General features: G+C 38.6%; 1 protein-coding gene across 3 annotated transcripts; it reads left to right on the forward strand.

Moving 5' to 3' along the window:
- Positions 1-12,070: 12,070 nt before the first annotated feature.
- On the forward strand, positions 12,071-39,272 carry RTCA (RNA 3'-terminal phosphate cyclase). 3 transcript variants are annotated; one of them, XM_027868251.1, is made up of 11 exons: positions 12,071-12,349; positions 12,508-12,608; positions 21,003-21,146; positions 23,891-24,014; positions 24,853-24,911; positions 26,698-26,839; positions 27,129-27,253; positions 28,292-28,350; positions 34,242-34,336; positions 34,831-34,935; positions 38,740-39,272. In XM_027868251.1, the coding sequence occupies exons 1-11, from the start codon at positions 12,305-12,307 to the stop codon at positions 38,839-38,841; spliced, it is 1,101 nt and encodes a 366-aa protein (XP_027724052.1). In that variant the 5' UTR covers positions 12,071-12,304; the 3' UTR covers positions 38,842-39,272. The 3 variants fall into 3 exon arrangements, with proteins under 3 accessions (XP_027724052.1, XP_027724053.1, XP_027724054.1); XM_027868252.1 differs by lacking the exon at positions 12,071-12,349 and having other exon boundaries at positions 12,523-12,608; positions 20,988-21,146; XM_027868253.1 differs by lacking the exons at positions 12,071-12,349; positions 12,508-12,608 and adding an exon at positions 12,670-13,111.
- Positions 39,273-62,086: the final 22,814 nt, after the last annotated feature.

Genomic DNA, 62,086 nt, shown 5'->3' on the forward strand with positions numbered 1-62,086 from the left:
TTTCTTTCTTTCTTTCTTTCTTTCTTTCTTTCTTTCTTTCTTTCTTTTCTTCCTTCCTTTCTTCCTTTCTTTATCTCTCTTTTCCTTCCTTCCTTCCTTTCTTTTTTTTTTTAGTACAAGGAGCATTCTTTATTTATTTTTTATTTTATTTTATTAGGCAATTGGGGTTAAGTGACTTGCCCAGGGTCACACAGCTAGTAAGTGTCAAGTGTTTGGTCTGAGGTCACATTTGAACTCAGGTCTTTCTGCCTTCAGGGCTGGTGCTCTATCCACTGCGCCACCTAGCTGCCCCCTTCCTTTCTTTTTTTCTTGTTTTCTTCCACAAAATAACTAATATGGAAATGTGTTTTACATGATTGCACATGTATAACCTATATCAAATTGCTTAACTTCTCAGAGAGAGGAGAGGGGAGGGAGGGAGAGAATTTGGAACTCAAAATTTTTTAAAAAAGAATGTGAAAAATTGTTTTAGATGTAATTGGGGAAAATAAAATATTATTTTAAAAAAGATACTGTTACTTAGAATGAAAAGAGAAATTTGAGTCTCAGTTAGTATATGTTAACAAGATGCAACAAGAGGGGAGAGATGTCAGAGACATAACAGTAGAGAAGATTGCTAGAGAGCCTGATTTAATATATTGTGTATGTTAAAAATAGAAACTCATGTGTTACAGAGCATAAATACTTAAGGGTGCTGAATACTCATTCTGAGTATATAGAGAATGTTGAGGGCCTTCATATAAGTTCTTAACAACACTCTCCTCCCAGGAGGAGAGTGGAAAAAGTTTCTAGATAAAGAAAAGGGTTAGAAAAGTTGCTACTGAAGGTGATTACATGGTTTTTGAATTGGAGGGTATAATGACCTTAGTGTGTCTGAACCATATTGGGCTTTCTCAAATACTCAAGAAGACCTTAAAGGATCAGTTATTGTTATGGCAAGTTTAGCTGTCTAAGAAGCAGGATCAGTCAGACAGTAGTTAGCAATTGATAAAAAGAAATAATCAAGGAAGAAGAAAGACAATCCAGGAAAGAGCTGTTGGGAGGAAAAATGATAGCCATAGGTCTCATTTCACCAAATTCAGTAGGTTATATGAGGTGAAATTTGCCTCCTTACTTTACAATCTTGATTCTTATTTTTTCTTTATGTACTTGTGTATATACAACCCAGGCCATGGGTTTACTGACTCCTTGGATTTTGTCTTAGTGCTAATGTTTCTACAATGTAGCTGCTCACTAGGGTATCTAGCTTAATACATAGGTATCCCACCACCCCACCCAATCCTTCCTTTCCATTAAAAAACCCTTTTGATTAGATTTGCAAAATTCCAAGCAAAAAAAGACCTTCTTTATGGTATGGGTCAGCTAGGTGGTACAGTGAATAGAGTGCTAGGCCTGGAGTCAGGAAGACTCATCTTGAGCCCTGTTTGCCTCAATTCCTCATCTGTAAAATGAGCTAGAAAAGGAAATGGCAAACCACTCCAGTATCTTTGCCAAGAAGACCTCAAATGGGGGCAGGGAGAGTTGGACATTATGAACAACAACGAAAGCCCTTGTAGTTCACCCTCGGCCAATATCTTCTCATTCCTCTTTTAAAGTTGTGGTTCAGATACACAAATCCTACTCTCAAACACCATTCTCTTAACCAGCTGTTCACTTCCCAAATTTTCTTTCCTCTTTTGAAGCCCTTCTGAAGTTGCCTTTTATGAGCAGCAGTGATGAAAACACTCCAGTTTCTCATCCAAGGCTTCTTGATCCTTACTTCCTTCATCCATGTGAATCATCACAAACAGATAGTAGTCATCAGTTTTGACAAATTTTGGAATGTTCTCTGCCATGTCTTAAATATATGCCCTAGGGAGAGAGCAAATCTCTCTTTTTTTAAAAAAAATCATTTTGACAAATAATTTCTTTAGTTCCCTTCATTGAGAACCACCAACTACCAGGAGGCATCAGTGTAGTAGACAAATCACAGACCCTGGAGTTTGGGTACCTGGATTCAAGTCCCAGCTCCCTCCTTCACCTCTTACTATTTGTCTGAGTAGTGACCACTTAACTGCTCAGGCCCTTAGTTTTCTCATCTAGAAAATAAGTGTTGGCCTAGATAATTTCTAAGGTCCTTTCTGGCTCTAAATCTATGATCTTATGTTCACTGCTTTCTTCTTCCTGTAAATTTGACTGGATGACTTTACTTGACAGTATACATGGATTATATCATCAGTCAGTTGGCATGGTGAATGGACCACATGGCCTGGAATCAGGAAAACCTGAGTTTGAATCCTGTCTCACACACTTATTAGCTGTGTAACCCTGGGCAAGTCACTTAACCTCTTTGCCTCAGTTTCCCCAACTGTAAAATGGGGATAATAATAGTGCCCCTTACAGGGTTATTGTGAAGATCAGAAGGAATAACATTTGTAAAGTGATTGGCAAACATTAAAGTGTGTGATGTAAATGTGAGATATTGTTACTGTTATTGTTGTTCCTCAGAGGATTAGTAGCTCCTTCTTCAGAGGATTCAAGCTCCCTTTACATGATCAGTCTTCAATTTATTTCTTCTCTCTGAGTATTCAAAGATCTTTCTTTCTCTCTTCCTTCTCAGGGTGACATTCTTCAATCCTCTAACATCCTATCAAGTACAAAATTTGAGTTAAGTACAATATTTGAGTTAACAGCCAGAGATCAATATCTGCTATGGCCAACTATGAGTTCAAGCTTCAAAACTGACAAAGAAAAAAAAAAGCAAAGTAGATGGTGATGGCCTACAGCTTCATGCACTTGAGACAATAGTGATTGCTTTTGAGAGAAGGGGGGCAATCTGTGACTCAAAGATGGAAGGCCTCCAGCACAGTGAAGTACAGGAGAGGGTATGGGGCTTCCTCTGAAAAGGATACCATCAACATAAGTAAATCGTATAGCCCTGAGCCAGTCTTCCAATCAATCAACAAGAATTTCTTTGTGGTTGTTGAATCATTTCAGTCAGGTCTAACTCTCCATGACCCCATTTGGAGCCTCCTTGGCAAAGATACTGTAATGGTTTGCCCTGCCTTTTCCAGCTCATTTTTCAGGTGAGAAAACTGAGGCAAATGGGGTTAAGTGACTTGCCTAGGGTCATATAACTAGTAAATGAGGCCAGATTTGAACTGGGGAAGATGAGTCTTCCTAACTTCAGGCCCAGAACTCTATCCACTTGGCCATATTAAGCACTAAGTTTTAGGCTGTCTGTAAACTTTAACTTCACTTTGACTCCCCAAATGTAAAATACTTATCTAATGGCACAAGTCCATTCAACTGTGAGATCCTGGAGAGCAAGGACTGACTTTCTTTTTATCTACAGCACTTAGCATGGTGACTGGCACATAGTAAGTGCATAATAAATGCTTTTTGACTGTTGGCTGACTGGAAATGACCCAAGAGTGAATATACTACTAGAGAAACTGAATCATATCAATCTTGACATTCTTGATTTAAATGAAATCAGAAGAAAGAAGGAAGTTACAGTTAAATAGAAGGATGGCTCACCTACTTTCCTTTAGTGGTGAATAAAGCCTTTGGTGGAGTTAGTTTTATCACACACTCAAAGGCAACAAGAAATATTTTTTTTCCAGATAGTCATCTCTTATTGCAGTACTCATGACAAGTATTTTCAAAAACATCAACATAAAAAAATCAACAACAAAAAAGCTTATGTATCAACATCTGTTGCGGAAGATGAATTTTTTTTTTTTACAAAGAACAATCTATAATAATTTCATGCAAAAGTTAACTGATATAAATCATCACAATAAGAAGCCCAAAAGAGCCCATAAAGTACTATATAGTAAAATAGTTAAATATTATGAGCCGTATTCCCTCATAACATGATGAGAATCAATTGAACATAAAACCAATTTGAAGAAAGGTTGGCAAGAGACCCTACTAAGCAAAGTCATTCTGAGGACATTTAAGGCTACAAGCAGAAGGAAGACGAAGAGAAGAAAGATAGAAAATATCTAAAAAGGATTTTTATGACAAAATTTTTTTCACCATCAAGTATAATAGAGTCATGATATTTTGACTGTAAAATATCATATATCCAGACACGATTACAGAGGAGGTAAAAATGGAATTGAAGAGAAAAAAACTCAAGTATTATACAGAAGAGATTTGCGTTGGAGGGGTCACAATAGTGAAGACACTGACAAATCAATTCACAAAGCACTTAAAGGAGAAGATACCAAAATCACATTTAAAAAAACCCTGACATTAATACTGAGAAAGACTGAGAGAAAATCATCAATTACTGACCTTTATACCTACTCTTCCACGTAACTGATAAAATCAAGGTAGAATGAGGCACAAGGTTCCGAGCATGAGCAATTTATTATTAAGGTATAAATTTACCAATAAATAGGATCCCAGCTTCCCCAGCAAAGTTAAGACCCCAAATGAAGGGGACAGCTCTCTTTTATAGTTTTGGGGAATACAGAAAATAGGAAGGCTAGCACCATCGATGGAAGAAAATATGATTGGATGGAAACCCCTTTCTTCTCTCTTGGGACTAAATGCTCGTTGTTTGAGTCCAGATGAATCTGCAAGGACAGAGATAACAAACCAGACTTCTTTGGTTAACAAACCAGAAACTTTGAAGGATAGCTTGGTGGTATAAAGATAATAGACCAGATTCCCTGGTGTCTAACTATATACATCAAAGGCAACAGATTTCCTTGACACAAGAATAGAACAGTGATTAACAGGAGAACTGGATTTCTAAATTTAACTCATTACAGATCAGCTAAATTTCTGAATTAAGTTCAGAGACAAAGAATCATGACTTAGACAATTAACAGGACAAAATAAATTGTAAATAGGATCAATTAAAAAAGACAGAATAAATCTATTTCATTCATCTATATAAAAACGTTATAGGAATCATTTACACACAGATCAAGAGTATTTGTTAAGAGAACTTTGAGGCTTTTACAAATAGCATTGCACAGTATACCATATGACTGAAATATGTAGAAAATATATAATTCCTATTGTGCTTCTTGCTTACTGATTATAAAAAAGCAATTGATTTGGTAGAGCAAATCAACTTAAAGGCTCCCTTCCAACATGGTGTTTACCATCTATATAGCAAAATAATTCTCAATTCCTTGAAAAATATAATGGTGATAACTTGTTTGACTCTTTCATTATCAATATCAAGCAAGCATAAAATAGGGAGATGTATATTCACCAAAGGTGTTTGCTACTATTATGGAGGAGAACCAGTTCAGAGTCCAAACTGAGGAATTCTCTATGGATGGCAAGGTCCTTCAGATGCTCTTATTTGTAGATGACATTGTCCTGGTTGAGTTAAGTCCAGAAATTGTAGAATTTCTTGGACGAGATTCATGACTACTCAAAGGAAATTGGCCTTACTATCTACACAGGAAAAAAAAGCAAGTGGATAAATAAAAAATTACTATCATCTAAACTGTGACACAGAATTGAACAGACAACCCATACAGCTTGTCCATTAATATACATATCTAAGATAGTATAAATGGATAAGTTAAGTCCAGAAATAAGCAGGAAAAAGTGAGAGCAGCCTGGATTGTCTTTAGAAAATTGAAAAGTTCTTTTCATGATCCCAAACTTCTAGAAACAACAACCCAGTGATATTCATTTCTAATTCTGCGGAGTATTGTGTTCCATGTTTCACAGCCTTACAATAACATTAGAAGAATACTGGGCCTTTGGATGGCAATGAAGAAATACATGGTGGATGTGTATAGGATATAGCAATAATCAATGAGCACATGTGTCAATGAGGAATTTCAAAGGAATGTAGCACATGCTCTTGGGCTACTCTCTCAAAACTCATTTGCACAGGTCAGCTGAATCCCCAGGAGCAGCTACTACTTAGGTGTCTAATTCTGTGACTCAGATGCCCCCACCAGTGAGTTTATTCCTATGGTCATTCCCACCAGTATATACATAAGTCCAAAGGAAAAGTGAGTTGGGGAGGACATTTGGCAAAGGAGTAAGCCACAATTCCTGGTTGCTGAAAATCCTTTTCTTCTCTTTGAGGAGTACTTATAAAGTCCCCCCCTTGGCATTTTGTAACTTTCTTCTAGCTTCCTTATAGTCTTGAAGCTGCCTTTCTTTAGTATGTCTAGCTTATCCTCTGTTCCCAATGCAGGCACTGGTGTCAGTCACTGCTCTCTCAGGGATGGACACTCTTAGGATGCTGATAAGTCCAAACCCTCTGACCTTCCAAAATTAAAAGATCTTCTCTGATCAAAAGAAGGAAGATGAGTCAAAAGTTTGTCTTCTCTCCACCCCATGATTCCTCCTCAGTCTTTTTCAGTATTAATGTCAGGTTTTTTTTTTTTTAATGTGATTTTGGTATCTTCTCCTTTAGCTACTTTGTGGAACAGCTTTCTCATCTTTGCTGCCAGACACTTGGATCCTTGGATTCTGAACTAGACTGTTACATTATGAAGACCCACGGGGTATGATCAAGTTCTCTTAAACAATGCCAACACCTCCTGTGGAGCATTCCTCCATTTCATCCAATGACTTTCAAGGAATTCTCATGCCTCATCATGCCATTTATTGATTAAATAGAGAAGTTCTTACGTGGTTAAGCAAGTTACTTTTAGTGGATAAGGTAATTGACTCAATGAATCCCTGGCCTTACAAATGAACAAACATTTCATGGGAAAATGTATGACAGGAAGAGAAGATGGGTAGGACAAGAAACAAGGATGAAAGGTCAAAGACATACAGCCTAAGTACTCTACCTGCGACGTCAGGAGAAAGTGAGGAAGGCCTCCAGCGTGTTTGGTGGACCCCCTATATCAAATTTATGAAAGGACATGGACAAAAGTCAAACAAGATGAGCAGGCATGGTTGCATTGAAAGCTTCGATCACTGGAGGGAATAAAACCAATAAAATCACCAATCCATTGGCGTATCTGAATATCATTCCTTCTCTAAGTGATTGTTTAAAAAATTTGTCTGAGGATGCACAGTGGTAGAGCTACAACTGTGTAGCTCTTGATTCTTCTTGATTCTTAGTTCTCACGTGATTAGTCAGACTTCAACGCAAAAGTGGCCAGACTGCAGAGTTAGAAGGAATCCCACAGGCCATCTAACCCAGAAATTTCCACAGAAATCCTCTCGACACCATCTCTACATGTATCCTGTGTTTGAAAATCTCCTTACCAGAGAACCTCCACTGAAGAAGTCCATCCCACGTTGGAATGACTCTCTTCTTTTTCTTATATTGAACCAAAATCTGCCTCTCTGCTACTTCTACTACTGTTCCTAGTTCTCCCCCCTGGGCCCAAGAAGAACTGATATGTTATATATATGTATAATCATACACAATATAGTAATATTTTATATCACTACATTGATAGCAATAACATATAATATTAATATAATATATAATAAAATAAGTATAATCTCTCTCTACATGGTAGCCTTTCAAATACTTGAAAACAATAATTACATAACCCTAATGCTTTTGTTATCCAGGCCAAAATACTCCACTTCCTTCAATGTACCTTCATATGACACAATCTCTTTACTCCTTATCATTCTCATCTCTCTCCTCTGGACACGGTCTTATTTATCAATGTCTTTTCTAAACTATGATGCCAAGATATGAAAATGCTACTCTGGACGTGGTCTTCTGTGCATAATGATATGATTTAGAGCTACAAGTGCTATACTTCCTCTTCAAAACATAAATGAATCAATATGTGAAGTGCTTTGCAAACCTTAAAATACCTTGTATCATCTTGTACCAGTATCATCACCATTATCATTATTATCATCATAATTACTTGATACAGAATATACATGTAATATACATACAGAATATACATGGGATGCCTGAGGTAGGGTCTATAATGTCACCATTGCATGGGGTCTGGGTCATGTACTCACTTTGACAGGCCAGGGTTCTTACAGAAGTAGTCTCTCTTCTTCTGTTGTGGGGAATACACTCCTACTTACCACTATAGCTCTTGAGCCCTCACCAATGCACTTCCATTTACACATAACCAGCCAATCATAATAATGACACCACTGTTCAGCTAAGCTAGCTTTTCTCAGGTTACATTGTCTTTATAGGATGGTCTGCTCAGTGAGACTTTCTCCTCATAGGATGTAATGTTTCTTTCTCTCTGGCTGGCTTGATTGGGTCATTTAGTGATTATGCTGGTTCCTCATTAAGTTCAGCTACTGTACTGGGCTGCGTAGGTGGCACTGCCTCTGGGCAAGACTTATAAGACTTGCTGCTTTTGGACAGTGGCTAAAGGACAGAGCTGGGCAGACCATTCTGCAATGAGTAACTATTACCAGGCTGGGAAAGGCGGGTTGTTCAGGGCATAGTAACTCTGCTAGATGAGTTGATATGCTGTACTTCCTAGGTTTGCTTTTTGATGAATAACTGCAGTCATTTTCACTTTCATCCAATGGCATGGCATGGCATGGTACTGCACTCTCTTCCTCTGGGATGTAGGGTGTTCTTTATTGCTAGATTTCTACAGAGCTCTTTCAGCTAGAGCAACAACCCGTAATTTAGGATTGGCAAAAGCTTTTCCCTTTTGCTTCCCTAAGAGCCTAAGCTCTAAAGTTGTTTATCATCTTCAGGAAGGAAATAAGAGTTTATTTCTGTTCTACAATCCTTCCTGACTCAAAAGCCCATTCCCTCAAGCAGCTACTCCATGTTGCCCTAGAGTGGTCAGTTTCAATTCACTCAGTTCCACATCCCATGTTCCTTTGGAAATCTTATATAAATGAAGGCTTGAGACAAAGATAAGAATATAGTCTATACCTTGGAGGAAAATTTGTTACCTTGCTGGCCTCTTCATATGTAATTGAGTTATTCAAGACCCTTTATGGGATAATAAATGTCTACTTTGCTTCCACAGGTGAAATTTCCCCTTAACACTTCATGATCACTCTTTTTTAGCCCCTGCAGACCTTCAAGTTTTGCTGAAGTCTCACCAAGACACCTTCTCTTATGTGTAGAATCCCGAAAAGGAAAATCATAAAGCATCTCTATAAAGCCTTTGATTCCTCATTTACCTGGGAAAATTTCTATCCATATCATGTGGTATGTATTTTTTAAGTATTAACTTTCCCTTGTTTTTAGCTTTTACCCCTAAAACCAGCTGAGAAGATACCTCCCTCTTTCCCCAATAATAACATCACAAATAATGTGTCCATCTGGGCCTAGCTGTCCCCAAGCACCTAGTATCATAGATAAGACTCTCCATGTCCCTCTTGTTAGCTACCCATGAGGAAATCAAGTTCACTCTCATCCTCCTCAAACTATTACTATGATGAGAGAAGTCAAGGTACTCTCTACTAATCACATCTCTAACACTCAAAGACTGGACTTCTCCTCTTAAAAAGGGGAAGGGTAGAAAACTGTTTTTGGAGCTGCCATGTCACTCTCCCTATGCAGATGTGGATTTTGAGGACTGTAGTAGTATCCCATTCCCAATTCCAGGCTTCCTGAGGCCTTGGTTGGTTGTAGAGATTATCCTTTGATAAATTCATTTGGAAATATATATGCTGAATAGGCCTTTTCCTTATGTGGATGCTGATTTCCTTAGTGTGGATGCTGAGCTGTTAATCAACCAGTCAATCAATAACCATTTATTAAGTGCCTACTGTGTGTCAAGCACTATGCTTAGCAATAGGGATACAAAAAAGAGGGAGCCCTCAAGGAACTCACAATGTAATGGGGGAGACAACAAGCAAGCAACTATGCACAAACAAGATACATACAAGAAAAATAGGAAATAATTAAGAGAGGGAAGGCACTCGAATTAAGAGGGGTTGGAACCAGTTCTGAATCCAACTCACTGTACTGTTACCAGTTATCCCACATCTTTCTTGTCCATGGGGATAGTCTGAGAGACTTTGTCAAATTCTGTGCTAACATCCAAGGATACTATATCTATGTCATTCCTCTGATTTATTGGTCTAATAACCCTATTAAAACGGGAGTGAGTTCACTCTGGCACAGCCAATTCTTAATGAATTTGTGTTCTAATCAGGGCTTCCTATTTATCTAGGTCTGAGAACTATATTTTGGAGGAACATTGACAAATGGGAGAGTGTTCAGGGAAGATCAGGAGTAGAAAAAAATCAGAAAATAAGTGAAGGAATTGGGAATGTTTGGCCTGGAGAAGAGAAGGCTTAGGAACAGAGGGCTTGGATGACAGAGGTGTCATCAAGTATTTGACTGTCCCATAGAAGAAGACAAGCCTTTTTTTACTGGGCTATAGGAAGCAGAACTAATTGGAATTACATGTAGATAGATTTCAGCTCAACAGGAGGGTAATATGGGAGTCTGTATAGTATAGTGGAAAGGGCTCAGATTTTGTTCTCAGAGATCCTTGGTTGTAATTTTAGCCCCTACCACTTGTTAACCTGTGTGGCTTTGGGCAGTCAATTAATTCTCTAGGCCTAGGACGGAACAGTGGGCATCACCTATATTTAGCATCTGCATGATGTGGTTGGTGAGTCAACAAAGGAGATGGAAAAGGAACTGTCAGACTAAGGATTATTAAGCTTTTGGTGGGGATCCATCATTTGTGTGGCTGTCGCTCCAGACTGCCCCAGTGTAAGTAACCCATTATGATCATTACACTTCTCTTATATAAATCATACTGGAGCTCTTGGCATCTTTCTTTGGTATCAACTTTGCCCCACTGTTTGGGGGAGGTACAGAGTTCCCTAGGTGGGGGTAATTCTGGATCCTACAGAAGGCAATTCTTTTGTTTCAGAGAAGACAACCACTCATAAGAGGAGGAGCCCAAGTTCCTGGCCTAGTTTGCCATAAGGAATAGACTTTGAGGTAGACAGTGTAGAACAGAGGTGAAATGTAAAATGTCTACTTTGGTAGTCCTGCAAATTGCTTCAATATTTAGATAAAGTTTAAGTATCAGCCTCCAGGAGATTTTAACATTAGTTTTAAGTTGTTTCTGAATCCTGTGTTAAGTCGTTCTGTTCACATATTGCACGTTCTTTGGCATTTCTTTTGTGTGTAGGAAATGAAAGAAAATGTAGGACATTTCCTCCATATATCTGATTCATATTGTACACTGAGTACCTTTCTACTCCATTTCCATCCCCTCTTTGATGAGAATCAAAATCTAAGGTTACATAATTTATCTTTGGGGCACTGGGATAGGGAAGAAAAACTCGAGGTCAAGTCTGTGATCTTTACCATATTGCTTTAGGCAGCTCTCTAATATTATTAGGGGAGTTGTCTGTATCGATGAAACCTCAAGTCCAGTCCTTATCCCTTTTGAACTTAGGAAGTTCAGGAACCTCAAGAAAAATGATGGAAAGCATTTTGGGGAGGGGCAGCAGAGGCAAGTAACAAATGGTAGAAGCATTTAGGTGGCTCATTTGGATGGAGTGAAAGACAGAATCAGGAACTAGAGCTTAGCTTAAATCCAGCCCATGTCCAAGTCACCTAATCTCTATCTGCCTTAATTTGCTTATCTGTAAAATAGGTATCATAATTGCACCTACTTCCCAGGGTTGTTGGGAGGAGAAAATGAGATAATATATTTGTTTAGTCTACATTATTAACATTTTCTGAATCGCTTTAAGTATGGAGAACAAACCAAACAAGGCCTGAATGGTAGCATTTTCGGATTCCAAGGTGTAAATGTTCACAAAGGAAATTTAACAACCGGCTCTCGCGAGCCGGTGGGAGATGACTGCGGCATAGCCCTGCACTCTATAGAGGCTAGTTGTTACCGATGTCATTTTGGATAGACATCTCTAGTGATGTGCCACAGCAACACGGAACAAGTAGAAAACCCCTGGTGGGGTGCATCGTAGTGGTAATTCTCTTTGGGGCGTAAGTCGGACCAGATGGCCACGAAGGTCCCTTCCGACTCTGAAACTCTGATTCTGGCATTCTGATGACTCTCAGCAGTGTTCCCCCCAGGTTCGGGGAGCTGTCCCTTTAAGCCGGGTCGCATCGGCGGGGGTGGGGGGGGGGGTAGAGCAGGTTCCGGGAGCGCGCATGCTCAGTGACCTCTGTCTCGGCTGCGGTGTGGCCTGGGCCTGGGACCTGCTCTGCCTGGACTCCTACTCTGCCTGGCCTCCTGCTCTGCCTGGACTCCTCCGCTGCGCCCACCTGCCCCGCAGTGAGCTGTGGCTCCGCACCGCCCTGGTCTTCAGGCCACACCAGGCCAGGGGAGGCCGGGCGGCCTGGTGCCTGAGTCGCCACCTCTCCCGCCTCTTCCTTGCCCCCCCTAGGGTCGAGGCTTTGTTGCCAGGGGCAACCCCGATGGCAGGGCAGCGGGTGGAGATCGATGGCGGCATCATGGAGGGGGTGAGTGAGCGCGCGGCCCGGGTCCCGGGGCCTGCCCGGGTCCCGGGGCCTACCCGTGCCCCTTCGCTCTCCCTTTCCTTCTCTTCCGCCTTCCCCTTCCTCCTCCCCCCTCCCTTCCCGCCTAGACTCTGAGCCGGTCTCCCTCGTCTCTCTGCCAGGGCGGCCAGATCCTGCGCGTGTCCACGGCCCTGAGCTGCCTGCTGGGCCTTCCCCTGCGGGTGCAGAAGATCCGGGCAGGCCGCAGCACTCCGGGCCTCAGGTACAGCCGAACGCTCCCCAGGGAGCTGCGGGGCGGGGCGGGGCGGCCTTTCTCTGGACTCCTTTCCCAGGCATCCCCGCGGACGCGTGGGTCAGGGTCCATCAGCCCCGGAGAATTTTGGGGCTGGGCCCTCTGCTTGCTAATCTCGGGGAGCATTCTCCTTTGACAGCCTAATCTGTTCAGGTCCTCATCTGTAAAACGGGCTGGAGAAGGAGATGGCAAACCACTCCAGTACCTTTGCTGAGAAAACCCCAAATGGGGTCACGGAGAATCCAACACGACTGAACAACAAAAGGCCTGTGTGAGCGTTTGTACCCCGTTGTACGGCCGTGGGTCCCAGCCACCTCGGAGTGTCGGAGATTTGCAGCTGGAAGGGACCCGTAGAAGCCACCTCGTCCAATCCCTTCATTTTACTGTGAGGAAACGGAGGTCCAGGGAGGTAGTAAGGGAAAAGGCAAGTTTTGAGCCCATGTCCTCAGGCTTTAAACCACCACCCGGCTCAGGTAAAGTAGAGACCTCCCCAGGGTGCAGCAGTTCAGGACCACAGGCTGAGCAAAGGGATGCCTGGGCAACTGCCCCCTGGCCTCCTTCCTACCTCTTATGGAAAGGGGTTTTTGCAGACACAAGGAGCATTACTTCATTAGGCATTCCATGCTGCTCAGATTGACTCGTTTTTAAACTTTAGTATAGTTGGGTCAATATAGAGTTTTCTTGCTTTAGGGAAAACACAGCAAAGGCATTCTCTTTTATCCATTTCACTGGCTGCTATCCTTCATTTTAAATTTGTGGAGCTGGGTAGAACCTTTATAGATTGTCTCCATCCTACAGCTCTCCTGAAAAAAAACGTTTTTTTCCTTCATTTAGAACTTGAAGAAGGTAACTATTCTTTACTGTCTAAAGCATTTCTGAAGGAAGTTTGGAAAAACCAAAATGATTTTCATTTACTACAATGAGTTTTGACTATTCAGAGTCTCCTAACCTTGAGCGTCCTCAGGTTCTGCCCTGATCCCTCTTTATTTTTCTCTCAACATCCTCTCTGGGTGATCTCTTCACCTCCCATGGGTTCAGTTATCATTTCTTTGTAGAGCTGTATATCTAGCCTTAGTCTAACTCACAAGCTCCAGTCCTGCATCCTGAACTGCAATTGAACATTTCCAATTCTCTGTTACATACAGGCCTCAAGAGCAACAAACCTGAAAGAAATTATTCCCCCCCCCAACCCCTACTCTAAACTTTTGTAGATGGGACTACCATTCTGCTAGTCTCCCAGGTTTTGCAGCCTTAGAGTCATACTTGACTCTTCCTTCCATCTCATCATTCAGTGAGTCGATGAGTCAGCATCCATCTCCTTCTGTCCACTTTCAGTCACTACCCAAGTTCGAATCCTCTTTAGTTCTTGGTTGCTCTATCACATTAGCCTCCTAATTGGGATTCTCGGTTTTCAGTCTCTTCCCTTTCCAAAATAATCTTCCTAAAGCACAAATCTGATCACGTCACTTCATGGTTTGAGATCCCTCAATGGCTTCCTCCTTATTGGTTCTAGGAAAAAAAGATAACCTCTTCACATTCTGACACCATTCCACTCTTCCTGGTTTATTGTATAATCTCTCTCTTATATATACACTGTCTTTTAGCTAAATTAGCGTCCCGTTACCTGAGGTCAGCGTTCTGCCTCCTGCTTTGTGCTTTGGCAGAGTCTGGCCCCTCATATCTAGAATGGATTCCCTCCTCACCTGTGCCTCTTCCCTAGTATCCTTTAGGAGTGTTATCTCCTATGAGATAGAACTACACTTCATTTTGTATTTCCCAGTGCCTTTCTTATAGTAGATGCTTTGCAAATGCTTGTTGTATTGGACTAGATTTGACAACCAAGGTTTACTGTGACTGAAAATGATGTTGAATCAATTAATTTTCTTCTTTGGTTGTTTGTGATTCAGAAGAAAGAAATAAGAAACACATTACTCTCTTGACAAATCTGCTATTCTGGTTTTCTTGCTGCCTATCAGAAGTCACTCGAGTAAGTACACACTCATAAAATTGAGTTACCCCAAGAGGTAATAGAGCCTTCATCAAATAATCATAGGATTGTCCAGACATTTTTATAGCTTGATATATGTACATCTCAGATGTCATGATGAGATATTTTAACACTGCCCTCTTAATACATCAACAAGCATTTGTTATGCTTATAATATGTGCCATGCACTATGCTGAGAGCTGGGGATTCAAAGAAAGCCCTTGAGGAGGTCATATTCTAATGGAGGAGACAATATGGAGAAAAAATTATATACTTGAGATATATATACATACATATACATAGTAAATGGAAGATAAGCTCAGAGGGAAGACATGAACAATATTAATACCTTTGATTCTCTTTACCCTATCAACCTGCCATGGTTACTACAGCTATTGCCTAACCCTGGATTTTTCCTGCCATCTGATATTTTATTTCCTTTTCTTCTCCAAGACTATAGTATATTATTAGAGAAAAGCATAGAACCGTGCAAACTTTATCCTCTACACATTTGTGTTCTGTAACTTCTGCTGCACACATGTCCAGAATATCATGACTACCCTCTTTGCTGGGCTAATGTGCTCCATCCTGAGGACCATATCTTTTTTTTTTTTTAATTAATTTATTTTGATTTCTCAATAATCACTTAAATATGCTTTTGAGTTTAAAATTTTTCTCCCCCTTCCTCCCTACCACCCTCCCCAAGACGGCTCACAACCTGATATAGGCTATACAAATACATTCCCATTAAACATATTTTCACATTAGTGATGTTGTAAATAAGAATTAGAACCAATAGGAGGAATGACCAGAAAGAGGAAACAAAACTCAACAGAAGAAAAAAAATAGCAAATAGTGTGCTTTAATCTGCATTCAAAATACATAGTTTTTTCTTTTGATGTGGATAGCATTTTCCATCACAAGGCCTTTGGAAATGTCTTAGATCCTTGTATTGCTGGGAAGGGGTAAGTTTATCAATATTAGTCATCGAACAACGTGGCTGTCATTGTTGACAACGTTCTCCTGGGTCTGCTCACTTCACCCAGCATCAGACTATACAACTCCAGGTTTTTCTGAAGTCAGCCTGTTCATCATTTCTTATAGCACAATAGTATTCCATTACATTCATATACCACAACTTGTTCAGCCATTCCCCAATTGATGGGCATCCTCTGAATTTCCAATTCTTTGCCTCCACAAAAAGAGCTGCTATAAATATTTTTGTACATGTGGGTCCTTTTCCCATTAGTATGATCTCCTTGGGATATAGCTGTAGAAGTGCTATTGCTGGGTCAAAGGGTATGCACATTTTTATAGCCCTTTGGGCATAGTTTGAAATTGCTCTCCAAAATGGGTGGATCATTTTACAACTCCATCAACAATGCATTAGTGTTTCAATTTCCCCACATCTTCTCCAGCATTTATCATTTCCTTGTTTTGTCATCTTGGCCAATCTGATAGGTGTGATGTGGTACTTCAGAGCTGTTTTGATTTGCATTTCTCTAATCAATAGTGATTTAGAGCATTTTTTCATATGACTATAGATGGCTTTAATCTCTTCATCTGAGAACTGCCTGTTCATGTCCTTTCATTATTTATCAATTGGGGAATGACTTGTATTCTTATAAATTTGACTTAATTCTCTATATATTTTAGAAATGAGGCCTTTATCAGAGAGACTGGTGGTAAAAATTCTTTCCCAATTTTCTACTTTCCTTCTAATCTTAGTTGCATTGGCTTTGTTTGTGCAAAAACTTTTCAATTTAATGTAAACAAAGTTATCCATTTTGCTTTTCGTAATGTTCTCTATCTTCTGTTTGGTCTTGAATTCTTCTGTTCTCCATAAATCTGATAGGTAAATTATTCCTTGCTCTCCCAGTTTGCTTACAGTATCAGCCTTTATATCTAAATCATGAACCCATTTTTACTTTATTTTGGTATATGATGTGAGATTTTGATCAATGCCTGGTTTTTGCCATTCTCTTTTCCAGTTTTCCCAACAGTTTTTTTTCAAAGAGTGGGTTCTTATCCCAGAAGCTGGGGTCTTTGGGTTTATCAAATAATAGATTACTATAGTCATTGACTACTGTGTCTTGCATACTTAACCTATTTCACTGATCAGCCACTCTATTTCTTAGCCACTCAGGACCATTTCTTAAGAGATACCGCCCAAGCTGGGGCATAATGGAAGAGGGTGACCAGAATAGTGAAGGAGACTTGAAACCATTGATGGAACTGTGCGTATTTATCCTAGAAATGATTTTAGGGGGAGGGAGTAGTTGTCTTCAAGTATTTAGAATTGAAATTTTCTTAATTCTGATCCAGAGGGCAGAACTAGAACAAGTAGGTGAAAGTTACTGGGAGTTAGATTTCAGTTCACTATAAGAAGGAACTTCCTTATAATGCGTTGTTACTCATTGCAACATTGTAATGAGCTGCTTTTGAGACACTGACTACTCCATCACTGGAGACGTTCAGGTGAAGATTGGATGGCCAATTGTCAGGGATCTTGTAGTATGGAATCATACATCAATAATAAAACTGGTTAAAATTTATATAGTACTGTAAGATTTGTAGAAAGCTTTACTTTATTTGATCCTCACAACAACCCAGTGAGGTAGATACTTTTATTATCCCTGTCTTACAGTTGAGGAAACCTCGACTGAGAGGTTAAGTGATTTGCCCAGCTAGTAATTGTTGGAGGCAAGGCTTGAACTCAGGTTTTTCTGACTCCAAGTACATCACTCTGTCCGCTATTTCACCAGCCTTCATTGGGTAGGATGATGAAATAGGTAACTTGTGAGGTCCCTTCTGATTCCCAGAGTCTAAAAAGAGTTTTTGTTGGGGATCAGCAAGAAGTGAATAACAGTATGTCAAGTAACACTGGGTGACTCAGAATTTTGAAAGGGACAGTAGAAGTCAACTAAGGGGACCTTCTGCTGCATGTCAGAATCCCTTCTAAGAGGTATCAGCTAACCTCTGCTTAAACACCTGTTATCATCAGAACTCACTGCCTCATGAAGTAATCTGTTAAATTTTTGAAGGAGCTTGTTCTTAGAAAGTTCTTCCTTTAGATTGAGTAGAAATTTGCTTAGCTGTGCCTTCAGTTAACTGGCTCTAATTTTGTTCTTTGAAGCTACATATAGAATAATTATCATTCCTCTTCTAAATGATAGACCTTTAAAATTAGAAAATAAGAAGCATGTCTTTTAAATTGTCTCTTCTTTCAGTTATCAAAACCCCATGGCCTTCTCAGGCCTTCTGCTCCTTGATCACCCTAGAACATTTGACCACCTCTCTTGACATAGGGGAAATGAGGTACTTCTCTGATTGTACTTCATCCTTCCCTTCTTTTGTCTTCAATTCTGGATGTATTCCAGGTTTCAGTTCTTAGCTTTTTTTTTTTAATTGCCATTTAGCATAGAAACATTGATATCATCTTAAACACTTCTTTCCTTCTCTTTCTGCACATCAGATAGTCGCTAAATTGGCAGTCACTCAAATGTACTTTCCATTCCCATGGTTGCCACCCTAATTTAAGCCCATATTACCCCTCACCTGGATTGTTATAATAGACTCCTAATCTTTTCTCAACTTTCAACTTCTCCTCCAATCATCCCACATATTGCTGCCATGTTAATCTTTCTAAAGCACAATTCTGATCATCTAAGTCCCTCGCTCAAAACTTTTTAATTACTCTTAACTGCTTATCAGGTAACATTTTGCTTCTACTTCTTCCACAACAATTATTATTGTTCACTTTTGTCTTATAGTTATTTGTATATACATCTTGTGTTCTTTATTAGGCCAAAGCCCTTTGACAAAAAGGATCATGCCCTATTTGTTTTTCTATTCACTGACTGCCCCAAATTATGCTTTGAACAAAGTTAAATTTCATTTATTTATTTATTTATTTTTAATTTTGGGCTAGGCAATGGGGTTAAGTGACTTGCCCGGGGTCACAAAGCTAGTAAGTGTCATGTGTCTGAGGCCAGATTTGAACTGAGGTCCTCCTGACTCCAAGGCTGGTGCTCTATCCACTGTGCCACCTAGTTGCCCCAACAAAGTTAAATCGATCATCTATCATTCAACATCCTACACATTCTTCAAGGCCAAGCTCAGATGTTTTTTTCATGAAACCTCCTCAACCAGAAATGATCATTCTTTCCTTGAGTAGTATCCTATATCTTTTGTTTATGTCTTCTTCAGGCACTTATGCTATATTGTATTATAGTTATTTTCATGCATGTTTATGTCCAGTAAATTATAAGCTGCTTGAAGGAAGCTGCTTCTTGGTCATATCAGATTGGATATATCAAGGACAAGGACCTTGCCTTTTATTTCTCCAGGACACTTTCTATGTAGTAATCACTTATATATTTGTTAAATAAGTGAGCACAAATGGAATTTAAGTATATCTTTGTGTATGTGTGGGGCAGCTAGGTAGTGCAGTGGATAGAGTGCCAGGCCTGGAAAACTCATCTTCTTGAGTTCAAATCTGGCCTCTGACACTTAATATCTGTGTGACCTTGGGCAAGTGACTTAATCTTGTTTGCCTCAGTTTTCTCATCTGTAAAATGAGCTGAAGAAGGAAATAACAAACAACTCCATTGTCTTTACCAAGAAAATCTCAAATGGGGTCACAGAGTTGGACATGACTGAAACGACCAAACGACAATTGTATATGTGTGTGTGAATTCACAATTAAGTTACCCATTTGAGGACAAAGGACCGATACTTAAAGTTTTTGATTTGGTATTATTTCAGGTTTTGTTTTGTTTTTTAATGGGTTCCCTCACAATGTTAAAAGAAAATTTTTAAAAATGACCTTGTTATTTTGAATGAACCCTGTCACAAACTTATGAGATGGCATGGGCATAAGTAGCAGAAGACAGGCAGGTACTGTTCTACAATCTGCATCATTGGAAGGAATGCTCATATTCAGATTACAAATTCATTTAAGTATTTGAATTATAATATCAGCATATTCAGTAGAATTAGTTGATTTTTTTTATTATTGAATTGTTTTTAGCTTACATTTGAACAATTTTTATCTTATGCCTCCAGCAAAATAGTTTTTGAATTACCATATGAAGTAAAAATACTATATCTGGGAAACAAAAATGGGCATATAGCTCTTAACCTAACCTTTCTTTGGAAAAACCGTATTAAAAAATTATGCCTTACTTTATGTCCAGAAAGGCATCTCAGAAGTTTCAAAGCTAGAGCAAACAGAATTTTGTTGTTCCCTATATCATTTAAAGCTGGAAGAAACCTCAGCTGTCCTCTAGTTCATTAAATCTGAGAAATTGTTACATGGGGAGTAAGTAATAGAACCAGAATTCAAATAGAAGTCCTCTGTCTCTAAATCCGCTGTTCCTTCCACTATACCACACTGCTATTTTTAGGGGAGTTTCTTAGTGTTATGTTTCTGTAGCTCCTAGCTAAGTGATCTAAAGTTCCTTAATGTTAACCTCCTAGCTGATTCTTCTTTTTATGACATGCACTATCCTATGATAGGTACTTCCTGTACTTTCATGCCCTTGTTTTACGTTAAATCTTTTAGAACCTATGTTCTTCATGTTTGTCTGTACCATGCCATTCTCTTTCCACTGAAGTATGAAGAAATATTATGTATACACTGAAATGCCTTTGCTCTAGTAGCAAAGTGTATCTGTAAGAAAAGCAATATTATTTTTATCCTTTGTTACATATACCAGCTAGAAAAGGGATAGAGTGGAAGCCTATTATACTGTACTGGAGAACTCAGCCCAACTGATTTAATTCTAAATGATTTATCGTGTCCTAGCTACCTTTTAATGAGCCCACTGAAGAGTTAATAGTTGTAAGGCAAGATTTTAAAATTTTTCATTGTCTAATCCGTTTAAAATTCTTAAAAGATGTTTGTGTGTGGTTGAATCTAATTCACTTTGCATGTGGACAATAGGTATTTCTAATTGATTAAGGCTGGTGTTAATGCACATGGATAATTCACTGAATTGGAAAGGAGTCTAATTGGACTTTAAACATTTTTGGTAGTTTGATTTATAGAATGGTGGGATTTCTTTGGACCCTATTTGCAACACTATCGAGCAACACTGGTAGAGTTTTTTAAGTATTAATTTTAAAACAACTTCAGTTAAAGCAGTCTTCCCAGTTATATACTGCTATTACTTAAAAAAGGTTTCATCTGACTGGATAAATGAAGACAGAAGGTAAGACTTCTAAAGCATAATGAGTTATAAGTATAAGAAATTTCTGCCATTAAGTTGGGTATTATCATTTCACTATCATTAAAGTTTCATAAATGTTTGAAATAATATGGGTATATAGGCAGTCTGAATGCACACGTTTTGATGCAGTATTATGACCTGAAGGCCTCAACACCTCTCTGGATTGGAAATGATTCGAGATTTATGTGATGGGCAACTAGAAGGGGCAGAAATCGGCTCAACAGAAATAACATTTACACCAGAGAAGATCAAAGGTGGAACCCACACAGCAGATACCAAGACGGCTGGGTAGGTCTTTGCACCTATTTGAGATCTGAGAAGTAACCATTTATTAGTTCCATTTGAAAAACCAAGCAATGTCAAATGTAAGGTCATTGGTTCCACTAAATTGTTTTCTTATTTAACTTTGATATCTTTTTTCTTTCTTTAGTAAAGGTAACTTAAGATTTGAAGATGTATTATAACTGTATACACATGAGTAAAACGATGTCATTGACTTATATAACACAGGACAGTGTTTGAAATTCAGTAGTTATTCTGAACACCAGTGCTCTTGGGTAAAAGTCCCCCAATACCCAGTATATAGAGTTCCAGAGCTGTCAGTCACTTTAGCAATCATCCAGGTCAGCCTTTCGATCTTATAAATGATGAAACCAAAGTCAAAGTAATAAACTGACTTGACCAGAGTCACATAGCTAGTTTGTGGCAGACCTAGGTCTAGATCCCAGGTCCCTTGATTCCTAGGTCAGTATTTTCATATCACATGTTCTGCCCCATTATTCACTGAGTTATTCTGCGTATTTCATCTGTCCTCACATGCCCCCAGATCTTTGCCTCCCAAATTCTCTTCTCCTGTGCCACCTTATAGTAGAAAAAGTATTCAATTTGTACTCATCCTGGCTCTGCTAGTTACTAATTATGCCACTGTAGTCAAGTTAGGTTATGTCTCTGAATGTTAGTTTTCTGAGGATGATAATATTTGGACAGTATATCTTACAAAATTGTTGTGAGAAAACATCTTTTCAATTGAAAAACTTAAATTGAGTGGTTATGATGAAATGTGTTATCTAGCATATTTAATATTTGGAAACTAAATGTCTAAACCACATTTTCAGTTTCCATGCAATGTATTTGTTATATAAACTCCTGATGCTTTTTGGTATTTTAATTCTTGCTTTGGGCATATTTCATTTTGAGCCTGTTTCTTTATTGTGTAGTCATGTCCACCTTATTTGGATTAGCTATTTGGCGTTTTCATGGTTGTTAATGGTTCTCATTTAAGTTTGGGCTTCAAGAGTAGTCAGGAAAGCACTGAAGTGGTAAGTACATAGATCCTTTGGATAGCACCTGGTGTTGCCCTCTGAGGGATTTGATTTTTTACACATTAGAACAGATAGCTTATTGGATAGAAAGTCAGCCACAAAGGGAGATATAACTGAGATCAAGTTCCTTAAGTCACATAACCTCTCAGTGCCTCAGGCAGCTTTCTAATACAGTAAATGGAGGAGGATGAAGAAAGAGGAGGAACAAGCATTTATTAAGCTCCTACTATATGCTGGGCACTTTGCTAAGCACTCTACAAATAATATCTCATTTTTTTCCTCACAGCAACTTTGGGAGGTAGCTGCTATTATTAACTCCACTTTACAGTTGAGGAAACTAAGGTAGACAGAGGTTAAATGACTTTCCCAGTGTCACATGAGGCCAGATTTAAAATTAGGCCTTTCTGAATCCAGGCCAAGTGCTATATACACTGTGCAGCCTTGTTGCAAAGCAGGTGCCATACTGCATTGGAAAAGTGAGTTACCTCTGCCAGTAATAATGTACGCATTTAAGAGAATGTGAGATGATATAAGATAGGACTCCTTGTTTTTGTTTTTTCAAAAATTTTTATTCTGCTTGATTATGAACCTTCCATGTGCTCGGGTTTTGCAGTTTTCATATGGAGCTTTAAAATTATGAACATAGGTATTTAATTTATTTCCTTGGTACTTCAGGTATTTTTCACATGGGAGTTTTTTTTTTATTTGAGAATTTTATGCAGCTCGACAGTATTTAAATTTTTTCCTATTTATTAATATGAACTTGGCAAACATCAACAAAAGTGAACTTTTTTTACACAAAGAATAATATAAAAAAGAGAGTACTATAAATGAAACCATGAATCTCCCCTGCAGTTTTTTTAATATTTCAAATTTTATATGGTGGTTCCAATACTGTCTTGCTTGTCTGTGTCCTCTTCTAAACTTCCTTCTGTCCTCTGTTTACATTTTTTTATGAGAACTAGGCTTTTTCTATTAAAAAATTTTTTTTAGGAAAATCTTGATTTTTCAGCTGTTTAGAAAAGAACTAAAAAAAAATAATAAATCTCATTTTACTGATAGGAGATTTAGGCTCAGGGATGTTAAATGATCTGCCCAGGATTTTCAGCCACTTGGGATTAGAATCTAGGTTTTGCATTGAATGGAGCCTATAGAAGGGAGAGGTTTGACATTGATGCTTTAGAAAACTGAGGCAGAGTGGCACAACATGCCTTCCTTGGTTGGTAGTCACACTTCTAATATGTACTCTTCAGTGGTTGACTATCTTATTGCTTTAAGCAGCAGTTGGTCTCAGTGATAGATTTCTTGTATGTATTATTGTCTAATAGGAAACCCAGGTAGAAGTCCAACATATGATGAATAAAGCCCCATGTCAGTCTATTGAAACTAAATCAAAAATCTGGTTCTGTTAGCGAAAATATAGAAAAGAGGGACATATATCATTTGTATTATCTGAACATATGTTTGCTCTTCATCCCTTACTGCTTTTTCTATCTTGTGTTTTTCTAAGTGCACTTACTTAAAGCTGTAGCCAAACAATTCAGTTCTCAGACCATTTTACTATGTGAAATATTCAAACATTGAATTCCATGAAAAATGTTATGTTAAACATTAAATCTTTCAAACATTTATCCATTTTTATTTATGTTTTTTTGAAAGTAAAATGTGATGACTTATTATAGTGTCATCTCTTTGCTGTCTCCCACATAGGAGTGTGTGCCTGTTGCTGCAGGTCTCAATGCCCTGTGTTCTCTTTGCTGCTTCTCCATCTGAGCTCCGTTTGAAAGGCGGCACTAATGCTGAAATGGCCCCACAGATAGATTACACGTTGATGGTGAGAGCCTTTCTCTCCTTGTCAGAGCCATCAGATGGTTGTACAGAATCTTCTGAACTGTATTGGTTAAAATTGGGTTTTAATTTCAGGATGGGCCTGGTGACCTAAGCTTCTGGGCTTAGCTTAGCTTCAAGCTAAGACTTCAGTAGTACTTATACTGGATCACAATCAACTTTTAAAGTAGAAGACTTTAACTTTGACTGTAATAATTTTGAGGTAGAAAAAAAGCAGAATAGCCATCTTTGGGACTTCAAAGAATCCATTAGTCTTGGCCTTATATTGGTATTTTCTGATTGGTGTGCCTCTGTTCTCTGTGAAGCTTCTGGCTTCAATTCACAAACTGATTTTCTGGGCTGCCAGTCCTCTTTCCTCTTTGTTCTTCAGCTTCATTTCCTTCCTTCTTCAGGCATGCCTGTGCTGCTATCATCTTTTCTTCTTCCTCTTCATTATCATAGGCATTTATTTATCTTTTGTCTCTCTTCTGCTCTCTCTTCTTGCAACCCTTAGAGGAAACCCCCTTTCTTCTGGCCTTGAGAAGTTTGTAGATTTACAAGTACAAGGGATAGGGGAGCTCCTGTAAAGCTGTGTAGAGATAAAGCTTTTCTAATAATAACACCTTGCTTTGTTGAAATTTACCTCTCGGAGTCTTTTTTCTGATGATTCTGTGATCCTAAGAAAATGTTAAACCTTTTAACTTTGGTATTATGTCTTTCATTTTATTTAAAATGCTGAAATTCCCTAAGTATTTTTGCATGTGACATTTCCTTAAGCACTATGGGCTTGTGGGTACTCAATAAATGTTTGGTGATTAAAATAACAAAACATACTAATTTTTCAGGTCTTTAAACCAATTGCTGAAAAGTTTGGTTTCAAGTTTGACTGTGATGTCAAAATGAGGTAGGTTGTGTATTTAATATTTTCCTTTCTGATTTTGATCTCTTATTTACATAGGTCTTAGCGGCATGGTAAATGAGATACTTATTTGCTAAGCAGTTACACTGGTCAGGCATACTCTAAAGTATAATTATGATCATGCTAGAATACTATCATTTTGTGACTAACTACTAGTTAGCACAGTGGCTAGATCTCCAGGCCTAGAATCAAGGAGACCTAAGTTCAAATCCAGGCTTAGATACTTACTAGCTGTATGACCCTAGACAAGTCCTTTAACCTCTCTCTGTCTCAGGTTCTTCAACTGTAAAATGGGAATAATAGTAGCACTTACTTTACAGGGTTTTTGTGAGGATTAAATGAGATAATATTTGTAAAGTTCTTAGCACAGTGCCTGGTATGTGGTAGGTGCTTAATAAATGCTTGTTCCCTTCCCTAAATAATTAGAGATTACATTTCTTACAGGATTCATTAATACTCAGAAAGGTAAGCCACAAAGGCATGTGGAATACATGTGGAAGTTGTAGTGATGGTTGCAATTGTATACAGTATCCATTTATGTATCATAGGGTATAGATACTTAATCAGGAAACTTCCACTTTGTGTCTATTAGCCACACAAAGTAGTATCTTTGTCTTATCAATTAGCAACATTTAAATCCCATTATGTGCAAAATATTAGACCAGGCGTGGGGAACCTGCAGCCTTAAGGCCACTTGTGGCCTTTAAGTCCTCAAGTGGGGCCCTTTGACTGAATCTAAACTTCACACCCTTTAAGAAAAGGATTTGTTCTGTAAAAGTTGGATTCAGTCAAAAGGCCACACCCAAGGACCTAGAAGGCCACAGGTTCTCCACCCCTGCATTAGACATCAACAAGCATTATTAGGTGTTTACTATATGCTAGACATTGGGGATAAAAATAAAAAGAATGAGACAGTCCCTGGCCTTAAGAACTTTATATACTACTGGAGAGATAAAAATATACTCTCACATAAATACATACTGGAAGCATACAAAATAAATACATGATGATGGAGTATATACCATATACAACAGTCCACTGTAGGAAGAAGTCTCAGTCTTTATAATTAGGGAATTTAGAAATAAGTCATTTTTTCCTTCATGTTCTTGTTACAGGCATTGAAAAAAGAGGACAAAGTGGAAAGCGACTTTAGAGAAAGACTTTTTTCCTTTTGTCATGATATAATTGGGAGTAATTTCACAGAATGATCAAAAGACTTAGACATTGTTTTGAGATTGCCTTCCATTATCCCTAAACTTGGTGGTAGTGATAAAGAATGAATTTTTGACTCTGCTTAAAATTAATTTTAGTTTCATTGTTAGAGGCAGCATGATGTAATGGACAAAAAGATGGGCTTGGAGTAGGAACACCTGGATTCAAATCCTACCTTGAACACTACCTTGACCCTAGGCAACTCACTTAATGCTTCAGCCAACTCCATAGGATCTACCTACTCAGTCAGAGTGGTTGCCTTGTGCTTTAGTGGAGGTAATTCCCACACCAGGAATCCCATTTCGTCTCCCTTCCCTCCACTCCCTGAAATGCACACTTTGGAAATCACAGGTTCTTTGCATTTTTTAATTGCATGACCAATACAGCTGATCTACCACAAGGATATAATGCTTCAATATTTTGTCATCATTGCGGTTTTAGCAGTTTTAGAACTGTTCATTAACTACGTTCAGATACCATTTGTCTTCTATTCAACTGTCACTGACTTGTTTTTTGGTCCTGCAATATGGTTATATGTGATCACATGTACTTTTTATAGGGGCTACTACCCTAAAGGGGGTGGTGAAATAATTGTCCGAATGTCACCAGTTAAACAGCTGAGCCCAATAAATTTAACTGATCGTGGCACAGTGACCAAGATATATGGAAGAACATTTGTTGCTGGTGTTTTGCCATTTAAAGTAAGTATCTCAGATGTTACAAGCATGTGTGTTTCTTGGTAAATGGCATGTTACCTATTCTTTGAAATTATTGGAGTAGCTGTTTATTTTTGATAAATCTTTTCATGATATAATAGCTAATTTTTAAAGGAAAATTAGCTTTTTACACTTGAGCATTGATTCTGAATAATTTGTATAAAAGTTGTTAATTACTCTAATTATCCTTGATGGCTTGAAAAGAATTGTCAAACTAACCAGTGATTTATTTCAATTTTACTGTAACTGTTGCCTTTCTGTCTTATCAAATTAGATAGCAAAAGATATGGCAGCAGCAGCAGTGAGATGCATCAGAAAGGAAATCAGGGATCTGTACGTTAACATCCAGCCTGTTCAGGAACCTAAAGAACAAGCCTTTGGCAATGGAAATGGAATAATGTGAGACAAGACACTAATCTCTTCCTGTGTCATTAGTTTAGAGTTATGAAGTAATTTTCCTATTTAAAAAAAAATGAGAGTAGAGTTTTTGAAAAGACTTGTTAAAAGTATTCTAGCCTAATACAAAAATATATGTAAGATTTGACAAAAGTTCATTCCAATAATTTTGCAGTTTCTAAAACTTGAGGTTCTTGTGAGAACTTTGCCATTGTTATAATGAGAGGCTTCTGATTTGTTTAGAGAATTTCATTTTTAATGGATCTTATTAGCAGTTGGTCTTTAAAAAGAATCTTGAAGGAAACTTTTCCAAATGTGTTTATGTAACTTGGTTGAAAAGTCATTTTGTAAATACCTAAGGTGACGAAAGATTTTTTTCAGGCCAGAGAATGGCTGTCTAATAAAAAGGGGACTGGTTCAAGGTTTAAAGTTTCTTAAACTGATATACTTGAAGAGTAAAAGTACCCTTCAGGTGAGCATTTACATTTAGTGCCTACACTGTGGTCTTCTTAGATTACTCTAGTTAAGGCTTTTTAAAGTAAATACTCTCTGATACTATGCATAAACTGAAAAAATCTCCACAAATTTCTGTATAAAAGACCTTTTTATTTGATATAATCTTAGTCTGCTTTATAATACCTTTTACATGTAAAATATCATCCCATTCTGATACACATAGTAACTTTGTGTTTTATTTTTTGTTCTCATTAAGAAGTCAGTTATCGAAGGAGAAGACGTTCCTCATGTAGATACTGAATAAAATCTGGCCAGTTTCCCCTGCTTAAAAAAAAAAAATCCCCAGGAATACTCATACTGGCAGTCAGGGCCACTTTTCTCTTAGTTGCATTATAGGATGCCTGTACACATAAACCTAGGGTTACCTTATCATTTTCTGATAAGGATTCAGGTTTAAGTTTGATTTCTTTGGTTTAAGTTTAATTCTGTCTATTTAGTGATAATAGAACACTATGTTATATTTGCCAATAATTTTAAAGGATATTTATAATATAATGGAATTGACGGTTTTTAATTTCTGTGCAGCATTGTTGCCGAGACGTCAACAGGCTGCTTGTTTGCTGGATCATCACTTGGTAAAAGAGGTACGGATAAATGAGAGAGCCACGGTTTTAAATGTTGCAATCAAACAAAAATAGTTTCGAAGAAAGAAGTCTGGAATTCAGTAGAGTGGAGATGGATGTGATGGTTTAATGTTTTTTAGAATTATGTTGCTGTTAAAAATCAATCACACTTTAAAACATTTTACTTTTTTTGAAAGGGAGATTATTTTCTTGGCATAAGAATTGAAATGTTACAGAAAATGAGGGATGTGTGTGTCTCTGTGTGTGTGTGTGTCTGTGTGTAAAGTTTTTAGTTTGGACTTAGTAAAATTTGTTTTTTAAGCGTCAGGTCCATAGGATCATAGATTTAGCCCTGGAAAAAACCCTAAGGTTTTCTTGTCCAGCTCCCTGATTTTATAGTTGAGGAGACTGAAGCCTAAGAAAGTTTAAATGGTTACTCCAGGTCACACAGGTAGAAAGTGACAGGGCCACAATTTGAACCCAGTACCTCTGACCACCAGTCCACTCTTTTGATATGCTTGTTAACTTTGTGACCCTGGGTAAGACACTTAGCCTCTCTGAGCCTCAGTTTTCTCATATGTAAAAGGAGCAGATTGGATTAGATTACCTGTAAGGTCCTCTCTGTTCCTGTTTATTGTCAACTGATGATTTTTTGTTCTGAAGTAACTTAAAAAGACATATTAGTAGCCTGACAAGGAGAGACTTCAAACTGAAGGTTACAGTGTATAAAAATGTAAGAATCTTTTTGTCATAAGCCTGTTTAAGATGGGGAATGTTTTGTAGTAGCTCTAATATATTGAGCTGGCAGCCAAACCCCTCTTACTCAGTAGTTAGAAAACACAATGTGCATTACTTCTAATTGACCTAGCTTAAAATCTCATTTAGGCAACAAATATTTGTTGAGCAGCCACTGTATTTGTGTGACTCTATGCCACTTACTAAGGCTTATTTTCTGCCATCAAGGATCTTGTAATCTAATTGGAAAGGCAAGTAGAACACATATGCAGAATTGACTAACAATGCATTGTAAATAAGTCTCAGATTAATAGTGCAGTGCCATAAGAATTCGGAGAGAGAGCTCATTTTGGGCTTACAGTAATTAGGGGAGGCTTTATGCAAGAAATTATATGTGGACTGAATGAGTATGAATGGATGAGGTTTAAAATGGCAGGAGAGAATGGAGCTGGTTATTTTGGGCAAGACTTTTGACACTTGAAGGGAGATATATTCAAGGTGGGAATGAATAAACCATTTTTGAGGAATTGTATGAGTACTAGGTTAACTGGAACTACAGGTTTGTGTTAGGCAATCATGAGAAATAAGTTTGGAGAGGTGGATTGGGACCAGATCATGAAGGACCTTGACTGCCTAAACTAAGAAGCTTAGATTTAATTTGCTAGGCAGTAGGGAGCCATTGACAGTTTTTGAGGAACTAAATGAAATATTACAAGAATCACCACAATGCCTGGAACATATTAGACACTTGTTAGAAGCTTGTTGATAGATGAGCCAAATAAATGTCTAGTCAATTTCTATGAAGTGTTAATAGATGAGGATAGGTAATGGCAAAGGGAGGTTGCTTTAGTGGTGGTCATAATTTTTCCAGCAACTTGCTGAATAGTACTGGGCATTTAACCTATCTGGGCTCCAGTTTTTTCATTTGTAAAAGGAGAGGTTGGACTGGGTGATCAAGAATCAAGTCTTAGATCTTAAATGCAAATTTTCCGTGGTCTTCAAGATCTAAGCCTTTCCTGACAGGCTAGAAAGTTAGACTAAATCTATAAAGATGAGATTGAATAGGGATAGTAAAGTCTTATGCTTAGGTTCAGAAAATCAACTTTATAACTACAAAATTGGGGAATTGTGGATGGATAGAAAAAGATCTGGGGGTATGAATGGAGTACAAGCTTAGCATGAATCAATTGTGATAAGGCAGCCAGGAAAACTAATGCAAGTTTCATTTAAAGAAGCAAATTATCTGTGACTAGGAGAGTAATCACCTAACTGTTCTCTGCCCTGGCCAAGCCACATCTAGAGTATTATTTTCAGTTCTGGGCACCACATTTTTAGGAAGGACATTATAAGAGCATTGAGAGGAGGGCAACCAAGATGGTGAATGGCTTCATGTTCTTATCATTGAGGATTTGGGGGGTGGGGGTGGTATTTAACCAAAAGAAGACCTTGGTGTGCATAATAGCTGCCTTTAAGGGTGTCATGTGGAAGAGAGATTAGACCTATTCTACTGGGCCCCATTGAGTGGTGAGACTAGAGGCTGCTGGTAGAAGTTGCAAAATTTTTCATTTGTATTCTACACTTACTTATCTGTGGGTCTCTTGTGTTCCCGAAGCAGAATGTGAACTCCTTGAGGTGGGACAAGGACTGTTTTACTTTTGTCTTTGTATCCCCAGCGCTAGTACAGGACTGTGCTTATTAAACTATCACTGAGTTGAATAATATGGATTCTTGTTCAGGTACATTCTGGTGAATGGTTTCTTAAGGTCCTTCCAGATTGGAGATTCTTTGTGTGATCTTTTCCAACTTTAACACTGTATACTTCTAGTGGAAAAGAAACATATAATAGTTTTTAGCTCCTTTTGAATTTTTGTACACTCTTCAACTCTTACATCCTCAGTTAAGGCAAAACTTATTGCCAAAAAACCAATCAGCTAAAACTAAAGATTATACCACCAGTAAACGAAGTCACCATTCCTCATTTCACTCTCTTCTAGTGTATTTGCCCAGCTCTACTTAAATTCATTGTATTTTCATCCTGAGGCCTTCCTTGAATCCTGGAAACTGTTTCTTAATGTTTATTTTCAATGAGCTGGAAGTTATAGTAAAACTTCCTTTAGGTTATATTTAATTGAATTCTTCTTTATTGGCACTTTAAATGGCATTATTAGTATTTAAAAACACATAGAACTTCCAAGGGTTCAGTGTTAATTTGAAAAGAACAAGATTTCAAAAGTTATAACTATTATTATTGTATTGTTTAGTTGTTTTGCAGGGGTTTTCTTGGCAAAGATAATGGAGTAGTTTGCCATTTCCTTCTGCAGTTCATTTTACAGATGAGGAAACTGAGGCAAACAGGGTTAAGTGACTTATCCAGGATCGCACAACTAGTAAGTGTCTGAGGCCATATTTGAACTCAGGAAGATGAATCTTCCAGACTCCAGGCCTGGTACTCTATCCACTATGCCCCACCTACCTGTGCATATTATTTTTGTGACCCTTTAGCTTATTTGGTTAAAAATATAATTCTAATGAATTCTTGTTCAAGAATTCAGTGTACTCTCTTCCACAGCCATTTTGTAAATATATACTATTAGTCGTAACATAGACAGCTTTCATGTGAATAGGACTTGACACTTAACGAAGCACTTTGCTCCTGGCAACCTTCTAGAATAGGTTGTGCAAATATCGTCCCAGTCTTCAAGATAAGAAAACTGCGGCTCAGGGAGGTTAAGTGATTTGGCCATGGTAACATGTTGCCATATTCTTAACATAGTCTTCTTTGAACTCTTCTTCCCTCTTAGTCAGATCTTAGCAAGATTTCAAAACCCAGCTGGAATCCTTCCTTCAGGAACCTTTCTCTGACTACTCCAACCCCTCTTGCTGTTAGCCTTCATTACACTTAGGTTGAATTTATAATCATTACTACAGTCTGACATTACATTTTTCCCTTTAATTTATTCATTTGTATTTGTTTTTTTCCACTGCATGGAAACTCCTTTTAGGCAGGGATCATGCCTTCTGCTTCTTTCACATTCTCCATAACACCTAGAACATTGTTGAGCTTGTGCTCAGGAGATGATGGTGCGAAGGTCAGTGTGCAAAGAACAATAGCTCTAGGGTGTGGTGCACATTCTTGTATTGGTATTGCCTTTTCCATGAATGGATGTTTCATACTTTTCTTATGAGGCAGTTCCATAAACTTTAAGGAGGGCAATTTATTTCTAAATGCCATGTCTTGTGGGAACTTGTGGGCTCTGATGTAAGCAAGGGAATTTCTTAATATTGTTATTAATGAAACTGACCTTGGGGCAAGTCAGTTGACATCAGTGTCTTCATCTCACAAATATAGGATGGGTGTTGGTCTTGATGAAATCTGAAGTTCCTTTCAATTCTAGCCTTCTGGGATTCCAAGTTTGGTGGCTTAGATTCTTATCCAGTTCTGCCACTTAAATAGAAATGTAATTTGAGGAAGTTAGTCAACAAACATTTATATACACTTCTCTCGTGCCAGACCTAGTCCTAAGCACTGGGGATACACAGAAAGGCAAAAATGTGACCCGATCTCAAGGAACTTACAGTCTAACAGGGAAGACAACACACAGATAACTGTATGTACAAGATATATTCACTGTAAATGGAAAGCAGTCTCAAGAGGGAAGGTACTAATGGGGGAAGGCCTGAAGAGACAGGGAAAGACCTTTTGCAGAAGGTGGAATTTGAACTGAGTGAGGGGAGCCAGGAGGCTGAGGTATGGAAAGAGAGCATTCTAGGTACAAGGAGCAGCCAATGAAAAGGTACGGAGTCAGGAGATAGGAGTGTCTTGAGTGAGAAATATCAGAGGGGCCAGGGTAGCTGGATTGTAGAGTAGGGGGAGTAAAGGGGTTGTAAGCATAAGAAGATGGTGAAACTAGGAAGGGGCCAGATTGTGAAGGGCTTTAAAAACCAGACAGAATTTTGTATTTGATCCTGGAAGGAATAGGGAACCACTGGAGCTTACTGAATTGGGTATGGGTAGGGAGAAATAATATGATCACACCTGTGCTTTAGGAAAATGACTTTGGCATCTCGGTGGAGAATTAGAGTGGAGAGAGATGACTTAGAAAGACCAATTAGAAGGCTTTTGTAAGAGTCTAGGTCCAAGGTAATCAGATGGTGGCTATGTGAGTAGAGAGAAGAGGAAGTATATCAGAGACATAGTGTAGAAGGAAGTGACAAGCCTTGACAACACACGAGATATACAGGCTGAAGCAGGTGAAGAATTGAGAATGACACCAAGGTTATGAGCCTGGTTGACTAGAAGGATGGTGGTATCCTTGATAATAATAGGAAAGTTGGGAAGAAGGGAGTGTTTAAGGTAAAATGAAAGAGTTTTGGACATACTGAGTTTGAGATACCTATGGAACATCCGGTTCAAGATGTCAAAAAGGCAGTTTGTATTGTTGGATTGGCTCTTCCTTCCAGGTCTGAAGCCTGTGGCCCAGCATATCCTAATATAAATTATATGCTTCCCACTTTGAAAAACCTTAGGGAAGATTTAACATACGCTTGAGCTAAGAGAATTTTTACCTGTTGGAGTTTAGATAATACTTGGAATGGACTATTTTCCCTCACTATGGCATATAAGCTCCTGAAGGCAGGTACTTTTTTATTGTGTATTGTCAGTGTCACTAACACAAATGACTGACACATAATAAAATTTTGTTGAAGAAATTATGGTGTTTTACATCTTAGTATCTGATCAGGCCAAGTCAGCAACATGATGTGATGGCAATTGAAATGGAGTCAAAATCATAATGGGCCAAACTTTGTAATCAAGAGCTATCAATTATGATTATTTGGATAGCACCAGAGGAATTCTCTCCTCCGTGCGTGTCAGGATTGAAATATAGGGTGAAACCTAGTGCAGTTTTAAGCTTTAAATTTGTATATAGTTAAACATATGTATCATATTATGTAGACTTGTATGTAAGTTTAAAGCTTATAACTGCACTAAGACTTTCGGGATACCCTGTACGTATATGTGCATGCCAGTTTCCCATAAAAGAATAGGTGAAAATTAAGTCTCCAGGTACTGACAGAATCAGCCCCCAAAGATCAGAGGCATACTGACTTTTTGACTACTGATTTTTTTGCCTGTTGTGGTGCTAATTAATTCACCTGCACTCTCCCTGTCTTAGGCATATCTGCTGACAAGGTTGGAATAGAAGCTGCAGAGATGCTCCTGGGAAATCTGAGACATGGGGGAGCTGTGGATGAGTATCTGCAGGACCAGGTAATTTCACATCCAACAAGAACATGGGATGTGGGGTCAAAAGGCATGGGTTAGCATCTGTGTAACCTTGAGGAAAATCACTTGATCTCTGAAGATCCTCTGTTTCCTCATTCTTAAAATGAAGATGATAATATTATATTAACTAACTTACAGGATTATCATGAAGCTTAAATAAGGTAATGATATGAAACACTATAAACAACCACATAAAGATTAACTACTGTTATTTCTGCTGTTGTTATTATGTAAAAGTAAGTCATTATTAGTATTCCTCCCTAGTGTATTCAGATTATCACATAATTTTTGAAAGCTAGGCTTGACTTAAATCATTCACCAAGAAAATTTGAAATGATCTATTTTTTTTCTTACAAATACAGATTTATTTTCATCCACTCTTTCTGGTAGCATTTTTTTTTTAATGAAGAAAGGATAGAATTGCATCTTTAGTATTACTAGTTTTGTGAAGTTTTCTTCTTTGTTATTGTTTTATACAGCTGATCATTTTCATGGCCTTAGCCAGTGGGGTCTCCAGACTGAAAACAGGACCAATTACACTCCATACACAAACTGCCATACATTTTGCTGAACAACTAACAAAGGTGAGTGTATATTGATGAAAACTGCTTGGTTTTATGGTAGCTATTATTTGAACTGATTTTGAATAATGGGATAATATACTAGGATCTGTGATTTCATTCATGAGGGCACTCCATCCACTGATACAGATTGCAGCTTTCCATCTCCATAATTCAAAACCCAGCAAGCAACTAGTCCTGTCCTCAATTTCTTTTAACTGGAGCATAGAACACATACATATTGGGTCCCAGAATAATAGAATACTTAATTAATGTGTTCTGATGATAACTTTCTAGAAGTGGAAATCTGACTATAGCCAGTGGTTGGTTTTAGAATGCTTGGAGTGTTTTAATCTAATGTATATCTCATGCTTATATTTCTTTTTTTTTTTTTTTTTTTTGGTGAGGCAATCAGGGTTAAGTGACTTGCCCAGGGTCACACAGCTAGTAAATGTCTTGTGTCTGAGATCATATTTGAACTCGGGTCCTCCTGACTCCAAGGCTGGAGCTTTATCCACTGCGCCACCTAGCTGCCCCCTCATGCTTATATTTCTTAATGATATATGTGATATTTTTATAAAGGGTTATGGCATTGTGTAGTCTACCTGAAATTTGTCTCAGCTTTACATTCCAAAACACTAAAAGAGGCAGCGTGGGGTAAAAGATAGAAAGCCAGCATAGGAACCAGGAAGACCAGGGTTTAAGTTCTGCCTGTCTCATATACTGGCTAAGGGGCCTATGGGCAAGCCACTTAACCTCTTGGTACCATAGACCAGAGGCGTCAAATTCTTGAACCAGATTGAAATATCATTGGGAAACGTTTAACAAAATAAATGAAAATAAAATACAACATAGATAATGTTAATTTGTGGTTTTCTAAACCAGTATGCAGCCTTCAGGATGTTTCTATCTAAGACTAAGTTGCAGAGAAGGTGCTGGACTGCATTGGTAGAGTTTCCTCTCCTGGAAGTTGAAATCATTAGTCTAGTCCCTTTCCCTATCCTAGCCTCTCCAGACTATACTTCTGTTAGTCAGTAAACATTTATTAATTACCTACTATGTGCCATATACTGTGCTGAGTGCTGAGCATACAGATACAAAAAGAAAGATAGCCCCTGCCCTCAAGGAGCTTACAGTCTAATGGGGGAAAATAATACACAAAAGGAAGCTGAAAAGGAGGGGAGGTGAGAATCCAAAGAAGTGCAAACGAGGTCAGGTCAAACTGGTGGAAAATCAAAGGACAGTTGCCCGGGCCCCTTCTTAAATGGAGGTTTTGGGAACTCATGGTTCCACCTCCAGTCAGAGGGGAAGGAAGGTACTGAGGAGGTATGAGTACCAAGGCTGTGAATCTGTAAATGTGATGAGAGAACCCTTATGTAGGCTAGTTGATAAGCAGAGGACTCAAGCTTCATTTATTCATTGAACACTCAGCCCTGCTAAATTAGAAGCAGTTATGGCAAATTATCCCATAGATACTCCCATTTGAATGCTTATGAATAAGCATTTCTTAACTAGCTGTCTTGTGTCAAAATCATAGAGTTTGAGAGCAGGAAGGGACCTCAGGGGTCATCTGGTCTAACCGATACACAGAAATATCTCTACTCTCATATACCCCACAACTGGTTGAGCAGCCTCTGCATGAAGACCACCAAGGAAGATCCCACCACTCCATGCAAGCCATTCCACTTTTGGACAGCTCTAAGTGTTAAGACTTTTTTTCCTGATAACAATTTGTTGTCTTTGCAACTTCTCATCACTCCTGGTTCTGCCCTCCCGGGTAAAAAAGTGAGAGGAGAATAGAGCCGGGAGTATTTGCAGACAGCTTTTTTTCTCTGAGTTTGGCCATGAAAGGGAGGAGAGATCAAGGTGGGCAGGGTTTCATTTGTCTTTTTAATCTCCAACTGCCTAGCACAGTGTCTTGCCCATATGTACTAATTAACGTAAGACTTGAAGGAAGCAAATATTAGTTAATCCCAACCTTTTCTTTATTTAATCAACAAACATTTATTAAGCACTCACTATGTTCCAGGCATTGTGTTAGGCAGTTGGGGATAAAAAGAAAGGCAAAAACACAGTCCTTTCTCTTTAAGTACCTCACATTCTAATGGGAGAACAAAATGCAAACAACCATGTACATACAAAATAGATACAATGTAAGTAGGAGATAATGTCAGTGGGAACAGTTGGGGAGGGGGAAGAGGAGGAGAAATCAAGAGGGCCTCTTTCAGAAGGGGTGATTGGTGCTGGGTCATGAAGGAATCCGTAAATCTTTTATGTGGTGTCTTGTTTTGATAGGTGGCTTGTTGTCAGTTAGGGTCAGTTTTGTTCAGGTAATTGAAAAAAGGTAATAGGAATTAAAGTCAGAAAGAAAGGTAAACAGTTCAGCCTAATCTGACAGTATAGGCAGATGTTTTTCTTATACAGAATTTCAGCATGGTGGTAGGTTGGTCCTCAATGAGAGTGCCCCAGGAAACCTAAACTTGACCCTGTGCTGTTTAACCTTTTTATCAGTTAAGAATAGAGGGCCTGTTCAGCAGCTTTGCAAATGACACAAAACTGAGAAGTATAGCTAACATACAAGATGATAGGATTCAAAATCTTGACAGACTTGAGCAGTGGATTCAAAGCCAGTAAGATGAAATACAGTAGGGATACATATAGAATCTTACACTTGGGCTTAGAAAATTAGCTTTACCAGTACAGAAGGAGAGTAGTGGTGGTGATGAGGGGAACATGGTTAGCATGTCTTTGAAAATGACGTAAGGGTTTTAACTATACTACAAGTGTCAATATGATTCATAAATTTCCTGTATTATTGCAACTAAAAAAGCTAATGCCTTCCTGGGCTATGTTGAGAGACATAGTATTCAGGACTGACTGTGCAATTATAATTCTGCTTTATTTTGCTCTGGTCAGATGACATCTGGAGTGTTTTATTTAGATCTTTAGGCCCTATTTTGGCATAGACATGTTAAGCTGGAGAATGTCCAAAGGAGGACCATCTAAAATTCAGTTGAAGGAATGGGGATTGTTATCCTGGCAGAGAGAAGACTTAGGCAGAACTGATGGCTTTTTTCAGGTATTTGAAGCTCTGTCAACCTGGAAGAGGCACTATTCTACCAGGAACAATGAGGAGAAGTTGCAAAGAGATAAAGAGAGGCTTGGTGTCAGGAAAAGTTTGCAGCAATTAGAGCTGTCCTGAAGTGCATTAAGTAGGTTTCTTCTTTATCGGAGGTCTTCAAGTAGAGAGTGGCTGAACACTTGTCAGGGGTCGCTTAGGTTTCTTCCAACTCTGGAATCTTTTTTTTTTTTTGGTGAGGAAATTGGGGTTAAGTGACTTGCCCAGAGTCACACAGCTAGTGAGTTGTTTGTTTTTTTTTATGTGTCTGAGGCTAGATTTGAACTTGGGTCCTACTACTGACTCCAGAGCTGGTGTTCTATCCATTGTGTCACCTAGCTGCCCCTCAACTCTGGAATCTTTTTTTTTTCTTTTTTTGGCTAGGCAGTGGGGTTAAGTACTTGCCCAGGGTCACACAGCTAGTAAGTGTCAAGTGTCTTAGGCCAGATTTGAACTCAGGTCCTCCTGAATCCAGGGCGGGTGCTCTATCCACTGTGCCACTTAGCTGCCACCTAGCTGCCCCCTCTGGAATCTTTTAAAAGGGATTTTACCTCATGATGTGTAACACCTGATAAATCACTTGATCTTTGTAGCTTCATCAAAAAAGTAAGAGTGATATTAGTACCTGTTTACTTTATAGGAAATTACAGAATTGTCCCTCTGACTCTCCTAATATAAATTATATACTAAATTTGTTTTTCTTGTTTTAGGCCAAATTTACTGTGAAAAAGTCAGAAGATGAAGATGATTCATCTAAAGAAACTTACATTGTTGAGTGCCAAGGAATTGGGATGACAAATCCACATTTGTAGGATGTTTGCCTTTTTTAATGATACCTCAGTGATGGATTGCACTAACTTTCAGTTGATAAATAGTACATGATGGTGAATGGGGAGTAATTTATCAAATGAATGAGCTTAACTTTAGAAGTGCAGAGTATTCTTGGTTTGTTTAGAAAAGCTTTACCTGATAAATCTTTCCATGAATGTTTACTGAGATGTGTATAATGAACTGTTAAAATTCAAAGACAAATGCTTGAGACTGGAAAACTAATTTCTGTATGAACATCTTGAAATGAAGCCTGCATTTCACCAAAAAGATGCGTGCTTTGAAATGGTTCCTTTCTATGCTATAACTCCTAGGCATGGGAATGTCTCCTTAATTAACTTGTATCCAATCTCTGTATCCACTTTACTGAAATCTCATCTAAAGAATACTAATAAAGCAATTCTAGGCAAATGAACTAGCTATTTGTTCTTATTGGTAAACTTTAAACTAGCATTGCTTCATTCTAGTTGCAGGTGGCTATTTAAAGGTAAATAATAAGTACTTAAATGAAGCAAATTTCATAACAGATAGAGAACACTGCCACCTTATGTAGTAAAGAACTGTTAGCAAAATTATTAGAAAGGTAACATAAAAGGACCTAAGGCTTAGATCCATGAGGATGATACAGCTTCATTGTAAGAAAATTATTAAATAAGACTCTGTCACAGTGTTGGTGGAAAGATCATCAGATGGTCTGTGTTAGTGATCTTGTATATACAGTTGATACATTTCCCTATATGTGAAATAGGAATATGTAGTGTGTTCTATTGGCCTATAAGGAAAAATGAGATGTGAATGTGGACATTTTAAAATTCCTTAGGCATAAGATGCTGTATTAACATTCAGTGAACACGTAGAGCACTGTTAGGTACTAGGTGAGGTAGAAAGTTAGATTAAAAATCACATAAGCAAAAAACATTGCAATCCTTAATTAGAGGAAGTAGGTTGTATATCACAGAATCTCAAGAGTTGGAAGGGGATTCAGCAGCTATTTAGTTCAATATACAACTCAACAATTCACGATATAACATACACATTAAGTAGTCACCCCAGCCTTTGCTTGAAGACCTCACTAGAGTAATACCTCTAGTGAGGTTTTCAAGCAGTTCACTTCACTTTTATATAGTTCAAGTGTTAGGCAGTTTTCCCCCCCTATACTTTGCAGCATGGGCCTGGGAATAGATGAGGGTATTCCTTCCTTTCTTTTTTCTTCCCCAAAGCATAGCACCCTGAAGATCAGTTCATTCTTTTCACAGAGAAGGAAATTCTCTATCATGTCATCATGAGATCTTAGTTGTAGGTTGGCAATTGAGTTTGTGTATGCTAAAAATCTCATGTAAGACCAGTTTTTATTTTGAATCAAATTTATATTTTTGTCGCTTTAAATTTTAAGAATCAGTGATTTGTTATGAGTATTCGTGCAGATTACAATCAGTCAGTAACTTAATAGACAATTTGAGAATTGCCAGATCAAGAAATCCATCACCCAGCAACCAAATTGCCAATAAACCTATCTCCCAACTTAGTTATGCCAGTGTTTGGATAGCAACTATGCAGTCCATCACTGGACCTATGCTTGAAGCCTTTCCATCTTCTGAATCTGCCAGAGCTGGGGTGGCCTCCATGCAATGACAATATATGGGAGGAGGAGCTCCGTGAAGATATTCTTCACAATCATAAGTAATCTGCCAATGTAGACTCATGCATGACACTGATATTTATGGCCAAAAACCTACTCCATGATAAGCCAAGGAATGTGTATGCATTTATGTTAGTACTTTGGCCTGGAGTTAAAATTTATGAACATGCTAGAACTAAAGAGACTTTAGAGAAACTATGCCCTAGCTATTTGGGGAAATTATTCCACTCATCTTTGGAACTACCACCCTTGAGCTGGGATGTCTTGAAAAGTGAGGCAGTGCGTAACTTGCTATGCCTAACCAGCACCAGACCAGACCATCCAGCCATCTTGTCACTAGCCCTGCTGCTGCATCTATACACCTAATGAATCACCTATGTGCTGTAGGGCCAGGACTTAACACCTATAAACTAAGGCAGATCTGTAATCCACTGGGGCTGGGCTAACACCCCTGGAGAGAAATTGGGGAAAGTAGCAAAGATGTCATCAAAGAACCTCAAGCAAGATGATCTTTAGCCCTATATAAGAAGTAGGAGTCTGATGGTCTCTAGGCAGAGGCTGTTACTTGGACTTGGTGCATAGTTATTATCAATTCTCTCTTGGGACTTCTGGATCCCTGGCACTTCTGGGTAGCTCAGGTGTCTTGGAGGGGTGGGGTCCTGGGCCCGATTGGTTTCTCATTCCTGAGGTCAGAAATACCGATGAACTAGGAAATGAAGTTTCTAGACTAAAGTTATCGCTTCCACATTGTGATTTTCCCCATTATGGTTTTGATAAATCACAGGTTAGCATAAGAAATTAAATGGGAATTTTTAGGAGTTTTGCAAAGCTGCAGATGACATGCAGAGGCCAGCAGATAACAGAGAAAAAGTTTAGAAACTCAGAAATGCATAAAATATTTGTATACTGTAGCCCATTGTTGTGGTTTCATGATGTGTTGTGAGTTCTCCAAGAATTCAGAGTCAGACCACCTTTAATCCAAGCACAGGCATTTATTGAGATGGACACCTCTCATGAAGCAGGGTAAGTTCTGAGAGGAACCAGCAACTTTAGTGAAAGCAAGATGGATTTTTATAGGGTAAAGATGCAATTACATAACAGAAATTATAAATATTAAAAAGGCAGAAGTGGTTTGTTAAGGGATTAGGTAATAGGGGAGGGGTCCCAATCTCAGTGGAACTGTGTGTGCAAATACCCACAATGCACACAGAAAAACCATGGAAGGGCAGTATGTATGTATGATAATGAAATTATAATAAGCTGCTCTACATCATAGGTTCACTTAAGGGACAGCTTTTGCTATTACTGTGCAGGTGCCAACTTAGGGAAAGTTCCTTCTATTGTTTTGGGGTCCACATTCTGCTCAGGCATCCTGGTGGTTCCGCTTTCTGGTTGACTGGCCATTGTGGTCCTGTCTGAGATTAGATGGATATGGTTGTGGTTGAGTGCATGGACACACCTACTATTTCTGTGGGAAACATGAAGAATGGATCTGGGGGCAGTGGCTACCTAAAGGCAGCGACTGGGGTCCCATCACATGGACATGCCTGCTGTTTCTGAGAAATATGAGTTCATGGACACACCTGTTGTGCTAGTGATCAGTGAGGCATATATTAAGAAGTTAGGATATTGAGTAGGGGTGGTGGGAAACAGTGGCTAGGTAGGGGAAGTGGCTATATTGAGTCTGAGGGCCTGTGGTGTGGTTAAAGTCGTGGTTAAATCAGGACGTGCCTTCTGTTCAATGGGGCCCATAAGGAAGTTAGAATATTGGGGCTGGGGGCAGCTTTATTAGGATTCCATCACTATAACCAAATACTTAACCCAAATTTTACAAATAAGGTATTATAAACACTCCATAAAAGAAAAAAGGAAAAAAAATTCAGACTTCTCTGAATCGAAGAGGGAGGAGCCAAAAAATTTTATGTGGATTTTCTAGATCACGGGTGCTACACCCCTAACCCCTGTGATATGGAAGGGATAACTGTAGAAGGTTCCAGATATAGGGGGGTGGGGGTGGATTCCAGATAGAAAGGAGGAGCTACCAGGTAAGAGGGCCCCTAGGTGGTACAATGGGTAGAGTGCTGGGCCTAGAGTCAAGAAGACTCATCTTCATGAGTTCAAATCCTTACTAGTGACTCTGGGCAAGGTCACTTAACCTTGTTTGCCTCAGTTCCTCATCTGTAAAATTAGCTGCAGAAGAAATGGCAAACCACTTCAGTATCTTTGCTAAGAAAACCCCAAATGGGGTCATGAAGAGTTGGACATGACTGAAACAACCAAACAACAGACCAGGTAAGGAGAAGAAGACATGACTAGGGCACATACAGCACTAGTGGACAGAGAAGGACTAGGCCAGAAAAACCTGAGGTGATCAGTGAAGCAATTAGGAATTAGCTAAATCAATGCCTATATTAAATTTAAAGTTCAGTGACTGACCTCTAAATATTTTCTAACTTTATATCTTAAGGTATTAATTTTCTTTGGGGAACGAAGAGCACAGCCTGCAGGGGAGGTGCTGAGGGAGGATGATAGTACAATATATGATTATAAATATTACATAATTTAATTTCAGTGATTTATAGGGGAAAACTCAAATTTTTTAATTGAAAAGCTGAATAAGCAACATTGATCCTGCCCTGGAGAAATTAACATGCTAAAATAATGGTGCTGATTTAAATGTATTTTTCTGTAAGTGATGCAAGGGTTTTGTTGAGGTAAGGTAAGTAGAGTCATAGATTTATATGCCCTATTTCTCGTTTCTATTACTAGCTGATTTTTGTCTTCTAAATAAACATTCAAAGGTCATACCACAATCTGAATGGATTCTGTGGATTTCATTATTGAAATTACTTGAAATCTGGGAAGTCTGAAGGGAATGGTTTAGCTCAGGAAGAGATAGTCAGGTACTCAAGGAAATGACTAGGAAAATACCTTCGGTCTGATAATTCTTTCAATATGGTCATAGAATCATAGAATTTTAGATATGGTAGGAACCTTAGCCATCAGCTAATTGAATTCTTCATTTTACAAAAGGAAACCCTGACAGGTTAAGGGATTTTTCCAAGATCACTTCCTAACTGGCTCCTCACCGTTATTTGCTGCCCTCCAGGCATTATCTTCCTCCTCCTCATCCTTCTACTCTTCTCCCGTCCCCTTTCCTCTCTGTAAGTTGTATTATCTTGCCAAGGGGTCCAGGCCTCTAAACCATTTCTTGGATGGATGTCTCTTCACCATACACTCACAAATTCTATCTCTCACCACTCCCTTGCTAGTACCACCTTATGTATTGTTTTCCCTTGTCAGAATGTAAGCTCTTTGCTTGCTTGCATGTATAGCACCAGCGCTTAGCACAGTACATAGTAATGGATTAATGATTCTCTCTCTCTCTCTCTCTCCATACACACAGACACAACACACACACATAATATACATATATGTGTGTCTATATATGTATGTGTATGTATGTGTGTGTGTGTATATATATATACGGATATAGATATATGTATCTCCATCCATTTATATCTATCCCATCAGACCAACCAGAGAACAATTTATTTAGAAACAAAAGCATTTTCTTGAAATAAAAGGCAAAGTTAAAAAAAAAGTTAGTATCTTGGCACAGTCAGCAGGAGAGTAGGTGGGAATTACGATACTTTTCAAAAGAGAGAACTAACTTTGGAGACAGAGGACCTAGGTTCAAACTGCATTTCTGAAGCTTACTGCTTGTATGACCTTGGGCAAGTCACTTAATCCCTGGACCTCAGTTTCCTTATCTGAATATTGAGGAGGTTGGATTAGTTGGGTTACATGGGCCCTTCCAGCTCTATAGTTATGATCCTATGATCTGCCAAATAGATCCTTTGGGTATTGCTTTTGTTTCAAGGCGGAATCCAGGAGATACTGATTGATGGGAGGAGTTCTGTAAGAAACCAAAGGCTATAGAGCATTGGCTCTGGAGTCAAATCCAGCCTCAGACATGTAACACTAACTAGCTGTGTGACCCAGGGCAAGTCACTTAACCCCATTGCCTAAAAAAAGAAAGGATTGAAGGAAGGAAGGAAAGAAAGAAAGAAGGAAAGAAAGAAAGAAAGAAAAGAAAGAAAGAAAAAGAAGCCAAAGGCTAGTTAGGAGGATTTAGAAAAGAGAGAGTTTGACAAATGTGACCCTACATCCAAGTGCTGGGATTCCAAATGCAATGAGAAAGTTGTGACATACTTGGTAAGTTGGGAAAAAGTATTTTGACAAACAGACACCTAAACCACCAATCCATCCTTTTAGTGGCCATGAAAGAAAGTAACATTATCTGTCTTGAGGATTAGGTGTCTTTGTTCTAAGAATTGTAATTGGCCCATGATAAATTGCAGAAAGAATATAAAGATATCAAGGGGAAGTAAGTTCATTTTGATGATGGGGTAATATGGAAATTGAATCAGATGATTGATGATGTTGCTGATTTAGTCTTCATAGAACACGACTGATCAGAGAAGAAAGTATGAAGTATCAAGGGAAGAGAGACATAATAAATCATTTGAGAATATTTTACTTGGGTCTCTGAAGAGATAGGCTTCCAGAAAGATAGAAGAGTCTATATAGCTGAGAAATTCTTCTGAAGAGGAAGCTGCAGGTCATGGATACTGAGGAGATAGTGTAGGGAATGGACATGGCAAAGGAGAGTTAAGGACAGGGTATAAAGTCTTGGGATCCCTCTGGTATAGAAGCAAACTAAAAAAGAGCAAGATATCGGAGCCATGGATTTTGCTTGATGAACGACTTGCTGCAAATGTGTGATGCCTCATTCATGAGAGAGAATGAGACAGAGACAGAGAGATGAAAAGACAGAGAGGGAATGACAGAGACAGACAGAAAATGAGAGAAAGGGAATGAGAGAGAAAAAAGGGGGAAGGAAGCGGAGACATACAGAGAATGAAAAAGAGAAAATGGGAAAAGAGAGAGAAGAAAATGAGGTAGGAAGAGCTACGGAGAGGGAAAGAGAGGAGAATCTATATTGAAGCCAACATAGGATTCAGGAGCAGTGTACTAGGTAAGAAGGAATCAAACTGAGTGCTCAAAAAAATCCAGAAAAAGATGTCTAGGTCCTATGGACAAAAATTGTGCTCAGTAATAACTTGGGAGACTGCATATGTTTGGAGTACAAGGTTTTACAATTAGCCAGCAGTCAAGAGTTTCTAGGTACTGATCTCTAGAGAACGAGATACCCTTAGAAATGATGAAACTCAGAGGGAAAGGTGGAACTTTCTAATACTATGTCATATACTATGTCAGATACTAGTTTTATTTTTTTACAAATACTGGGATATTAGAGTAGATTCAGAATGAGGAAAAACTAACAACAACAACAAAACCCAAACCACCTTTCCTGAAATTCCAGTAGTGCTGGATTAGGAAAAAGATTTCAATGGAAATTTATTGGTCCTCTGAATTCAGCGATTAGGGAATTGGATACTGGTTAGTGTAGGACAATAGGTTTTCGGGCATGAGTTAATTGTGGCGGAGTCACATTGTACATTTGTGCATCAAAATATGCATCTCTGTATGCAGAACTCTCTTCAAACAACATGGACAAAAGATGGGCATCTGAACTCTCCTTTCAGATGGGAGGATGGCTTGGCAAATTTCATCATGTTTTCCAAAGTTGGAAAGAGTGAAGCATCTTAATGGGATAGAGATAGGGCCATTTTGATAAAATTATGAAATAAATTATAGATCATAGATACAGAGTTGGAAAAGACCTCTTGATCATCTAGTCAGGCTCCTGATTTTATAGATGAGGAAACTGAGAAGCAGAGAAGTTAAGTAACTTGCTCAAGGTCACACAGGTAGTAAATTACACAGCCAGGATTTGAACCAAGTGTTCTGATTCCAAATCCAGTATGTTTTCCATTATATCATGCGGCCATGATGATAATCTTAACATTTTTTAACCCTAGACTAAATGAGAGAAGATAGAAGTGGGGTTGATTCCCAAGTCTGGGAGCCATGGGGAACTGAGGCCGCTTTGTTTCCATAAACAGAAACATAGACAGGGGCCTTGGGCTAGAAGCTATTGGGACCCAGATGGACTCCTGCAATGCACAAGGAAGAGTCACTGATGGTCAGTCACTTGGGAGTCAATGCAATTCAAGCTCAGAATGCCACCTGGTGGTTTATGCAGACATCAAACTCTAATTATTCTAATACCACCTGTGAGCCTTTCCACTTTCAGTGCCATTTAAAGCAGGGCTTCTGTGGGAGGAGACTTTGTATTTTATTTTATTATGACTTTACACCAAACAGAATGATGTAGTTGGAAGAGCTCTGCCTTGAGAGTCAGGACAATTGGGTTTGAATCTCGTCCCTTCCTCTGGCTAGTTTTGTGACATTGGGCAAGTTAAATCTCTTCCCTGGTGTAATATGATGGGGTTGGACAAGATCAGCAGCTCTCAAGATGTGATCTAGGGGTCCCTGAAACTCTTTCAGGCAATTGGCAAGGTCACAGTAATTTCATATTAATACTAAGACATTTAAATTCCTAGCATGGTAAATATCCATGGATGTAACCCATAAACAAAGGCTCTTGGGAGAGGGTATTCTCAATAATTTTTAAGAGTATAAAGAGGTCCTGAGACTAAAAAGTTTGAGAACCACTAGCTTAGAATGAGATGATCTCAAAGTTCTTTTTATTTTTCTCAAAGTTCTTTCAAGTTATTGTTTACAATCCTATAATTACCTAGTCTCTAAGGTTCCTCCCAGACCTAATCTAATGTTTAATGACTTCTAAAACTTGAATTAGGCAGCTAGGAGGCACAGTGGATGGAATGCCAGGCCTTAAGTCAGGAAGACTCATCTTCCTGAGTTCAAATCTGGCTTTAGACACTTATTAGCTGGATGACCTTGGAAAAGTCACTTAACCCTTTTTATCTCAGTTTCCTCATCTTAAAATGATCTGGAGAAGGAAATGGCAAACCACTCCAGTATTTTTGCTAAGAAAACCCCAAATAGGGTCACAAAGAGTCTGACACAACTGATCAACAACAACAACTACACCTTAACATTTATAAAGCTCACTAATGATCCAAATTGTACCTTCACCAAGGCAGAGTGGTCAATTTGCACCTCAAATATGGCTCTTTAAACATTAATGTGGGGAAGGAAGGAAACAAGCATTTATTAAGCACCTCCTATGTGTCAGACACTTTACAAATATCTCCTTTGATTCTTAGTGTTGTAAGAATCAAGAACCCTGGAAGTAGGTGCTATAATTATCCTCATTTTTAACAATGAGGAAACTGAGGCAAAACAGAGGTTAAGTAACTTGCCCAGGGTCACACAACTAGTGAGTGTCTGAGGTTGGGTTGAACTCAAGTGTTCCTGACTAGAGCCTCAATGCCCTACTTACTGTGCCATGTAGCTGTTGGGGGTCAGAGTGTTCCCCAAGGTTAAGAATGTAGATACATTTCTCTTTTTAATACTGCTACAGCAAGCTAGTCAGTAGGAAGGACACTCAACTTTTTTTTTTTTCCACAAAAGAATGAAGACATCTTCACCTAAGACTAAGGACAAAGCTATCAGATGACAGGTTGTCCTGTGGCCAGTTGTCTCCAGCCCCAAGTGGCTGCAGAAATGGAGTTGGCCCCTTCCGTTGCAGGCTCTTTGGGAAGCTTCCTTGCACATTTTAGGTGACTCAGCTTTTTAGGGCTAGAACCCAGTCATACTGTAGGACTGCAAAGTCCTCTGAAGGACACTGGTGCTGGCCAGAGCTGGGCAATGGAAAAAGAAGGCTGATGGTGGGAAAGCCTACAAGGAATATGGTTGTGGAGGAGATTATAAAAGAAGATGCTTTCAAGCTCATCCTTGATGTTCCAAATAAAAATCTCCTCTTAGAAACCCAGGCTCCTGTGGGAGCAAAGGAGATAAACATATGTTAATATATGCTTAAAGGGCTAGCTGAAGAGGGGCTGTTAATAATGATGATGATGCCCAGGGTGATTTCTAGGGCCAAAGAGTCAGTGCCAATTTTGCCTGTACACAACTTCAAAGGAGAAAAAAAAAACAGGATAAGAGGAAAAAGGACTTTTTTTTGTTTACATGAGAGGGAGGAAGGAAGGTAGAAAAGAAGGAAGGAAGGTAGGAAGGAAAGTAGGAAGGAAGAAAGAGGAGAAGATGAGAAGGGGAAGAGGGGAAGAGGGGAAGGGGGGAAAGGAAGGGATAGAGGAAGGGAGGGAAGGAAGAAGGAAGGAAGGAAACAAGCATTTACTAAGTGCCTACTATGTCCCAGGCACTGTGCTAAGTACTTTACAAATATTATTTCATTTAATCCTCACAACAACCCTGGTAGGTAGATGCTATTATTATCCCCATTTACAGATAAGGAAACTGAGGCAGATAGAGGTGAAGTAACTTGTGTCTAGGGTCACATAGCTAGTACATGTCTGAGGCTAAATTTGAACTCAGGTCTTTTTAACTCCACATCCAGTGCTCTATCGGTCTCTAGGAAGGCAGCGGTTAGAGTTGGCCTGCAAGTCAAAAAGACCTCAGTGTAGCTAGATAGCATAGCAGATAGAAGTCAGGAACATGTGATTCCCAATTTGACCTCGGACACTTACTAGCTGCATGACCTCAGGCAAGTCACCTAACATCTCTTTACCTCAGTTTCTTCATTTGTAAAATGGGGCTAATTATTAGTACCTACCTCTCCCGGTTATTAATATTTGTAAAGTGCTTTGCAAACCTTAAAGTACTATATTATATAAACACTAGTTGTTGTTATTATTGTTGTAGTATTATTACTAGGGTTCATGTCTCACCTTTGACATATTGGCTGTGTGACCCTGAGCAAATCATTTAACCCCTCAGTGCCCTAGGAAACGAAGACTGATTGTTGCAGAGAGGGTACCAAATTGCATTGGTAGAGGGAATTTCCTAACCCAAGAGTACCCCATATTAGTGAAATCACAGGTCTACTTTCTATTCCTATCCTCCTGTGTCTACATAGCTTCTATATGTCTTCCCTAGACACCATCCCAAGATAATGTGAAAAAATGGAGTTGCTATTTCAGCTTTCTTTCTATTCCATTCTTAAGAGTTCCCACAAATTACTGGGTTCAATGAGGATTATTTTGGAAATAAGTGAACCTCCATCATGGCTCATGCCACCACCACAAGGTGAAACCAGAGACTTCTAGTTGGAAATAAGTAACCTCAATTATGGCTCACTCCCTTACCACAGGGTGAAATCAGAGACTTCTCATGTCAATTCAAGTCTAGATACTCAGTTATTACCACTCTAACAAAGCAGACCACAGTATTAAATTGATGAAAGCATTTAATTGGAACAGAAAAGGAAATGAAATAAACCTTAGATAGAGTCTCAGCAGTCATTGTTAAGTGCATTTGAGCTTTGACTGCTTTCTTGCCCTCTTCTTCCCAGCATCATATAGGGATGAAGTTCACCTTTATCTAGGTTTCTAGTTACAAAGCAGAGGAAGTGAAATGCCTTGGTAGCTGTGGGACTCACTGCTTAGAGTTCTTGAACATTCCTCTGCCTGAGCTATAGCATCCTTTTTAAAAGTCAATCAGTGTCTCCATGCTAGTTAAACTGAAGTCAGTAAGAAAACCAGATTGTTGTGCAGCAGTTAGAGCCTAGCTGTGATTAAGCAAGCATAAATTTATAGAGGTTAAAAGCAGCTTAATTTCTTCCCTTTCCCTAGCAATGTTCATAAGCCCATTTTTGAGGAATCCTGAGTAGCAGAAGGTCCAGGATGTGGGAGTTGCGCTTTGAGGGTGTTGGCTAAGGAATCATTAAAATAGTAGACCATGGTGTTGGAGCAAGCAACTATTACAAAGTCTGAGTGGATGAGGACTGAGAAAACAGGGAGGAAAGTTAAGAGAGAAGAGAAAATCAGAGTTAGTATGAGTTAAGAAGTAGAAGAGGTATGGAGCAGTCCCTTTAATTATTTTAAGATTTCCTGTAGTCATTTTGAGATGATAATTATTCAAACAGCTAGGTTTCCATCTGATATATCACTCTCTTGCTGTACGTGTTAGAGACATACATATTCAACAGCAACAAACCTGTAATCAGGACATAAAACATGTATTGCCCCCTCTTAACTAATTCCCCCCAACTTATATTTATGGGCTGGGACCTCTAGAGGGATGACTACTTGAAATTCAAGGTACTGCATGAGTTTGTACTACTAAAACTATACTTTGTGAGCCCCCACTAGAGTATTTACATTTAATAGTCAGCCAGTTGACACAAGTAGTTCAAATCAAAGGCATTTACTGAAAAGGCATAGCACAGACAGTAGTAATAAAACATCCAACATAAACTTAGGGTTCACTCTTTCACAAATACATGCAACTTCAATGGGAAGGGGTCACATATATAGAATACACTAGCAAAGAGGCACACACTAAGGAACATGTGCAAGGTAACATGCTTCTGAAGCTATTGGACCCCAATGTTCCTTATTTTCTCATGGTGCCCTCCTGGCACTCCCTCAGTGTTCACCATCTCCTACTAGGCCAGTTAGTCACTTTAAAAAAGGTACTATTTCCAGTGGGAGACCAGGAGGAAAGAGATGTCCTCTTTCCCCCCAACAAGGGAAAGGAGTAAAAGAAATTCCATCTTAAGTACTGGGCTCTTTTTCCATGATTGGCTCTCTTCTTAATTGCTAGATATGTGTCCCTTGACTGAATTTTAAAGACTATCAGGACTGTGACTAATCCTTTAAGAAAGAGAATCAAATAGCAAAACATTCTCAGCAACTCTAAGATAAAATAGTGCTACACTTTCAGAACAATTATAATCTATTCCTCCTTCAGTCTTTATAAGTCTTCATCATAGCTGAGAAGTAAGGATGGGAGAGGATCAATAGTCATTGAAAACTCAAAGTCCCTGTGGAAATAGGATACAGTGTCACCAATCTCTTGGGGTTTCTTTCTCAGTAGTTTCACCTCAGCTTGGGTGTCACTAAAGTCCAGTATGACTGTAAGCTCTTCAAAAGCAGTACCCCTAGTGCTTAGCATAGTGCCTGGAATATTGTAGGTGCATAATAAATGCTAGTTGACTGATGTATCTCCCCATATGTTTTCTCTCCCTTGAGCCCAGCTTTGCCACTTGCTCCTTTTCTCTTCCCCCTTCTTCTTTTTCCTTTTCACCCTTCTTCCTTCTCTCTTTTCTTAAAGAGAACAATAGCCTATCAATCTGAATCCTTGCCTGATGAGGTTAGCATATTATGAGCTCATGCACAGTCTCTGAATATTGAGGGAAATGTAGCCCTACTCCAGAAGCAGGCTACTTTGACCTCTTGTCCTTCTTTCCAACAGGGGTTCACAGGTTCATCTTCTAGCAGTCTTGGCCTGAACTTTACCAAAAAGGACCATCTAAACTGAAGGGGGCCTCTGTGTCTCATTGACACTTTTCTCCCTCATTTAAAGATCACATTCTTAAAAAATACACCATAGATATGCTATATATTCTCCCTGCCCCCAAATTGACTATCAAGTTTCTGTAAGTACTCAAACACTGTGTCCTTGGGACCCTGCATTTTCAGAAATCATATGAGATTAAACACAGGTCCTTTGAGGCTTTCCATTTTGTCTTCTACTTTCTGCATATCACCTGTCGTTCCTGCATTAATCCATAACATGCCCAAGATAGGATTTAAAAGTTTCTTCACTCGATGAGTAAGGATGCTCCCTCCCACCAAAAAGATGATAGATTTCTGTACTGTGTTCCTTTTAATAGTACTGGTTGACAGTCTGTCCCAGGTGAATAATAATTGTCACATTAGTTCCTAGGTCAACATCTACTGAGGAAAGTATGGATATAATCTACTGAAAAAGGTGTGGCCACTGGGTCACTCATTATTGATAAAAATGTGTCTACCCACCCCACCCCACCCCACCCCCTTCTCATTGGAAGCCTTTTACAATAACCATAGCCCATGGTTGCCTAGTTACTTCAGGTAGTAAAATATGAGACTTTTCTCATATTAGGCACAGGTGTACTTTTTGTTTTTTATTTATTTTATTTTATTTTTTTGGTAAAGCAATTGGGGTTAAGTGACTTGCCCAGAGTCACAAAGCTAGTAAGTGTTATGTGTCTGAGGTGGGATTTGAACTCAGGTCCTCCTGACTCCAGAACCAGTACTCTATCCACTGCGCCACCTAGCTGCTCTTCACAGGTGTGTTTTTTAAAGGCAGCATGATACAATAGATAGAACTTGGAGTCAGGAAGATCTGGGTTCAAATCCTGTCTCTGACACTAACTGGGTGACCTGGGCATACCATTTAACCTCTCTGAGCCTCAGTTTCCTTATCTGTAAAATGAAGGAATTGGACTAGATGACCTCTAAGGTTCTTTCCTGCTCTAAATGTATAATCCCATGATCCTATGACTTTTTTCCTCACCATGAAGGCTTTAAACTTCCTCATCATCTCATGATGAACAGTAGGAGGTTTAACAACTAATTCTCAAGTCATTCTTGCAATCATCTCTTTGGGGACTCCAGAATGTTCCATATGTTCAGAAAACTCATATAGTATAGCTACCATTTCATCTTTCTTTGTGTATATCTTAGGCAGTACCTAACCTTCTTCCTAAGTGAATGCAGTATGTTATAAGGCCCTTACAATACTATCATTATCATTGTAATTAATAGATACTCAATTTCAGCAATTTCAGTTCAAAAGTCACTTCAAAATAGACATGAATACAGGACATAGGTTATGTGACATCGCCAAAATTACTTCAGCATGGTATAGAGCCTCTCAAAGTGTGGTCTTTCTTTTTGGCTGGTAAAAATTCTAAATGATGCAAGAAGCCGAGTTGTACAAAGCTAAAATGGAGATTTAGCTAAATGAAAGTTAGAGAAAGCTCTCGGGGTTTCAGGGGTTTATGAAGTCAGAATCAACATAACACGGCAACTAAAACGCTAACATGATCTTGGGCAACATTAAGACAGGCATAGTGTTCAAGATCTGAGACAAGTAACTGACAACCACCTTTGGCTTGGGGGTGGGTCATTTGTGAAACTCAGGCCCCAATAAGGAGTACTAACAAACTATCAGGAAACAATGTCATGGTTCCTCCAATCTTCTGAATGATAAGGATCACCAAGCAGATGAGTATTTCCTGGTCAGTGACTACAATAGGCTAATTTTTCTTCTAGTGCTCATTTATACTATCAGAAGGGAAAACTGAGTAAAATTCCTCAATGCCCACTTCTGAACAAAGCTGTTGTGGAATGGGTCTAAAAACTATCAACTTGATCAATGCTTTCAGAAGCATTCCTCATTTAAATATGCTCCATCTTTATCACGGAGCTAACAGGGATTTAGGACATGAAACAGTACATGGTGAAGACCAGCAAAGGAACATTCTAACCTCTTTGAACTCAATGCATTACAAGTCCTCAGGTAGACTCAAAAAAATAGAAATAAAGTTAGAATAACAGAGGGGTCAGATGAAGCTTGCCCCATGGGCCAATGGCAGAACAGATAGAAAACATCAATAAATGAGGTAAGAGCCATGAATTGTAAATCTACAAGGAAGCTTGGTATGTTCATAGCAGGGTCCATTGCTCTATTATGCAATTTAAGGAGAGAGAATTAAATGTCCCTCACCCTCCTGCCCACAGGTATATCTTTTATTCTGTCAAAAATCCTTCAGGGGCAGCTAGGTGGCACAGTGGATAGAGCACTGTCCCTGGAGACAGGAGGACCTGAGTTCAAATGTGACCTCAAACACTTGACACTTATTAGCTGTGTGACCCTGGGCAAGTCATTTAACCCCAAATGCCTCACCAAAAAAAAAATCCTTCACTTTGTCCCACAGCCTGAGGTCTATAGAGTCATAAAATTTTAGTTATTTACTAAACCCCTGGAAATAGGACAAGGTAAGCCTTCCACTAAATACAGTAAGTTTTGTGTTTGTGCTCACTCATAATTAGGACAGTTTATACCCAGGAAGTAATTACAAAGCTGAGGGGGGATTAAGTCCCTCAGGGCATAGTCAGCTGGCTGAGATCTGAACATGGTATGTGAAGCCCGGAAGTGACTGTGAGCTAAAAATAAAAGGTATCAATTAAACCATTTGTCAGGTATGTTTCAGTGAAGATTCCTTTCATGTATGGGCTGGATTAAATGGCTGCTGAGATCCCCTCCAACTTTCAAATTCTATAATTTTGTGAAAAAAAAATTAAATGACTATTCTAAAAAATGTTAAGAAATGTTCCTTGGATCCCCCTGCATGTTGAGGTCTGGGCAGCTAGTTACCTTGCCTACCCTCCTCTTAGCTCAGCCAACCCACTATCCAATACATAGATCCCATCTACAATATCCCTGAAAAACAGTTACGTAGCCTCTGCTTTGAACACCTCCATAGCTGGAGAAATCATCACCAAAGACAGCAATCCAGACAATTTTAAGATAGCACTAGTTGTTAGAAAGTTCCTGTATTGAGCTTGTCTATTTCTCATTGGCTCTATTTCTGGGCCCTGGACCCAAAGAGGATAAAGTCTACTCTCTCTTTTATATGACAACCCTTTAAATGTTTGTAGGATAGTCCTGCGTTTTCCAGATTAGCAGCATTATTTCCTTTAACTGCTCTCTCTCTCTAACTGATATGGTTTAAAATGCTCTGATCCTTCTTGTCACCCTCCTGTAGAATCCTCTGTCAAGTTTCTCCCTATGAAGAAGCTTTTTCCTGCCCTGACCTCACCATTTAGTCCCTATCTTTGCCCCAACTCTGCTCCACCCCTGCTACCATGCTCTGACTACTCCTCTTTTCCTTAGTGAAGCATAAGCGCTATCCGTGGCTTCTCAAATTTCTTGCCCTGGCCAAGCTGAAAAAGGATGGAACTAGCCAAAGTTGGAGAGGCTGCAGGAAGACAGGTACCCTGGTTTACTGCTGGTGGAACTGTGAATTGAACCAATCATTCTGAAAAGCAGTTGGAATCATGCTAAAAAAGTGACCAAAGATTTCTAGCACCAAGATGGGAAAGTGAGGAAGGAACTAATGAAGCCCTCCCAAATTCCCCTCCAAACAACCAGAAAACCACTTCAGAATTAATCTAGGAGCAGGGAAGCAGTTTACCAGTCCAGCAGGAAAGATCAGTCTCATTAGGGTGGGAGGGGAGCAAGAGCGGCAGCAGCAGCCAGCCTTACAACAGGAGGCCTGCAGCAAAGCTCCAAACCTGGGGCAATCCATCGATGAAGCCCCACTCTCCTGCAAATCAGCAGCTCCCTAGGTAAGTGAGCACTGTGCAGCACAGCAAGGCCCCACCCCAGCTTCCCCACCCCCAGCACAAGCCAACAGCAAGGCCTCGACCCTGTTGCTGACCAGTAGTGAAGCCCTGCCCCTGGGGTGGCCAGCAGCAAGACCCTGCCCCTGGGGCACACCAGCAGAGAGACCCTGTTTCCATAGCAACCCAGCAGCGGGGCCTCACCCCTGGGGCATACCAGTAACAAGTTCCTTCCTTCAGGGCCAGGCACCAGATAGATTCTGTTACCATAGCAACCCAGCAGCAAGGCCCCGCCCCTGGAGAAGGCTAGCATCTAAACCTCACACCCAGGAAAGGCCAACAGAGAGGCCCCACACCCCAATACAAGCCAGAAGGGAAGCCTACCCTCCAGAGAAAGCAATCAGCTAAGCTCTGAAGCCAGTGAAATCAGGAAGTAAGAGTCAGAGCCCCAGCACAAAAACACCAAATCACAAAAAAAAGTCAGGAAAATGAGCAAAAATACACCCACACACACACACACACACACACACACACACACACACACACACACAAAGAGCTTGACTATAGATAGGGAAGATCAAGGCATAAAGTTAGAAGAGGACAATAATGTCAAAATGGCTACATGTGAAGCCTCAAAGAAAAATACAATTTGGTCTCAGGTCTAAAAAGAATCCCTGGAAGAGCATAAAAAAGATTTAAAAAGCAAATTGGAGAAGTAGAAGAAAAATTAGAAAATAAATGAGAATAATGCAAGAGAATCATGAAAAAAATGTACATTGCATGGAAAAAGACACACAAAAATTTATCGAGGAAAGTAACTCCCTAAAAAAATCGGCCAAATGGAAAAGAAAGTACAAAAGCTTACTGAAGAAAATAATTCCTCAAAAATTAGAATTGAACAAGTGGAAAATGATGACTCTGTGAGACATCAAGATACAATAAAACAAAATAAAAAATAGAAGAAAATGTGAAACTTCTCATTGGAAAAACAAGTGGCCTAGAAAATAGATCCAGAAGAGGTAATAAAATCATTGGACTACCTGAAAGCCACAATAATAGTAAAAAAAAAAAAAAGCCTGGACAACATCTTTCAAGAAATTATCAAAGAAAACTGCCCTGATATATTAGGACTAGAGGGCAAAATAGAAATTGAAAGTATCCACCAATCGCAGCCTGAAAGAGATACCAAAATGAAAACTCCTAGGAACATCATAGTCAAATTCCAGAGCTCACAGATCAAGGAGAAAGTATTGCAAGCAGCCAAAGAGAAAGGATTACAGGGATTTCACAGGATTTGGCAGCTTCCACATTAAAGAACCAGAAGTCTCGGAATATGATATGCCAAAGGCAAAGGAGTTAGGATTACAACCAAGAATCCCCTACCCAGCAAAATTGAATATAACCTTTCAGGGGGAAAAGTGGGCATTTAACAATATAGAGGACTTCAAGTATTTCTAATTAAAAGACTAGATCTGAATAAAAAAATTTGATCTCCAAACACAAGACTCAAGGGAAACATTAAAAGGTAAAAAAGAAACAAGAAAGAGAAAACATGAGAAATTTGATAGGTCAAGCTGTTTATATTTCCATATGGCAAGATAATATTTATAACTCTTAACAATTTTCTTACTATAAGAGCAATTAGGAGGAGTATATGTAGACAGAGGGTGTGGATATAAAGTGACTTTGATGGGATAGTACCCCTAAAAACAAAATAAAGAGGTGAGAAAGGAAATTGCACTGGAAGAAGAAGGAGGGGGGAGATTTAATGTGGTAAAAAAGAGGCATAAAAGAACTATTATAATGGAAAGGAAGATGGGATGGTGGTGGGCAAAGCTTAAACATTACTCTCATCAAAATTGGCTCAAAGAGGGAATAATATACACACTCAGTTGGATGAAGAAATCTATCTTACCCTATAAGGAAATAGAAAGGGATGGGGATAATAGAAGGGGGAGGGGAAACTGATAAAAGGGAATATATACTGAGGAAGACTGTGATCAGAAGTAAAACACTTGTGAGGAGGGAAAGAGTGGGGTGTAAGAGAGAGAGGGGTATAAACAAGTGAAAAATAACATAGAGGGTAACACAGTTAGTTATCATAATTATAAATGTGAATGGGATGAACTCACCCATAAAATGGAAACAGATAGCAGAACAGATTAAAAACCAGAATCCTACAATATGTTGTTTACAAGAAACACACTTGAAGTAGAGAGATACACACAGGGTAAAGACAAGGGACTGCAGCAGAATCCATTATGCTTCAGCCTGAAGCAAAGAAAGCAGATGTAGCTTTCCCAAATAAATAAATAAAATGAATACCAAATTCTATGATACAAATATAGTGCTGATACCCAAACCAGGAAGAGCCAAAACAGAGAAAGGAAATTATAGACCAATTTCCCTAATGAATATTGATGTAAAAAATTTTAAATAAAATACTAGCAGAGAGATTACAGCAATATATCACAAGGATCATACACTATGACCAGGTGGGATTTATACCAGGAATTCAGGGCTGGTTCAATATTAGGAAAACCATCAGCACAATTGACCATATCAACAACAAAAACAACAGAAATTGTATGATTATCTCAATAGATTCAGAAAAAGCCTTTGGAAAAAAATACAGCATCCATTCCTATTAGAGACACTAGAGAACATAAGAATAAATGGAACTTACCTTAAAATGATAAGCAATATTTACCTAAAACCATCAGCAAGCATTGTATATAATGGTGATAAGCTAGAAGCATTCCCAATAAGATCAGGGATGAAACAAGGATGCCCATTATCACTTCCATTATTTAATATTGTACTAGGAATGTTAGCTATAGCAATAAGTGAAAAAAAAATAAAAGAATTAGAATAGGCAATGAGGACACAAAACTATCACTTTTTGCAGATGATATGCTGTTATACTTAGAAAATCCTAGAGAATCAACTAAAAAACTACTTGAAATTATTAACAACTTTAGCGAAGTTGCAGGATACAAAATAAACCCATATAAGTCATCAGCATTTCTATATATTACCAACAAAGTCCAGCAGCAAGAGATAGAAAGAGAAATTCCATTTAAAATAACTGTAGACAATATAAAATACTTGAGATTTTACCTGCTAAGACAAACCCAGGAACTATATAACACTTTTCACACAAATAAAATCAGATCTAAACAATTGGAAAAATATTAATTGCTCATGGGTAGGCTGAGAATGACAATTCTACCTAAATTAATATATTTATTTAGTGCCATACCAATCAAACTATCAAAAATTGTTTTATAGAGCTAGAAAAAAGAATAACAAAATTGATCTGGAAGAACAAAGGCTCAAGAATATCAAGGGAATCAATGGGAAAAAAATATGAAGGAAAGTTTTCTAGCCATACCAGATCTCAAACTGTAATATAGTGTGGTAATTATGAAAAAAAAAATTGGTACTGGCTAAGAAATAGAACGGTGGATCAGCAGAATGGATTAGGCACAAATTACATTATAGTAAATGACCACAGTAATCTAGTATATAATAAAGCCAAAGATCCAAGCTTTTGGAACAAAAACTCATTATTTGACAAACACTGCTGGGAAAACTGTAAAACAGTATGGCATAAACTAGGTATAGATCAACATCTCATACTGTATACCAAGATAAGGTCAAAATGAGTACATGATTTACACATAAAGGGTGATATCATAAGCAATTTAAGAGAACATGGAATAGTTTATCTGTCAAATTTATGGAGAACAGAAGGATTTAGGACCAAAAAAGATATAGAAAGCATTACATAATGTAAAATAGATCATTTTGATTATATAAAATTAATAAGTTTTTGGGCAAACAAAATCAATGCAACCACAATTATAAGGAAAACAGAAAACTGGGGGAAAATTTTGCAACAAGCATCTCTGATGAAGGCTTCATTTCTCAAATAGGTAGAGAAGTGAGTCAAATTCATTAAAAAAATAAGTCATTCCCCAATTGATAAATAGTCAAATATATGCAGGGCAATTTTCAGACAAAGAAATCAAAGCTATCTATAGTCACATGAAAAAATGCTCTAAATCACTATTGATCAGAGAAATGCAAATTAAAACAACTTTGAGGTACTACCTCATACCTATCAGAGTGGCTAATATGATAAAAAAGGAAAATGTTGGACGTTAGAAGAGATGTGGGAAGACTGGGACACTAATGCACTATTGGTGGAGTTATGAACTAATCCAACCATTCTGGAGAGCAATTTAGAACTATGCCCAAAGGGCTATAAAACTGTATATACCCTTTGATCCAGCAATACCACTTCTAGGTATATATCCCAAAGACATCCAGAAAAATGGAAAAGGACCTATTTGTACAAAAATATTTATAGCAGTTCTTTTTGTGGTGGCTAAGAATTGGAAATCAAAGGGATGCCCATCAATTGGAAAATAGCCAAACAAACTGTGATATATGATTGTAATGGAATATACTATTCCATTATTGTGCTATAAGAAATAACAAGCAGGATGATTTCAGAAAAACTTGGACTTACATGAACTAATGCATAGTGAAATGAACAGAACCAGGAGAATACTGTACACAGTAAAAGCAATATTGTTCAATGAAGAACTGTTAATGACTTAGCTATTCTTAGCAATACAATGATCTAAGACAATCCCAAAGGACTAATGATGCAGACTATCTACCTCCAGAGAAAGAATTGATATTGATTGAGTACAAACTGAATCACTTTCCTTCTTTTCTTCTTTTTCTTTTATTAAAGTCTTCTTGTACAAAATGACTTAATATGGAAATGAATGCCAAAATGTTAATAATTTTTTGTAATGAAAACTGGAAATTGAGTGAATGACCATTGACTGAGGGATGGCTAAACAAATTATAGTATATATATATGTAATGGAATATTACTGTTATTAAAAAAATGAAAAATTCAGAGAAACATGAGAAGAGTTATATGAACTAATTCAGGGTGATGTAAATAGAACCAAGAAAGTAATATGCACAATCACCATACAATATGAATGGAAAAGACAATGAAATGAAAACTGAAAGCATTGTGGTTTTATTGACCAACCTTGGGCCTAGAGAAGAGATGAGAAAATGTACCTCCCTACCTCTTTGAAGAGTTGAGGGATTTGAGTATGGGATACTGTATATATTGTGAGATTCTGTCAATCTGCTGGTTTTGCTGAAATGCTTTTTTTCTTTCTTTTTAAAATCTTTGTTACAAGTGTAGAAATACTTTGGACTCAATCTTCAGAGCAAGAATGTCTACATCTTCCCTCAGGGTTCTAGGGACATCTCTAAGGGGTCAGGATGATGCTTTGCTAACATTATTGGCTTAAGCTTCCATTCTAGTGTATTCTGCCAGTGATTAGTGCCTAGTTTTATTTAACCAATTAATATAAATTAGTTTTTATAAATGGTTAATTCCTATGATAATACAGCAAGAATAGAAATTGCAAATATTTTCCCCAAGACCTGGGGCATACTCTCTTCTAAATCATCTCAGTGCTTGAGGAGAGTGGGTTCAGATTTAATGAAGTTTCTACATAGCATTTGCCCCACCATGTTCAATTCCAAATGTAGCATAGCTGATGGATACATGAGTCCATATTCTGTTGAGCTGGGTCAAGAGGATCTCTCAGAACTTCACTCTTTACCATCTAGCTTCTGCCAAATCTCAGCATATACTCTAGCTCCCAGTCATCCAACTATCACTTACTTACTTACTTACTAACTATCAACTATCATTTACTAAGTACCTACTATGTGCCAGATGGGGCACTAGGTGGATAGGGCACTGGGCTTGGAGTGAGGAAGACCTGAGTTCAAATCTGGTCTCAGACACTTACTAGCTGTGTGACCACAGGCAAGTCACTTTACCTATGTGTTCCTCTGGAGAAGGCATTAAAGAAGAAAATGGCAAACCTCTCTAGTATCCTTGCCAAGAAAACCGCACGGGCATTATGAGGTCATGAAGAATACAACACAACTGAACAACATGTGTCAGACACTGTATTAAGCATTGAGGATACAAAGAAAGGCAAAAGATAGTCCCTGCTCCCAAAGATCTCACAGCCTAATGGATGGAGACAACATGCAAAAAACGATATATGAACAAATTACATCCAAAATAAATTGGAGATAATTAACAGAGGGAAGGCATTAGCCTTAAAGGGGACCAAACTTTTTAAGGCTCCCTCTCCTGAATCTTCAAAGCTCAAAAGGTTGTAGCCATTCTTAACCTCCTTCAGTTAAAAGCAGGAAGAGATATATCTCTATCTCTATCTATCTATCTATCTATCTATCTATCTATCTATCTATCTATCT

Source organism: Vombatus ursinus, unplaced genomic scaffold, assembly GCF_900497805.2.
Source record: "Vombatus ursinus unplaced genomic scaffold, bare-nosed wombat genome assembly UNPS02014787.1, whole genome shotgun sequence".
In the NCBI taxonomy this organism is placed as follows: Eukaryota; Metazoa; Chordata; class Mammalia; order Diprotodontia; family Vombatidae; genus Vombatus; species Vombatus ursinus.

What these genes read in the sequence shown, in the direction of transcription:
- RTCA (XM_027868251.1), top strand. Translation starts at nt 12,305, where the DNA reads ATGGCAGGGCAGCGGGTGGAGATCGATGGCGGCATCATGGAGGGG. An exon ending in ATGGCGGCATCATGGAGGGG is followed by an intron (nt 12,350 to 12,507) that starts GTGAGTGAGCGC and finishes TCTCTCTGCCAG; the next exon opens with GGCGGCCAGATCCTGCGCGT. An exon ending in ATGAGTATCTGCAGGACCAG is followed by an intron (nt 34,337 to 34,830) that starts GTAATTTCACAT and finishes TGTTTTATACAG; the next exon opens with CTGATCATTTTCATGGCCTT.